Source organism: Sciurus vulgaris (genome assembly GCF_902686455.1).
Source record: "Sciurus vulgaris genome assembly, chromosome: 6".
Classification (NCBI taxonomy): Eukaryota; Metazoa; Chordata; class Mammalia; order Rodentia; family Sciuridae; genus Sciurus; species Sciurus vulgaris.
This window is the reverse complement of record NC_136466.1, coordinates 40,458,168-40,530,256: the sequence shown is the minus strand read 5'-3', so window position 1 is coordinate 40,530,256 and position 72,089 is coordinate 40,458,168. Positions and strand designations below refer to the sequence as shown.

The 72,089-nt window shown below is 37.0% G+C and overlaps 2 protein-coding genes across 3 annotated transcripts; one reads left to right on the top strand and one right to left on the bottom strand.

Moving 5' to 3' along the window:
- Positions 1-25,572: 25,572 nt before the first annotated feature.
- LECT2 (leukocyte cell derived chemotaxin 2) lies at positions 25,573-34,270 on the top strand. Its single transcript, XM_079145923.1, has 4 exons — positions 25,573-25,839; positions 27,523-27,619; positions 29,103-29,248; positions 33,965-34,270. Exons 1-4 carry the CDS (start codon positions 25,794-25,796, stop codon positions 34,129-34,131), a joined length of 456 nt encoding a protein of 151 aa, XP_079002049.1. The 5' UTR covers positions 25,573-25,793; the 3' UTR covers positions 34,132-34,270.
- A 5,565-nt stretch (positions 34,271-39,835) lies between these two features.
- LOC306663060 (F-box/LRR-repeat protein 21) lies at positions 39,836-52,805 on the bottom strand. 2 transcript variants are annotated; one of them, XM_079143404.1, is made up of 6 exons: positions 52,623-52,805; positions 50,977-51,072; positions 48,182-48,548; positions 43,151-43,273; positions 41,233-41,404; positions 39,836-40,862 (listed from the first exon to the last, which is right to left on the bottom strand). In XM_079143404.1, the coding sequence occupies exons 2-6, from the start codon at positions 51,057-51,059 to the stop codon at positions 40,219-40,221; spliced, it is 1,389 nt and encodes a 462-aa protein (XP_078999530.1). In that variant the 5' UTR covers positions 51,060-51,072; positions 52,623-52,805; the 3' UTR covers positions 39,836-40,218. The 2 variants fall into 2 exon arrangements, with proteins under 2 accessions (XP_078999530.1, XP_078999531.1); XM_079143405.1 differs by lacking the exon at positions 52,623-52,805 and having other exon boundaries at positions 50,977-51,085.
- Positions 52,806-72,089: the final 19,284 nt, after the last annotated feature.

Genomic DNA, 72,089 nt, shown 5'->3' with positions numbered 1-72,089 from the left:
TATTTTTATTTTGAGATAGAACAGGGTATCAATAAGTTGCTTAGGGCCTCTAAATTGCTGAGACTGGCCTGAATTTAAAATCCTCCTGCCTCAGCCTCCCAAGCAGCTGAGTTTACAGGCATGCACCACCACACCTGGCTCCAGTATTACACTTAAAACTGAGTTTGTACTTTTTAAGACAGGGAGAAAGAAGAATGATCTTCTTAAATCCTCCAATTGAAAGCACTTGCATTTGGGATGAATAAAAGGATTTCCACACTATGAGTACCTGGAGATAGAAGGAGTATATTGCCAATATTAAGAGGAACTATTCTGGGCAAGGGAAGGACATTCTTCTTAGAAGCTTCTGTGGGAACCACTCCAACCCATTGCTTAGAATTAAGTCTCAAAGAGCTTTTATAGACAAAGGGATCAAGCAGCAGAATTCAGGGCCTGCCACTAGGAAGAGGACAGAAATGAAGTCCTTGCTTTAGGTTGAGACTGAAGGGCTGCACCCCACAAGAAAGAGAAAGAAAAAATAGGCTTTTGCAGGGCTATAGTTCAGCTTCAAGTCATCTCAATCCCTGAAGTTCGTGTAAGTTTATCCTGGCTTGCAGGGATACTTAGAAATCTGGCAAAAGCAAACATAATTCCTCTCTGGAATTATAACCTCATATTAGTCTTTTATTTCTACAGAACAATTTTTGTAAATACAAGGTCCCGCACAAGATTAAAAATGACCAAAGTAAACTACACAGTGGTGCATGCCTGTAATCCCAGCTACTTGGGATGCTGAGGTAGGGGGTCACCCTGGACAACTTAGCAAAATCCTGTTTCAAAATAAAATAAGAAAGGACTGGGAGTATTGCTCGGAGGTAGCGCACTCCTGGGTTCAATTTCTAGTACCACAAAACAAACAAACAAACAAACAAACAAACAAACAAAATTAGAAAAACAATGGAAGAAAAAGACCCACAAGAGCTTCAGATATTAAAGTTACCACATGGACTTGAAAGTATCTATGCTTTTCATGTTCAAAATGCAAAAAGACAAATTTAAGTATTTTTATCACACAACTATAAATCATAAAAAAGAATCAAAGGGGAATTTTGGAAATTAAAAATATAATAATTGAAATTAAGAACTCAATGACTAATTTTACAGTCAATTAGACAACAACTAAAAAGAAAATTGGTCAGGTTTCCAAAGAAGGTCCAAAGTGCAAGGAAAGGAGACTGAGAGCCTGAGGATGGGATGGGTTGAGAATTCCTTCCTCTGAGAAGCAGCCATGTGCCTGACTCTCCCCCTGATGCCAAAACAGGAGGCCCTCAGTTTTCTTACAGCTGTCCTACGTATGCAGCAGAGGAAGAGGGAAGAGTTGAGATTTAAAATGTTTCAGCTGTCAAACATCAAAATGGGGTCAGATTCTATTTTGGAAGTCAATTCATTTAATGTGAAAATAATAAATTTTTCATTTTTATTTACCATCTTTCTTTCTCAGGGCTTTTAATTTTGTTTGCTTGTTCCATATTCCTTTTCCTCCCCATTTTCGATTTCTTTTAGACTAATTATTCTTATATTGTAGTTATCACTCTATTAACTTGTGGTTTTATATGATTTAAAAATTTTTTAAGTCATCCTTTTTTTTCAGTAGAGGGATTGAACCCATCAGGGCTTAACCACTGAATGACATTTCCAGGCTTTTAGTTTTTTGTTGTTGTTGTTGTTGTTGTTTTGTTTTTTGAGACAGGTTAAGTTGCTTTGGACCTTCTAAATTGCTGAGGTTGACTTTGAACTTGTGATCCTCCTACCTCAGCCTCCGAAGCCACTGGGATTACAGGTGAGCACCACCACACCCAACTAAATCATACTTTTAATATTTATCCTAGAGATTATAGTGCACATTTGACTTATTAAAATCCAATATTAGTGTTTCCTTTTCTTCCTGGACAAGGTAACATTTTATTTTAAAAAACATTTCAACTCTCTGCTATTATTTGTAGTTTAAATTTATATATATATATATATATATATATATATATATATATTTTAGCATTTAGATAAAGAAACTTCAATTTAATGATTAAAATATGATAGATGAATAATATGCATTTTGGAAGACTCTTCGATTACACCAAAAATTGATAATAATGATTTTCATTCAACTAAAATTTTATATATTTTAAACCCCACAATATGTTATTATTGTTTTCTGCAGTTGAAAGTCATTTAGATTTATCCACATAGGTTCCATTTTCATTGTTCTTTATTTCTTTCTGCATCTCCAAACTCCCATCTCAAATAATTTTCCTTCTTGTCTGAAAGATGTATTTTAACATTTCCTTCAGTGAAATTCTGCAGGAAAATTTTTTTTCATTTTTTATTTATCAAAAATTTTCTCAATAAAAAATAATTTTCTCACTTTTTTGTCTACCATGCCATTTTTGAAGTATATTTATTTGTTGGTATAGAATTCTAGGTAAGCAGCTATTTTTCAGTGCTGCCGGAGATGTCATTACAATATCTTTTCTCTCTCATTTCTTAGTAGCAGTCAGCTGTCAGTCTAATCCTTGCTCTTTTGAAGGTAATCTATTTTTCTTTTGAAAAAAATTTGGTTACTCTTATGATTGTTTATTCATTTGTTTGTTTTGAGTTTTCATAGATTTACTTATGTACCTAGTTGGGCTTTTATTCTTCATAGTGTTTCTAGAGCTTCCAGAATCTGGCTTGACATCTCATCAGTTTTGAAACATTCTCAGCCATTCGCTCTAAAAATATTTCTTCTAATCCATTCTCACTTAATCTCCTTTGGAGACTCAGTAACACTTAGACCTGGGTCTCATTATCTTTTCCTCTGTCCCCCATGTTCTTTTCTGTATTTTTTATTTTTTTTTTTCCTCTTCACATTTCATTCTGAAAATTTTTTTTTTCTAACCAACACTTTACAAACTTTAAAGTCTCAAAATTATCCAAGTACAATTGAGTCACTAGGTCTGTGTCAGAGCTAAGATTCTGTATTTCTATTAAGCTCCCACACATAAAAAGGAAAATTAAGCAAAAACCACAGGAAGATGAGTAATGCACAGACTTCAATTAGCAAACCTTTTAGTACTGTCTTGAAAGTTTTTTTATAAATCTAAAATGATTCTAAAATTAAAATTTTATTTTAAAAAAGTTTCAAAGTTATAGTAAACTACTGGTCCATTGGTCATAATGGAAGTACAATAGTCTAGCATGTCTTCCCAGCCTGACCTTCTCTCTCAGACAGTCATGTCAATAACAAACATTTTCATACAAACATGTATATGCATAGTATCGCCAGTCTCAACCTTCCAACCGAATTTTGGGGAAGGATCCATCCTACTTTGGAGGGACTTAAACAGTTCAGGGTTATGACACTTGATTTAAAAAATACTGAACTCAAGACTATACTATTTACAAGAGATAAATCTAAAACAGAAATACAGAAAGTTTAGAAGCAAAGGATTGAAAAAAATAAGATGAAAACCACTAACTATATTTGATGTTGCCATACTAATATTCAAAGATAAAGTAGACTTTAAGGTTAAGTGCATTATCACAGATAAATAGTGACACTTTTCTGAAATAAATATTTCAATTCAAAAGATTACTATTTTACAACAGTATACCTCTAATAAAAGAGTCTCAAAATATTAATGCATGAATCAAGTTTCCAACACTGAGAAATAGAAATGTGTAATCACACTGGGAGATTTTTATAAAACTCTTTAAATTATGGACAGAACAAATAAGCAAGATGACAGTAGAGACATAGACAATGTAAACAACATGATTAGCAAACTGACAGAATGGGCACATATTCTACAGTCTGTATCCCTAGACTACAAAAGATATATTTTTTCAAATGAACATGGAATTTTTATACAAGTTAATCAAGTAGTGGTTACATGGAGCTTTCCTTTTTGATAAATCAATGAGTTGTACATTTTTATTTTATGCATATAACTTTATTTGGTACTATTTCTCACATAGTTTGGAAATTCTCTCTCTAGGATTATTAAGATCTTTCATGGTATCAGAGACATAACTCTTTTCACCAAAATGGCTGCTGAAATTCAGCCATTGAAACCACATTTCAAACACAGGAAGGAGAAGAAAAGAAGAGAGATTCCCAACCTCCCTTTTAAAAATCTATCTAGAATTTTCAAGTACTATTTCCCCTTAGATCCTATTGGCCTGAACTTAATTGCTTTCATACCCAGCTCTGCAGAAGGTTGGGAATAAAGTCTTTATTTTAGGTGACCAAATGAGGAGTGGGGAGGGAATTCTGTTGCTACACAGAAGAAGTACAAATGATATCTAGATGCTGACACGAAGAGATTTCGTTCTTATTTAATGGACATTTTTTCCCCCAGTCTTAGTCTATTACCAACAAATAAAAAATCAAAATCTCACTTTCCTTCAGAGGACTGTTCTTTGCCTATTCAGGTGTTCCTTGATTTACAGTGGGCTAAGTCCTGATGAACCCATCGTAAGTGTAAGTAAAAAAAATGCATCTAATACACTTAAGCTGCCAAATACCATATATAACCTTATTCCTGCCCATCTTAAATGTGATCCAAACATTTGCATTAGCCTACAGTTGCAAAAAGGAATCTAACACAAAGCCTATTTTCTAAGTGTTGAACATCTTGTGTACTTCATTGAAGGCAGTACGTCTATCAAGTACAGTACCAGTTGTTTACCCTCACAATTGTGTGGCTGACTGCCCAGCATTTTGACAGAGTGTCCTACCACACACTCTTAGACCAGAAAAAGATCAAAATTCAAACTTATGTTTTTTCTACCATGGATTGAATTCAGGGGTGCTTAACCACTGAGCCACATACCCAGCCCTTGTTTTTTTTTTTTGTTTGTTTGTTTTTTTTTTTCTCTACCGAGGGTTGAACTCAGGGGCACTCATACACTGAGCCACATCTGCAACCCTGTTTTGTGTTTTATTTAAAGACAGGGTCTCACTGAGTTGCTTAGTGCCTTGCTGTTGCTAAGGTTGGCTTTGAACTCTTGCTCCTCCTGCCTCAGCCTCCCAAGCTGCTGGGATTACAGGCGTGGATCACTACACCTGGCCAAAATTAGAAGTATGGTTTCTACTGAATAGCTGTCAATTTTTAGCATTATGATAAAACCCTACATGGAAACATTAGAAGTTGGCACCATCTGTATTCCTTTGGTGTGGAAAGAGATAAACTTGGGTGAATCAGGGAGGAAAAGGCAAGCGAACAATTATTAAGTCAAATGGACTTTGCATCCACTTGTACTTGCAATGGACAGGCTGCAGAGGTCTTGGTCCTCCAGTTAAAATGAGTGAACTACATGAAAACTGAAGTCATGAATAAATACAGCCGCTATTTCATGTAGGATGTCCAAGTCTAAATCAAATGCAACTGCTGAACGGCCAGATGTTATTCCCATTGCTACATTTCAGTGTTTTCCTGGAAGTGATCTCACCCTGATGGTAATGCCGTTGTCCAACTGGGCATGCTATTTATATCCAGAGCCCCTGTTTGCAGGTTTAAAATGCACCGAAGTGCAAATTGCTTTGAATGCTCAGTCTTTCATGGGAACCTTAAGCAAAGTCCTTCGGCTGTAATATGTTAACTTTGATGACTGTCAAGAAGAGAAGAATTTACTGGTAAACACGTGGGTATGTTATTACTGAGCTCTAAGGTGTGGTGCTGAGAGACACCTCCACATTAACCTAAGTGGGGAATAATAAAAGGAGTAATTGCAATTAATTATCTCCAACAGATTAAAAAGTATATATTTCCAAAACTGAAAGGGACATTTGATCAGAGTCCTAAGTAGACTGACAATCTTCAGAAGAAAAAAGAAAAGGACTGTCAGAAAGAAGTGTGATGGTGTCTTTTTATGATGGAGTATTTTCTTGGTTTTGTTTTTTAATTTGAGGGTAAAGAGGGACATCAAGATAAAAATAAACTGTTTTTGGAGAATGTCATGATTTTTTATGGATAATTATCCTATTTTGGTTTCATGCATTCATCTCATAAAAGTTATTGAAACAAAAAGGTGAAAACAAGCTATTAACACATTTATCACTACCTATAATTTAATAGTTCATTCACATGATGAATATGAAGTAAAATATTTAAATGGCTTTTGTATTAAATATCAATGTGAAGAAAATGAATGGCTAAGACTGATAAAAACAGCAGCTAACATTTCTGGTGTTTCATGTGGGCTGGTCCTGTGCTAAGTGGCTTGTACGGTTTATCCATGTTAGTCAGCTTTCTGGTACTATAATACAATGAACAGATAATCAACTTGTAAAGAGGAAAGGTTTACTTTGGGTCACAGTTTTGGAGGTTTCAGCCCATGCTCCCTCTATCCCCTTGCTTGTGGGCTTGCAGCAGCAAGGCAGTTTATCATAGTGGAGATGGTGTGAAGGAACAAAGCCCTCCACAATCTCCTTCAAGGGTAGCCCCAATGACCTGAGACCTCCCACTAGGCCCCCTACCTCTTAAAGTTTCCTCTACCTCCCAGTAGCACCATGCTGGGGACCAAGTCTTTGGCACATGGGCCTTTGAGAAACATTCCAGATCCAAACAATAGCATTCACTGAAAAGAAGGGGGTCCTATTATCCCCAACTTCCGCAGGGGAAAGAGATACATGCAGGAGGGAACATCACTTGCCCCGTGTGACTCTTGCACAGTGGAGCTGGATTTGAGGTCAGGTCTGCTGGCTCCAGAGCCTGCCTGTAGTACTAGATGCACATCCTGGGATTAAATGAGACCATATGTCAGGAGAGCTTAACTCTGTGCCTGGCATGGAATGAGATCCCAATAAAGGCAAAATGAAGGACATTTCCACAAAAACAGACTAATGCAAACTGCAATTTACATAGTTTCCATATCACTGAAGGCTTACAGAGGACAGTTAAGATATCCCAAGGTAATGGGAGTCATCTGGTTGAGGACCTCTTTTTGGATCTACGTCTGCTTGGTTGCAGCCCTGGCTCAGTCACTTTGGTGCTGGATGACTATGGACCAATCGCTTCTTTTCACTGGACTCCATTTTTCTTCTGTGAAAGGGGAGGATTTGGCTAGACTGATTCCTAAGCTTGCCCTCCACTCTGAACTTCTACCACCAGAGTCATCTCTAAGCTTTTGCCTGTAATCATTAGTCCAGGAGCTCAGTGAGGCCAATACTTGCCTTCAATATGTTGAAAGAAATCAATGCTCTTATTAAAAAAGAGAGCAATGCTCTAGAAAGATCAGCATTTTCCACAAAGGATAAACTCTGTTTCCGATGGCAACACACATGGTGGCAAAACTGCCAACTTCCAGCGTGGGCATGACTCAACACTTGAGGGCCAGAGAAGACCTTTAGAATAGCTGATGGGTTGAATTATTCCAAGGACTTTCACAATCCTGGGCCATTTCAGACCCAAATGCGTCAGTCAGGACTGGAAACACAGGCAGACTGCTTGGGAGTGTGCAGAGAGCTGACGAAGTCTGCTCAACGACGCCCACTAGTGGAAGACCACAATGTGGCCAGGCAATGGCTGGTGTGGAGTTCCTTGAGGATGGGAAAAGGGAAGTGCCCTATTCAAGGCCACCAGCTACGTAGAAAGAGTTGACCTCTTGGCAGTCAGTTTAGTTCATGAAAAGAAGAAGTTATCTTCTGTACAATACTTCAATTGTTCTTCATAACATATTACTTAATGTTTATTTGTTGCAAGATGTTGGTCACCGTATTTTTAAAAAGTGCAAGCATATCCTGCCTTTAATCCAAGGAAATGGAAAAATATCTGTAGAAAATCTTAGTTCTTTTCATTCTGTCTTATTTTTATAACTATGCAAGTAAATGCTTGGAATTCCCCTCTTTCATAATATATTTTATTAGAACCTAATGACTTAAAGATAAATAATATTGGAAATTAGAATTATTTGACAGGTCTTTTAAATATCTCTTTCAGAAAGGGGACACATATTACAAACTCTCAGGATATTAAAAAATCAGACAAACTTCACCCAATATTCTCAAAATAATTGTACGGTAGTAATGATATTTATTTATAGGAAAATCAACCAATACTTGAAAAAAGATTAAGCATATTTGTATTCAAATAATGTTTGACCATGTGAGGGAAATAAAATCAGTGTATGACCCTATTATTTCTGTTTGTTTCTTTTTCTCTGCTCCCCCAGTACTGGGGATTGAACCTGGGGCTTGGTGCGTGCTAGGCAAGAGCTCTGCCAGTGAGATACACCCCCAACCCTGTAGGACCCCATTCTTATCCTCAAAGAGGTTGCACATCTTTGCAAAAAAAAAAAAAATGAGATCTATACAAAGAATAAAATATGACTATAATTCTGAAATAATTTAAGTGCCTCAAGAAAAAGTTCAGAAGATGTTTAGAGAAGGAACACTGATACATCTAGAAATAGCTAGGCGAATGGCATGGAGCAGGTTGGATTTGTGCTGAAGGTTAGAGAATGGGAAGAGCATTAAGCAGAAGGAAAGGAAGCAAAGAGAGGCAAGGTAGTTCAAACTCACAAGAAGGTAAGGGGGTAGATGATGCAGGAAGGACAGGTCTCATGGAAGGGAAGACAGTATTCAGAATCGCCCTGCCATGGCTCACCTCTTTACGACTGCAGCCTTTCTGGCTTTTCCCCTGTTTTCAGTTGGCTTTTTCTTGCCTCTGTGTAGCTAAAAGTCATGGTCAAGCTGTGGATCCTTGTCTTAGCTACCTTGCTTGCTTCCTCCTCTGCTCCCACTGCTGGGCAACCAGACACTACTGAAGAGGGCCACAGAGCCAAGCTTCCTGGGGCCCACAGCCTACGATCCTTCTGTTCATTTCCAGTTTACCAGCTGCAGTGGCCAGCCCAAACCGGGTTTAATCTCAAACTCATGATCATTTCCTCACCCTTCTCACATCTTGTACTTAACTCAGAAGATTTGGGCTATGAACTTCCTAACATACCTCGTCACTGCTTTAAAATGTTTCCTGAGTGTCACTTATCCTCTGCCTGTGTTGCAGACTGCCTTGTCCCTTCACTTCTCAGACGAGGCTCTCTCTGTAGGTCCTCTGACTGTTCAGTTTGCAGTCCCTCATAGAACAGGACACTGTCTTTGCTTCTGGGCATCCTGTGCTTTAGGCAAATGTAAAACACACAAGGCAAACCTTTATCCTACATAGTCAGACCTGTAGCTCCCAAGATTTCCCATCAGAATCCATCCTAGAACAAATCCTAGAATTAGAAGTCATCCTGAAGAGATAGAGGTATGGAGGTAGATGGGTGCTTTCCAGGAGTCAAATCTAAACAGTCATCACTTGTTCTAGCTTCCATCTTGGCATGAGCAAGGAGTAGAAGCAAATGAGGTAGTAAATGCAAAAAACAGAAAGGAGCTTTGTAGAAACACACCAGGGATGAAATCCCCAGAATCATTCGATGGAGGATCCATGTGTAATTCTTTTACCTTGCAAAGCGAAGTTTTCCATTTTCTTTTTAAATAAGTTTTTGGCAATAAAAAGACAAACTGGAACTTCTGATAATGAAAGAAATTCTCCAAAATACTTGATAATGATTTAAAAAAGGCACTAATCCATTGAAAAGGTGATTTTTGTGTCAAAAATAATGGATGAAAAATCCCCGTTCCAAGTAGCATTGCTGTCCAATATGTTGGAAAAGCCTCTGCTATTTTGTTATTGAGAATGTGGGGGCCTTGGGCCAATCTGAATTTCTCCTCCCTTGTGGGATTCTCTGCTTGCATACCACCCACACGCTGCTCTTCTCTGAGAGTCCTTTTGTTTCTGTATGATTTGGTGCTGGCAAAATCCAAGGACAAGAGCAGAGTCCTCACATGTTAATGAATGTGAAAATTACGGATGTTTCCCTGGCTCAATCATTTTCATTATGTCTTATTTCCCCTCTAACTCTTCATCAAAAGTTTTAAATCGAATAGACCATAAGGAAAGTTTTCAATGAGATTGTAATTAGGCATACAAAGCTTAAATAAATTAAGCCAATAAAGTGTGATATCTTGAAGTCCACAGAAGATACCCACAGCTGTAGTCTCCCATAGTGATCCAAGCTCTGCCTCTGTTCTAGTTCAACCCTTGAAGTGCAAGGACATAAATTCTTGCTCCCAAAGCAAAGGTGCTAGAATGATATGGTGGTTGATTTTTTTGTGTCAGCTTGGCTTGGTCACAGTCCCAGATATTTAGTCAAACACTAGTTCTAAATGTAGTTGTAAAGTTATTTTTCATAGATGAGATTAACATTTTTTTTTTTTTTTTGTATTGGGAATTGAACTCAGGAGTGCTTAACCACTGAGTCACATCTGCAGCCCTTTTTTATAATTTATTTAGAGACAGGGTCTTGCTAAGTTGCTCAGGGCCTCACTAAGTTGCTGAGGTTGACCTTGAACTCACAATCCTCCTGCTGACGCCTCCTAAACTACTGGGATTATAGGTATGCACTACCATGTCCTGCAAGATTAACATTTTCATCAGTAGAATTTGAGTAAAGTGGATCACTCTTCATGATGTGGGTGGGCCTCATGCATGCAGTTGAAGGCCTCTTAAGAGGAACAAAAACTGGAGGGCTCCAAAGAAAGAGGGACTTCTACCTCCAGACTGCCTTCAGACCCAAAGATGTGGAATCGACTCTTCCCTGGGTCTCCAGACTGCCAGCCTACTCTGCAAAGTTTGGACTTGGTTGTTCCCACAATTGCATGAACTAATTCTTAAAAATTACTCTATCTCCCCACTGTGGGTACTGTTTCTCTGAAGAACCATGACTAACACAGATGAGTACTCATGTTAATTTTGGAGAGGAAACAATCTCTCCAAAAGAACTTGTCTAAATTTGGAATCACAGAAGGTGCCTTCTGCCTAAGAATGCTACATTTCCCTTGAAATTGTCTGTGTACCTTGTTGTCAAGCTAAGATTCACTGTAGACTGGGTGATCCACTCTGAAAGTTACATTTTATGTCCAACAGGTCCGAACGAGCTTCTTATCTTGATAGTTTCTGTGTAGCAATAACAGGACTTTTTTCATGTTGTGAATATAACTTCTCATAAAAAGTCTTCAAAGTAAACTTCAGAAGCAGATTAAAAAATGAATGTATCATTTACCTTGCATGAATGATTTTTAAATGTCCAATAATTACTTCCCTATCCTCTCTCATAGTGTCCAACAGAAATATTCCTGGAGCAGTTCTGGATGTCCCCAGAGTCAAATGAAATTCAGAAACTCCTTCTTTATTGTGGGAAACAGGCCCACAGGGAATTAGGCTTGATTTCCAGTGCCCTCAAAGGCTCCACAGGCTGATCTGGACAGCCAACAATCCCTCCACTGCCTCACCCGAGGGGTTCACCCTCACCTCACTCCCCTGTGGCCACTCAGTCTTCCTAGCATGCTGGCCTCCCTCCTCCATTTCATGTTCTCACTGAGCTACGTTCAGTGCCTTGAACACGCTGCCCACTCAGCATGGGCTGGACTGGGTCGTCAAACAGTGAAGGAGTATTGTGACCAACTTTGAAAGTCATTCTCCTTGGCAGTTTCTTTTTTTAGGAGGTATCAGTAGCAAGAGAGGCATTTTAATCCCTGAACTGGCTAGCTTCGTTCCTTCCATTGTCATAGTTGAGTTATCACTCAGTTTAAGATGTTCAGCTGTTCTGAGTCAATCAGAACAACGGTGCCAAGAATGTGTGTGTTGTAACCTCTGGCAACACTCTGACCATGTCTGTGTGTGGTGTGATTTCAGGGTTCAAAGCTCAGTGGGCCAAACACATCTGTTTACCATGGCTTGGGGTAATCTATGTCTGTGTTTCCCTAGGTGGTTCAGAACTGTTTGCTTTCTATTGGTTCAAAGTACTAGCAGATGGTGAAACTGGGTGAGGAAATATGCCCACTGTGATTCTTTAAGTATTTGATAGAGTGAAGACTTTCTATAGACTGGGGTTTAGTACATTCTAGAATCTTAGAATAAAATGATCTGTTTCCATAAAAGCAATCCTTAGGCAGGGTTTTAAAACAGGAACCTGACTGTTTTTAAAAAAATGGATTTCTATAATGAGTGGGTGTAGAGTCTTCCTTGATTGCATACATGTACCAAATGCGAGAAAGAAAGGTTTTATTCAAAAAAGTTCATGTCCAATCTAAATGTCCCATCTAGGGTGATCTTATTTTGTTTTGTGTAAATTATCACCAATGTCTTTTAGCCAAGAAAGTATGCCAGAGACAGTTAATCAACTCAGAAGAGATCCTGAGAGCAACCTTAGATAAATATTAATAGTTGGAACTGTAAAAGTAGACACTAAAATCTAGCCAGTTATTAGAGGTAAACCCCTTATTTTGACCCTCTACTCTTAGCACAAGTGGATAGAAAGAGGGAAAATATTTACATTCTACATACGTACACAAGTATATTTTACCTTCTCCCTTCCTATGGGGACCTGACCAGATGCAGCCATACAACCTCATGTAAATACTGAGCACAGAGAGGGGACAGGTGCACTGATGAAGTACCTTTGAAGTTATATGTAGCATCCTTACAAAGTCTTGTGGACTTCTGCATCCTATTCCCTAAGATGTCCAAGTTTGTTTTAGTATGAAAATAAAGGTTATGAATATCCACAGAAATAGTGTAGGAAGAACTGTTGAAAATTCCCTCCTCCATAAAAAATAATGAGAAACTGGCAACACTATCAGGACTGACTTTTTCAGAACACTAGAATTGAACAAATCATGAGTACTTATTCAAGAAAAATGGCTGAATCTTGATAAGAACAATGAATTGTGTGGCATTTTGACTTCTCCTAATCCATTCCTCATTCATCAGTTCTACATTTGCTGTGAAAACCAGGAGTCTAGCAGCAACTGGAGGGAACAGTGAAGCTGGAGCTCTTTAAATGCTCATTCCCAAGAATCGTCATTAGCTGACCCTTGTCATTAGCTGGTTCCCTGGAAGACCTACTTGAAAGGTTGGCTGGATTTGAATTGACTTGGAGCTTGCCTAGTGCAAATAGCTTCCTTGGTGTAATTGCTGGAAAACAATTGCAAACAATTAATTTACTTCACAACTTCCTGAGGTGGTAGATAAAACTTGTGGCAAATACTAGACTGATAAAAATGTTTTAAAAAAAAGTTGAGAATGGGATGTCTATAGGGACTTTGGAAAGCTCCTGCAAGACATGTTAGGGCTGTGTGCATGGCTGGAGCTGTACACACATTCAGGAAAGACTCACACTATTACCATGGGCTGATCTTAAGGCTTTGCAGAAGCAGGAAGTGAAGGCTTAGACCAAGTTGGAAACTGCCTGGCTGAACACTGAAGGTATGCCCCGGCGTGCACCATGAACCCATGGACTTACTGGTTTTGGTGTTTAGGGAAATCTCTGTCTAGTCATTAATTGGCCAAATATAAACAGATACCATAATAGCCACAAGTGACAAAAAATAGAGACTATAGAATTAGTTCAGAAAAGTCACTACACAAACAACATGGAAAACAAGTCTTGGAGAGTCAGGGGGCTCCAAAGTTGCCACATGATACAATACTGAGTATTCAACAAAAATGTATGATACATGCAAAGAAACAAAAAATTATGATCCATATTCTAGAATAAAAGCAGAAAATAGAGGCCAGAGTTGCACATACTAGACAGAAACTTTAAGTCAGTTATTTTTAAAATATTCAAAGAACTGAAGGAAAACTTATAGAGAGAATATTAAAGGAAAGTAAGACTGATGTTTCACCAAATAGAGAATATCAGTAAAGAGACAGAAATTTCACTGTTCGAAACAGAAGCATATAAAAATTCTAGAGTTGGAAAGCACAATAAATGAAAGTTAAAAAAAAAAAAAAATTCTCCAGAGTAGCCAAACAGCAGATTTGAGTAGGCAGAAGAAAGAATTAACAAAATTGAAAAGTCAGTTGAAATGATACATTCTGAGGAACAGAAAGGAAAACTCATGAGGAAAAATAAACAGACCCTCAGAGGCCTGTGGTACCTCCTGAAGCATACCAAATACATGCATAATGAGAATTCTAGGACAGAAGAGAGAAAGGGGCAGAAACACTATTTAAAAACATAATGACTGAAAGCTTTCCAAAGTTTCAAAGATGAAAAATGTTTGCCTACACATTCAAGAAGCTCAACAAAATCCAAGTAGGATAACCTGAAAACCTCAAAGGTGAGATACATTATGATGGAACTGTTGAAAGATAAAGACAAAATTAGAAGACATAAGAGATGAGCAATTCATCCCCTACAGGAGATTCTCTGTGATGTGGACAGCTGATTTATCATGAGAAACCATGGAGACCAGAAAGTACTGGGAGGACTCAGTCCTGAAAGTACTAAATGCAAAAACCTTCCAATCATTCATTCTATATACAGAAACTTACCCTTCATAACTCACGGAGGTCTATGTGGTGCATGTGTGTATGTGTGTGTGTCTGTCTGCATTCATATTTCCATACACTAGCAATGAACAATTTGGAAGTTAAATTTAGAAAATGATGCCATTTATAATGGTGCCAAAATAAATAAAATATGAAGCAATAACTTTTAACAAATGAAGCACAAAATTTGTACCCTGAAAACTACAAAATTTATTGAAAGAAATATAAGAGGACCTAAATAGATGGAAGGACATGACATGTTCTTTGGAATTGGAAGTAATTAAAATTGTTAAGATGGCAAGACTTCCAAAATTGATCTACAGATTCAAGTCAATCCCTCTCAAAATTCCAGCTGCTTCCCCTACCATCCACAAGAAATCAACAAGCTGACTCTCAAATCATATGGAAATACAAACAATCCAGAATAGCTGAGCAATTTTGAAGAACAATAACTAAGTGGGAGGACTCAGATTTCCCAATATCAAATTTTATTGCAAAGCTATCATTATTGTGACTGCAGCACAGGAATGGGAGAGAGTTCTGAATGGGTCAGTTGATCTTCCACAAGGGTCTCAAGATAATTTAATGAGAGAAAGAAGAGTCTGTTTTACAAATGGTGCTGGGAAAACTAGATAGCTCCCATTTAAACAAAGTAAATTTGGTTCCCTACCTCACACTATATGTAACAACCCAAAGTGGATCAAAGACCTAAATACAAGAGTTAAAATATAAAACTCTCAGAATAAAACTTAAGTTAAATCCTTGTGACCTTGCTTAATATTTGCCAAGAGCAGGTCTTAAGGGTTCTTGCCACAAAAAAGTAACTCTGTGAAGAGATGGGTATGGTGATTAGTTTGACTGTAGCATTCAGCCCATTGTGTGTATATATCAAGATGGGACAATGTACACTTAAAAGATATATAATTTTTATAAAAAATAACAAAGATAAATTAAAAAGATGAAATGTTCTGATTATAAAAGCAGTATCTGCTAATTATGAAGTCTTTGAATATTTCTCCAAAGAAGACACACAAATCAATAGGTATATGAAAAGGTGCTCAACATTACTAATAACCAGAGAAATGCAGATAAAAATAACAAAATAAAATATCTCCTCATACCTGTTAGGATAGTTATTACAAAATATTTAAAAGATAAGTGTTGGAGATAATGTGTAGAAATTGAAACCCTTACACACTGTCAGTGGGAATCTAGAATGGTTCAGCCAGTATAGAAAACACTATGGAAGCTTCTGAAAAAAATAAAAATGTAACCACCATGTTATTTAGTCATCCCTCTTTGAGGCATACATTCAAAATATCTGAAATCTGGGTCTTGAAGAGATATCTGTAGTGTTATTCACAATAACTAAGATATGGAAACAACCTAAATGCCCATCAATGACTGAATGAAGTGTGATGCATGCATATACTGGAACATTATTCAACCTTTAGAGGGAAATCCTATTTATAACAATATGGATGAAACTAGAGGACATTATGCTAAGTGAAATTAACCAGTGACTAAAAGATAAATACTATGATTCCATTTACATGAGGTATTTAAAATAGACTCCCAGGAGGGTACAATGGTGGTTACCAGGGATTAGAATGAGTTAAACAAGGGCAATTGTTGTTTGAAGGGTATGAAATTTCAATCATGCAAGATGGGAAAATTCTAGAGGTATGCTGTACAACACAATACCTAAGGTTAACAATGTGGTGTTATACACTTTAAAACATGTTAAGATAGGACTCGTGTTAGGTATTCTTACCACAAAAGAAACAAAAAGCAAAACAAAGAAAAACTCCACCCACAAAAGAATATAAGATATTTTTTAGAAGTGACAGATATGTTTAGTACCTTGATTCTGGTCATGGTATCGTGTGTGTGCGCGCGCGCGCGTGTGTGTGTGCGTGCGCGTGTGTGTGTACTCATAAAAATGCATGTATTAAACATGTCCAACTTTTCCTATACCAGTTGTACCTCAATAAAGCTAAAAACCTTTCCATAACCATGAATTAGACAATAGATTTTAGATATGCCTTGTGAAGCACAAGCAATCGAAGGAAAATTTGACAAAATTTTATTAAAAATTAAGAAGTTCCATGCTTCAAAAGGCACTACACTGGTTGATCCCTGATAGGATTAACTGAATGGTAACTGAATCCAGTGGGGTATGCCTGAAGGAGATAGGTCATTGGGGGTGTGTCTTTGGGGTCTATATTTTGTATCTGACAGATGGAGTTTCTCTCTCTCACTCTCTGCTTTGTGATCATCATGTGAGCAGCTTCCCTCAACCACATTCTTCCACCATGATGTTCTCCCTCACCTTGAGGCCCAAGGAATGGAGTCAGCAGTCTATGACTGAGACCTCTGAAACCAGGAGACCATGAGCTCCCAAATAAACTCTTACTCCTCTAAAATTGTTCTTGTCAGGTCTATTAATCACAGCAGAAAAAAAAAAAAAAAAAAAAAAAGCTGACTAAACCAATGGTCACTAAGCACATGGAGAGATACTCAGCATCATTCATCATTAGAGAAATGAAAATCAAAACCACACCATGCCCACTAGGATTGCTATAATTAAAAAGACAGCTAATAACACGTGTTGGTGAGAGGGTAGACTGATGTGGCCACTTTAGAAAACAGTTGGACCTCAACACATTCAACACAGTGGTCTCATGTGCCCTAGCAATTCCATTCCTAGGTCTGTCCCCAGGAGAGCTGAAAATATATGTTCACATGAAAACTTATACATGAACGTTCATAGCAGCATTATTCTTAATCGCCAAAGAAAACTGAGCAACCCAATCTCTGTCAACTGATGGATGGATAAGCAGAGGGTGATATATTCATTCAATGGAATATTATCCAGACCAAAAAATGGAATAAAGTACTGATTCCTGGAACCATATGGCTGAGCCCTGAAAACACTGTATTAAGTGAGGGAAGACAGACACAAAAGGACTTATATTACCTAAATCCATTCACAGGAAGTGTCCAGAGCAAGCAAATCCACAGAGAGAAGAGGTAGGTTAATAGTTGCCAGGGACCAAGGAAAGTAGAGAAGAGACAGTGACTGCTAACATGCATGATTTTCCATTTTGGTATGATGAAAATATTCTGGAATTAGAGAGTGATAAAGATTGTGTGACATAGATTCATAATGTGAATAGACATTAAAAGAATGAACTTTATGGTATGTGAATTAAATCTCAATTTTAAAATACACATTGAACACATAAAATGGTTCTTTCTTTTCCTCTGGCCCCACTCCCAAATCCTAAGGACACACAGACACCCTGAGTGACCATGTTTATCCTGTGGCTTTGTGTATTACCTGATCCATCTCCAGACACTCACAGTGGAAAAGCATAGGCCTAGGGGCAGGAAGGGAAATCAAGGAGCCAGAGGTTCACAGTTCCCTGCAGTGACACCAAGTGGGAAACATTATCTATGCCATTTCTTCATGGGAAAGGAAATTGAGTTCACACGGGACCACAAAGCTAGTTAGAAAAGCTCTTAAAATTCTTTGCCTTTTTTGCTCCCACTCCATAGTCACTAAAATGCTTTCCTAAGAATTAGAACACCAGGATGGACGTATGTTTCACCCTTATAGAGAAATCATCTCCATTGAAAATCCTATCATCTGTTACCCTGATTATTAATGTCGGTTTTAGTCAGGTGAGGAAAGCCATAGTATCACCATGCACAAGAGATCCAGTTTCATCACAAAGGTCTAGCCAGAAAACCTCTAACAACATCTCTCCAAACTTAAAGTCTGCATTAGACATGGAACAAAGTAGCACTTTATACACGGTATTTGTTTTATAAAGGGCTGAAGCAGTCCTCTCTAGCTTACAATCTAATTTAAAGTAAATCAAACTTAATACCCACTCTGTTGCAGGGGTCACAACCTGGTGTCCATTATTCATTCCATCAATAAAAAAAGGAAATAAATAACTTGCTGGGAAAAAGTTTCTTTAGCATCTAGGATAAGTCAACCACCCATATGTAATGGTGGTCCACTTCACCTTTTGAACATAGCTCGGAGGCTTATTTTTTAAAGGGACATGTTTTCTTTTCCTCTTCTCCCTCTTCCCCACCCTAACCTGGGAGTAGGGAACAAGATTTCCTTGAGCTATCTGTGCTCCACAGGAAGGAGCTATCTGCCAGAGGGTCTAGAAAGTGAATATCTTCTAAATTAACAAGTGAATGCTAACACACCAACAGGGTGCCCTGGAACCCCCTGTCAGGGCATACCTGGATTGTCGCCTTTGAAGAGCACCTTTAAAATCCCCCTGTTCCTTCAAATGGGCAGAATCGCAGCCTCTGGGACAGGAGTCCCCTGTGTTTCTCCTTTGCTAGCAAAGCAATAAAACAACTTTTTCCTTTTTCTGAAAACCGTATCCTCATTATTGAACTGGCATTAATTGGCACTGGGGATAAGGACCGAGCTTTCAGTTACAAATTTGGCACCCCAGGTGGGACCTAAGAGCAGCCCCTGCTCTGGCTTTCTTGGCAGGTCTGGCACTCCCAACTGCACTTCCATGTTGAGGATGTAAAGTGGACTTTTTGAGAGCTGACTACTAGAAAGTTAGGAGACAGTGAGTGTGCCTCGGATCGAACCCAACTATTCCTGAAGTAGAGGGAAGGACTGAGGGACTCCCAGCAACTGCCAAAGCTCCCCTTGCTTCAAGGAACTCCCGCCTTCCTTCCCTGCACTGTAAGGACTGCTCCATCTTGATCTACTTTGAGAAAAAGGAAACTGAATGCAGTAAAGTCGAGACACTTTGGCCATTCGGTAAGCCTCCCGGGTGTGTACACCGTGAGACCCTTGATTCTACACTTCTGGTTCCCCTTTTTGGGAACATCTGGTCCCTTTGTGTTAGGGACATCTTTGTCACCACTGGTGAAGAAGTCACGGTTAAGCTGGAGTTGGGACTTAGGGGAGTTTCCCCCTATCATGTCTGTTTTAAAGGTTTCCATCTGTCAGCCATGGTTTGGGGATCCTCTCTGTCTGTCTCTATGTTTTTGTTTGCATTTGTTTCTGGCCCCTTAAGACATGGGCAATACTGTGTTGATCCTATAGATTGTTGCTTGGCTGAGTGGGCCACCTATAGATGTAAACATGTCTAAGAAAAGATGATACTTAAAGGTAACAATCTGGTCTTTGAATGGTTTTCTGAATTACTGTATAATCTTGCAGTTGGGAGTTGGTCTGTCAGAGATAAAATAAGTGAAAGATTCTGTATGTACAGGAATGTATGCAATTACATAAGGAATCTTAATAGGTAAAAACTAAGTTAAATGCAAAAATATGCTCCCTCTAATATTTGAGTATAGTAGGACAGCAAAGGAGGATTTAAAAAACATTTTTTTTTTTCTTTTCAACCTAGTGCTAATGGTCTGAGTGCTACTTCTCAGCCTGCTCCCAGGCAGCTGCAAATCATCCTGCTGTGACTTAGGGACACCAGTCTTGAGATAAAAGAGAAAAACAGAATCCCAGGAAAGCGGCCTGGTCTATGGAGAAATGGGCAAAGAGGGCCTGGCTTCTACTCTGCTTTCCAGCCACTTTTTGCCCATGGGAATAAAATTGGAGTTTGAGAACAGGGCTTAATTTGCTGCTTCTGCAGATAAATGAAACCTATGTGAGCTATAGGCCTCACTGATTTTCTTTCTGAATTCTTGTCTCATGGATTCAAAGAATGAAATCCATGGATGATGACAGAGGACAAAAATAAAAGAAGTAAAATTAGTTTCGAACGAGAAGAAAAAAAGGAGGAACTCTGTGTGATGTGAGGGAGAAACTGGCGGAAAGCTTTTCCACTTGAGTATACTTGTTCAGGGACTTAGGCTTCTGGATAAAGACATCAATCAGAATCCATGCTTAACAGATAATAAAAGCATTAAGGCTAACTAGAATCTATGCAGTACAGATGTTGGGAAGATACCAAGACTTTTGGCTTAGCCTGTGACTTTCTATTTGTATGCTTTTAGTCCTTAAGTCTGAATTTTTTGTAACCTCCATATGGGTCCACCCCCATTTCCACTTTCCCTCCACTCTGGGACAAAGACATGAACTGGAATGTCTCACCTCACAGGGTTGCCTTTACATTTGAAAAAACTTCCTGGGGGGCGGGCATTACACTCATTGTCTGAGGATTAACTAGCCTATCTTAATGGGGATGAAAGAAGAAACCTGCAAATCACAAGGAATGGAGCAATGGGTTCCAGTATTATTAAATTATAACCTGGGAACAAAATAGTCTCTCCTTGTTAAGATCTACCCTATTTGGCCAGGGAACACTCCTGGGTGCAGCCCTCCTGTTGCCCACAGAGCTAAAATGCAAAATCCTCCCTGAGTCTCCTTGAATTCAAGCACCTGTGTCTTGGCCCTGCTGATTTCTGGAGAGAGGTCCCTAACAATTTCTGTATGGTCCATTGACCTTCATTAGACAGAGTGCCCTAGACACATAGGTATATAAAGAGTCTCTGGGTACAATTGACAATGGAGAACTCATTTAAAGTTGATGGCATTAAGATGATGATAAGGGAGACTGGTCAAAAATAACCTGTGTTCCAACCCCTTGAGTGCAAGGGGTTTATCCTCATATCAGATAAAGTGGACTTCAAACTTAAGTTAGTCAAAAGGGATAAAAAAGAACATTTCATACTGCTTCAGGGAACCATAAACCAGCAGACATAATGATTTAAAATATTTATGCTCCAAACAATGGAGCATCTATGTACATCAAACAAACCTTTCTCAATTTTGAGAATTGAATAGACCTCAACACAATAATACTGGGTGACTTTAACACACTGCTCTCACCACTGGATAGATCCTCCAAACAAAAACTGAACAAAGAAACTATAGAATTAAATAATACAATCAATGATATAGACTTAATGGATATGTATAGAGTATTTCATCCATCATTAAGCGAATACACTTCTTTTTCAGCAGTTCATGATCCTTCTCCAAATAGAGCACAAAGAAATCATTAGTAAATAAAAAAAAAAAAGTAGAGATACTACCTTGTATTCTATCAGACCATGATGGAATGCAAATAGAAATCAATGATAAAATAAAAAACAAAAACTACTCCAACACCTAGATACTAAATAATATGCTATTGAATGATGCAATGGTAACAGAAGATATCAGGGAGGAAATAAAAAAATTTTTCTCAAAATCTCTGGGACACTCTGAAAGCAGTACTAAGAGAAAAGTGCATTGCATTGAGTTCATCCATTAAAAGAATAAAAACCCAACAACTAAATGACCTTGGGGACAAGGACGGAGCTTTCGGTTACACATGTATTAGAAAACATAGGAATGACTCCATTAAAAAATATTTTTGTAATCAAATCCTCTCTTTTATCCCCCAAAATGTTGATGACCTATGTTTCATACTTTTAATTATTTCCATTGTCTCTCTCGGCAGACGATTTAACAAGGGGTATAGAGTGGGGCATGTAGACTGTATGATTTACACATTTTCAAATCAGAGGTGGAAAATACCAAGCCGGGGCTGATGACTGAGCTAAGGCTGCCACTAGCCAAATAATGTGCATTTAACATCTTTCTCTGACCATCACTATGCAACTTTTGTAGAGTGGTTCTGGGCTTTTCTCTAGTTTCTGAATGCATTTGGTTAGTAAATTAGTGACCTAACTACCTGCTGTTTCTAGGTAGTTTCTTCCCCATGAACTCCAGGAATAGGAGAAAGGGAGGGAGCCAGGTGTGTTGGGTCAGGTCATCTAGGCCAACAACCCTTTGTAAAGCGCATTGGTCCCTTCCTTTTCACAAAGTTTTCCAAACAGCAGGTCAAATAAAAGATCAAAGATCCTGGAGATCAAAGATAGGGATTTCCATACCCTCTCACCTATTATTTCCACAGTTACATAAAATGGTTTTATGTAAATATTTTGAATAGAAGCTCTCAGACATGCCCAATACTTTCCTTTCCTGCTATTTAGTAGTCTATTTTAAAAAAAATCAGTCTTTTCTTGAACTTTACTTTTAGCATTAGGCTCTAGTTGAAGATGGCATACATTTAGTAAAATACCGATATGCTGACAAAAGATAAGTTAAAGAGAAATATATCTATATAGATCTATCTATATCTATGTGCTTTTCTTGTAAATTTGTGGGAGAATTGTATTTGAGATATATATATATATATATATATATATGTTATTTATATATAACTTTAAAATGTTAATGGGAATCTGTTTTATATTTTTCTGCATTTTGGTATAATTTTTGGAATAAGAATGTTGTCACTTGTCAGAACACTCAATATAGCTACTCCTTAAAAACTAACAGAGAAATTAAAATAACACAATTATCCTTAAGAGAGAAAAAGCAAATGCTTTCTTGGCAGATGGCTTAGCAGAGAGATACAACTGTAATAAGAAAAACAATTGACCAGGATAGATGGCTACCTATCCAACTTATAATTTCAATAAGTTTACCTGTGTCCAAAATTCTTGCTTTGTCACTTTAGCAGGTGAAAAACTATCCCTCAGTCTGGCTTATAACTGTTAATTATAAGTGAAAGTAGAACATATTTTCGAATGCTTCTTGATTAAGTTGTACTTCTTCTTTTGTGAAAGCCTGTTGACATCATCTGCTTATTTTTCTATTGATTTGTTTATGTCTTTGACTTTTCTGTTTCAGTACTGGATATTGAACCCAGGGGCATTCTACCACTGAGCCCTTTTTCCTTTTTGTGACAGGGACTTGCTAATTTGCTAAGGTTGGCCTTGAACTTGCAGTCCTTCTGCCTCAGCCTCCCAAGTAGCTGGAATCACAGGCATGTACCATCATGTCCAGCACATCTTTTACTTTTTAAGAATTTTCAGTATATAAAGGAAATGGGTCCTTCATCTGTCATGTCATACCTGTTAGAGGTATTTTTTTCTAGGTTATCGTCTTTTGACTCTGAATTGAATACTGTTTACCTCGAAGGTTTCTTTCTTTCTTTCTTTCTTTCTTTTTATTTGCCACAATGCCACATTTCCTTTATATTTTCTGGGGTGTTGGACATTCTTTGAAAGGTCTAACCCATTCCAAGACCACTAAAAATCATTCATTCAAAATTCGTGAATTTCCTAATGTAAGGTTTCCCTCTCTCCCTTCCTCCTCCTTGAATCTCTCCTCCTTTCTTTCTCCTCTTCCTCTCCTACCCCTTCTTCTTCTCCTTCTTCTTCTTCCTTGTATGTCCATGCATAGAATTATCTGGTTCATAATTTTTGACTTACAGAAAAGTTGATAAAATAGTACAAAGAATTCTTTATGTGTATTACCCACCTTCCCCAATGTTACCATCATGATTGATTTTAAAAAGAAACTTTAAATATGACATGTGAAATTGTTTGTCTTGCTAGTTTTTCTGCTACCTTGAGAAGTTATTTTTGTGTTTATCAACCAATTGTATATTACTCTAAATATTATATCCTGATAATTTCATCATCTTCAGACCTTGGTGATTTTCTTGTAAATTTGTATGAGAATTTTATTTAAATATGTTCATTTTTGTCACACATGAATTCAACTTGTTATCTTAAAAAGAGAGAGAGAAATGTTTGGGTCACTTTGATGTATGGATCAAGCTTTTACATTTGCCAGATGTTATCTCAGTACTATTTATGGATGACTTAACTTCTCCCTAATGGTCTGAAGAGTACCCTGTACCCTGAACCCTGTACCCTGTACGACATACTGTGTGCATCTGTGTCTGTCTCTGAATCTCATTTTGTTCCTGAGATTTATTCTTTCTTTGGTACATTGACTCAGTTTTGTGCCAGTCAGAGCACTGATATTCTGCACTTCACACATTGCAAGCCTCCTTGAAGCATTCGTGAAGTCACAGGTGGTGCACACTCTAACTGGCACCGCTTGGCTAGTGTTGCATAGCCCACCCCACCAGCCTCGATGATGCCACGTGACCACTGTTATTGCTCACACCTTTTTGGGCTATGATGGTCTGGTTCAGTGGGTGGCTCTGCTCCATGTGGTTTTCACTCCCTTCTCAGGGAAGCAGGTTGGATTGGGAATGTGCTCCTGACAGCAGTGACAGAACACAAGAAGGTGATTGTGAGGACAAAGGCCACACAGGGCCCAGGCCTACCGATGTGCTGTCATCTCCACTGCACTTTACTGGTCAAAGACACATTACTGACCTACAATCAAGGGTTGAGTACATCCCCTCTGACCCTGATGAGACACGGTAAGGGTGTAGATGCAGAGAGGGTAAAGATTTGGGGCCATGGTCCCAACCTTCTGCAGAGGAAAAAGTTATTTAAATGAGAATGTTCCCATGGAATATTCCAGGTCTCATATAATAATAAGGATTGAAGAGAGCTGCTAAAATATATGTGAAACATTCAGAACACTGAAGTGCACAGAGAACTATAAAGAGAACAGAACATCCATGTCTCTGTCTCCAATAATTAGCAAATTACTATTTTTCCATATTTGCTTCTAATCTCTTTTCAGAAATAAAATGTTTTAGAGTTTAAATATTCTGTATATTCTCTACAGCTTCACTTCTCTCCCTTTTCAGAGGTGACTACTGTCCTAAAGTTAGTCTGTGAATATTTTTTTATTTACTGTACATGCAACCTTCGTGAATATTAAAACTTTGTTATTGAAATTTAAATAAATGGCAGAATATAATATGTATATATAATACTAAAGCCACTTTTTAATTCAATTGTACATTTAGAGATAAAACTGTGCTAATAGATATAGATTGTTTTCATTTAAACTGGTACATATACTCCATTATATGACTGCACCATAGTTCACGTATCTTTTCTCCTACTGATAGATAGTTGGCATGTTGTATCCATCCATTACACAGATGAAATCTAACTGAGCTCATAAAAAAAAAAAAAAAACCCTAAGAAATATACAGAAGAATATGTTATAAAGGGTCATACATTATTAATGATCAATTCTCTTCTGAAATATGTGCTACCCAAGACATGAATAAAAGATCTACAGATGCTAGTAAATAGGCTATTATTCACATATATATTCTCCTACCAACCACAGCCCCAAGACTTTCAATCTGTACCTACTCTTATCATTTCCTGTTAATATTTAGTCAGTATTTCCAATGAAGCTGGCTGCTTCTTCAGATCAAAGGCTTTTATATAGGCCCTACGTGTGAGTCAAATCACTATCCATGGGATATTAGAATTTGACTTGTTCCATTCTATTTTCTGTGTCTCACACCAAATTAAAAGAAATGAGAGAGACAAAATTATAAGACTAAAGAGCCAGAAAATATTCTTTCAAACTTGAATATTCTTCAAAGAGAGCGTGGGGGCAATTCTAATTAGAGGAAGAAACTCAAGGGAAGCAAAAGCCAGATGTTTTCCACAAGGGTCCTCCTTTCAGCGGCTTTGATTTCCACTGGTAAGTTCAAAGTACAATTTTAGAACCTCGGCTAATTTTTAAAAACTGATTTCCTGGGAAGATTTAAAAGTCATTAGTAGCACAATTGCAAGAGAAACTTGTGTATTAGTTATTAAAAGTGGGATAGGAAAGATATGTTTTGGGTAGGGAGTTCTCGATGGTCTCTAATGTTCTGATTCTTTATTGAAGGAAAACAGAAGTGAGAATGGGAAGATTTCAGAAAGGCCTTTCAGACTTGATCTGTGGTTTAACTGGAACAAAAAAAAGTTTAAGAACCAGATTTAGAAAATTCCTGATATAAAGACTGGTATGGATTGGTACAAAAGCAATGAACCTTTAATGTTCATAGCAGGAAAGAAAGATGAACAGACTAATAAATTGTCTAATATATGTCTCAATTCCCAAGGATAAATACTAGCTGTCAAAGTGATGGTATTATATATCTCGATCAGGGTGTTGAGTTGAAACTTTAGCTCCAAAGTGGAAAACTTCTGATACCCACGTTTTTAAAAGCATATATAAGTGGGGGATGGAGAAGAATGAAGGAATTTCGAATTGGGCAGAGGGGAGTAGGGGGAAGGGAGGCGGTGTGGGGGTAGGAAGAATGGTGGAATGAGACAGACATTATTACCCTATATACATGTACCATGTACAGCCAGAGGAATGAGAAGCTGTGCTCCATTTGTGTACAATGTGTCAAAATGCATTCTACAGTCATGCATAACTAATTAGAACAAATTTGAAAGGAGATAACATTCAAAGAAAAGTATATTAAAACATTTACAGAAGATATTCTGTAGCTTCTTTCCCTAGCACTTATACTAGTGAAAAGTAAAATGTCTTTAAAGAAAAGTCAATCATCAAATTTACAGGTTCTTGTTTTTGCTTCTGCTTCTGTTAGGTTTTCAAAGTGAAAGGCTGAGTTTGCTAACTGTAGCTCTGTGAATGCTAACATTAAAAAATCAGGAAACTTAATTCAATTGGCAATTTATCAAGTGCTTACTAAGAGACAAGTTGCACTTAAAGTTTGCACACAGTACACTGAGAAAGAAAATTCCATGTTTTTCTTCCTCAAAACTTTTCATATAGTTGCTTCTATTCCTACCCCTCTTCTGACTTTGCTGTAGACAAAATTGGGTTGACCTTTTAGATTACTTCTAGAATCTCCTTCTTCCATGTCCACAAATATAAAAGAGATTTATTTAGTGTTGAATAAAATTGGCTCATTTAAGTATGTTTTGCCTTTAATTCAATCATTTGCTTGTATTTGATTATTAGAACTAACCATAAAGCAGCATTTCAAAGTTACTTTAGAATTTCCAAAGTTATTTCTTTGAACTGTGCTATTTGATTACTTAAGTTAAACATAGCTGTCTGCATGCCAGGTAATGAGCAAGGAAAATTTGAAAAGCACCATTTATACCATTTCTTAGTAAATAATCTGAAACAATGTATAATGATGAAAATTACCTTAGGTGCCACATAACAGAATTCTGTGACCAGGGAGAAAGTTAGTTTTACATATAAATCAGCTCACAAAATTCTATAAGGAAGACCCTCCCATAAACCACAGAAAGTCAGGCAAAAACTGTAGTGAAAAAAGACTTCTCAGGATTCCTGGGAGGCCGTAGGAAAATGAAGACTGGAGAAGATACCTAAGGCTCTCACGTTTCTCCTTTTTAGCACTGGCTGGGCCATGGGCTAACCTATGTGCAGGCAAGCCTTCCAATGAGATCCGGAAATGTGACAGTCACGGCTGTGGACAGTACTCTGCTCAAAGGTACAAACAGGGTTTGCAAACACCTACCAGCCTCTGACTACACACCTTATTTCTTAGTGCCCTTGATCCATGTTACCTTGAGGCCTTATGATTATCCCCCTTCAGACAATGTAAAAACCCAGAGATGTGTGTAACAGGACAGTCTCTGGAGCAACTTCTAAGAATTCTGCTTTAAGTAAGTGTTTTGAATTGGGGACAGATCACAACATAAGAAAGAGAGTAAGGAATAAACACAGTGTTTCCCTCTCAACCTCTCTACACATTGATTTTTCTCATCTAGTTTCCCAAGGGTGAAAATCAAACACTATTACTGCATTTTAAAGTTGAGGAAATGGAACTGAGGAACCAAAGGGCTAGTCCCATCAAACCCAGTTGGAGATAGTGAAGACTCCACCTGAATTCAAGCTTTTGGATTCTTTTCCACCAATCCCATTGTAACTGACTCAGGCTCTGATCCCAAGCAAGCAAGAAAGCTTCTCAATCCATTCCAGACAACAAGAAATTGAGCTGTGCTATTTGTGAACTCATGAATGTTCAATAATGCACATCACCTTGGGAGAGGTGTCACTGTTTGAGACAATTGCCATGTGTCCAATTGTATTTGTGATCTCCATCCTAATAGGAGTGGAACTCTTACTTTTCTGGATGCTACTTCCAAAGCAACTTCAAATACCTGAAACAGAACTAAGATGGGAAATATGGAAAAATGGACTCTGGATTGCCAAAATTAAGATTCAGTTAGGTCGTATTCTAAAGTTTATACACTGACCTACACAATAACGTCTTGGTTCTTCACTTGGATCGATGTCACTTCACAGATAATTCTAACAATTCTAGTGAATCTGATTGCTTGGCAGTCGTCCTCTGGAAGGAGAATAGCCTTGAGGGAACAGGCATAGTGAGAGCAGTGAAAACCAGAGCTGAGAGATTTCTAGAGACAGACTCAGGCAACCTCACAATCTGGAATCATTTTGTGTTTGTGCTCCACACAGTTTAACAAACTCAGGAGGCATCAGTCACAGCACTAAAATACCACGTGCAATAAATGATATTTACAGAGACTTGTCACTGAGAGAAAAATAAGACGAGGGTAACATGTGATACTTTTATGATAGGTTCTCATAAAAAGACAACTCTTTTCTAAATGATCTTGAAGAGGTCAAGTCATAAAACCTACTTACATGTACTATCTCATTTCCCTAAAATGCCATATAACAATAACTGCTAATATTTGCTTAAGGCTCCCCATGCACCAAGTACTAATTTTAATGCTTTAATCTTTACAACACGGTTATTATGACTTGCAGGGGGAGAAGTTAAAATTTGACTGAACAGAGTAGGGAATCTTGGAACATCCCAACATGTTCTGGCAGCTTCAATTTTTGATACCCTAGACTGAGAACAGTGTGCCGAAACCACATTCCTGGGCAATAAAGTTTCCCAAGGCAGCTGCTCAATCTACTCATTCTTCTTTACATCCTAGCAATCAGAGGCCTCACCAAGGTGTGGATGTCCTGTGTGCTGATGGATCTACCGTGTATGCACCATTCACTGGAATGATTATGGGCCAGGAGAAACCTTACAAAAACAAAAATGTCATTAACAATGGCGTTCGGCTGTCTGGAAGAGGTAAAAGGGATGATGTACAGACCTGGGACACCTGCTGATGCTTATTTATTTAACACAGATTTCATATATACAAGTTTTGTACTTCTTTCAAAATTATAAAACCTAGAACGTAAAGATATAATAAACCAAAACAGCTGATGCATTTCAAAGATGTTCTAGCACCTTCCCTGAAATTTCTGCCTTATGCACACGCTTCACCAAACTCTATAGCTCATTGAAGGGGGGTTCCTTTCTGTGGCTCAAGTAGTTTTGCTTTAAAAAAAAATTTATAAAAATCACTTTCGGTAATATTAATCTTAATGAATAGACACTTTCATTTACCAATATTTGTAGTGACCTTTCTGTAAGACTTTATGTGAAATATTTCCAAAGGTTTTCATGTTCTAGATAAAGTAGGCCTCCTGGTACTCTAGATATTGATTTGTTTTTTATTTTAATTCTATCAAGGTATAATATACATGCAAAAAAGTGCAAAACGCACAAGCATACAGCCCCATGAATTGTTGTAAAGTCAGCACAGGGGGGAACCAGTGTCCACATCAAGACATAACTGACCAGTCTCCCAGAAACCCCTGTTTTAACTAGTCCTCAGTCACTACTCCCTGCAAAGGCAATTGCTACTCTGGTTTCTAGTTTTGCTATTTTAAAAGATTGCATAAACAGCTACTCAGGAGGTTGAGGTAGAAGGATCCCAAGTTCAAGGCCCGCCTAGACAACTTAGCAAGACATTGTTTCAAAATAAAAACATAAATAAAGGGTTGGGATGCAGGTCAGAGGTGAAGGACCCCTGGGTTCAATCCCCAGCACAGTGATAGGGAGCATTGAATTAAACAGTACGCGCTGTTTTCTTTGGAATTTCTTTCATTCTACATCGTGCTTGCGAGATTTGTCTGTTTAAATCCACATTCACTCTTCCTGATGAGTGGCATTTCATTATATGCATATACTCGTAACTTCTCAGCCATTCTACTTTAGATGGGTCTTTGGGTATTTTTCTTTTAGGTGATTGCGAAAATTCTGCTAGGAACTTTCTTGTGCCTTTTAATGAATGTACGTATGCATTCCTACTGCAGGTGGGTCCAGAGGGTATTCCCTCATCGAGGCTGTGAGGGAACCATATCTTCAAGGAGCTATTTGGTGGCTGTCCTCTGCAGACCCCAAATGACAACAGAAGCAGTTGTCATTCAACTGGGTTCTCTGAAGAGGTGGCACTTAAAAGCCACATTTAAAGACATCATGGTCACCTAACAGGCAGCAAAGATGAAGTAGTAATTAAGATTTGTCTGAAAGTCAGAGATTTGTGGCATTGGCTCATTTATCATGGTGACCCTAGAACTGAATAGATGTGTAGCTTATTGGCTGTTTTGGTATAAGGAGAAAAGCTCTAGGTCTCATGAACAAAATTCTGGCTTTAATCATCACAACAGTGGGCTACAATCTCCAACCAATTCCCAAACCTGAGCCAGTTCAGTCCCAGACCCCCTTGAATGAAAGAGAGTAAGGAAGGGCCCTGCCACAGTCAAACATTTGTTCTATAAACCATGCTTCTAGCTGTCCGCAAACGTAACTAAGCCACTTAGGATTACTGTACAGTGGGGAAGAAGAAATAATCAAGCTTTTTAGAGATTTTTGTATGCTTGCTCAAAAGTGTCGCTAACCCATGGAGATTTAAAAGGCCCCCAAGGAGATTTAAAAGGCCACTGTGGCCCACCAGTCAGATTGGGGCTTACAGGGCCAGCTAGTCTCTTACTAGGCTCCATCATAGAGTGGGCCCAGTCAATCTCCACAGTTATCCTATGACTTTCTCCCTGGTTCCAAAATGCACAATTGGAATCATCATACTCAGCAACTGGCAGGATGCTACCGGAGTGGAATTGCTGTGTCACAAGGAATATGTGTATCTTCAGCTACCATACACATTGACAGTTTCCAAAGTGGTTTTACCACTTTACACTACTGCCACGAGTGTATGAAAGTCCTGGCTGCTCTATACACAATGGTTGGTGTACTTATTTTTTTTTTTAATTTCAGTCATTCTGCTAGGTGTGATCTCACTGTGGTTTTAATTTGCATTTTCCTGATAGTTAATGAAATTGGCCCTTTTCTATGTTTATTTATATTAATATTATTATTATTAGTGGTGGCGGTGATGGTGGTATTGGGGATTGAATCCAGGGCTGTTCTACCACAGGCCTTTTTATTTTTACTTTGACAGGGTCTTGCTAAGTTGCCCAGGCTGGTCTTGAACTTGTGATCCTCCTGCATTAGCCTCCTCAGGAGTTGGGTTTACAGGCATGTGCCACCATGCCCCTTCCAGATTTATTGAAAACATGGATATCATTTTTTGTAATGTGCCTATTCAAATAGTTTGCCCATTTTTTTTATTGGCTTGGTATCTCTTATTGATATGTGGGAGCATTTATATATTCTGGATATGAGCCTTCAGTAATGTAGACACACATGCAATAAACTTTTTTCCCATTTTGTGGACTGTCTTTGTACTTCCTTAATGATATACTTTCAATAGAAATTATTATTTTTTCTTATAGTGGGATATTCTTTTTTTTAATTTGAAGGTCATTATAATCATACACAATAGTGGAATTCATTGTTACATAATATTTGTACATGTACACAACATAACAATAAAACTTGGTCAGTTTTGTCCCCCTAGTGCTTCCCTTTTCCCTCCCATCTCCCTCTTCCTGGTGTCCTTCCTCTATTCTACTGGTCTCCCTTCTTTAGAAGTTCTTATTTTTAATGTAGCAAATTTAGTAAAAATTCCCTTTATTTTAACAGATTTTTGGCCTGTGTAAGACACATTTGCCAACCCTGAAGACATCATGACAGCCATGTTTTCTTCGACAAGCTTTATGGTTTCATCCTTCATATTTAGATGAGTAATCCAACTACAAGTGATTTGTCTAGGAAATGAGATTTGGATCAGGATTTTTTTTTCCTCATACTGATTTCTAATTGACTCAGTACCATGAACATAACAGGACTTTTTTATTTTTTCTCTACTTCTCTGCAACATCTCATGTGATAAATCAGGAATCTATGGATCTGTGGATCTCTTTCTGTATTGCTTCATCAGGTTGTTAATCTTGCACAAATATAACACTGTCTTAATTGCAATAGCTTTAAAATACACATTGATATCTGACAGCATAAGTTTTTCCAGTTTGTTCTTTCAGATTGCTTTGGCGATTTTTGGCCATTTGCATTTCCAAATAAATTAGAGAACAAGTTTGCTAATTTCCACAAAAATCCTGCTAGCCTTTGATTGGGTTTGCAGTGAAAAATATAGATCAAATAGAAAAGAATGGATATCCTTAAAGCTGATTCTCCCAATCAATGAACATATTACTTCCTGTTTATTTAGGTCTTCTTTCATTGTCACATTAATAACTAGTGATTCTCAGTGTAGAGGTCTTTGCACATCTTTTATTTAATATGTTAATAAAACCTACTTTGTGGAGTTTAGATCTATAGTACTACTGTCCCATAGAAATATAATACAAGTTATATACATAATTTTAAATTTTTTAGTAGCCTTATTAAAGAACTAAAATAGGAACATGTGAAACTAATTTTAATATTATTTCTAACCCAGTATTTCCAAAATATTATTTTGTTTGTAATTAATATAAACATTATTGGGATAATTTTAATTTTTTGTATTGTCTTCCAAATGCATTGTTTATTTTACCCTGAAGACCATCTTTTTAATTATGTTTTTTTAAAATTATGTTTTTATTTTTACAAACTGCATTTTGATTAATTGTACTGGGCTACATTTCCAATGCTAAACAACCAGTGGCTACCATGTTGAATAACAATTATATAGTCTTCTTTTTCCTTGGCCCATTTTGACCCAGTTGCACTTAAGAGTAATATGTTCTAGTCTGCCTTTATTAGTGTATTTCTATTTTTCCTTGCATATCTGCAGCCATTGCTTCATACAGATGATTTCCGCATTATTTAACACATGGATGACTGTATCTTACTTAAGAACTGTGACAGTTACCAATGTTTAACATTCTCTTTAGTCTTGTTTCAGAGCTTCTTGGCCTGAATTCTACTCTCTGGTAATAGGAACATCACTCTTGCTTGCTTCCATTTGCTTGGCAAATCTTTGTCAAGTTCTTTATTTTTAGCTTTTTCAATCCTTGTTTTATTTCACACAGCATAGAATTGGGTTTTGCTTTTAAAGCCAGTAGGAAAAGTTTTAAAGCCCATTCATACTTACGGATGACTTATATATTTACATCTCAACACTGTCATATTATTTTATAAATATTGTGTTATACTAACTCTATTTCTCTACTTGGTAGTTCTTTTGTTAAAGTTCTTTTGATATTTAGGAGAGTCTATATTTTTATTCCATAACCATTTTTCTTTATTTTTGAAGTTTAATAGTTTTATCAAAATATGTCTTGGAGTAACATTGTTTGAGATCAATTTCACACTACCTCATGTTTTCCTGCTACTGTTCTTTAATACCTCAATTAAAGTTCCTTTGAATCTATTCTCCTTTTTGCTTCTTGTAATGTTAGTCTTTTTAACAGAATTGTCAGTTTCTTCTATTCCTCCCAAGTTCATTCAACTGTGCTTCTTTTTGAAAGTCATTTGTCCATTTCTGTTCTTATGTTTTAAATTTGATTCAAGGCTATTGAAATCCAGATAATAAATAATTATCTTATTTTCTTTTAGGTTTCTGTGTCAAAATTTTCTTCATAAAGCCAATTAAGTATAAAGGTTCTATCAAGAAGGGAGAAAAACTGGGAACTCTTTTGCCCCTGCAGAAGGTTTATCCTGGCATACAGTCACACATACATATTGAAAACTGTGACTTCAGTGATCCTACTGCATACCTGTAAGCAGAAGACAAAGACAGAGCTTCTAAATAGCCATCCTCCAAAAAACTTGGATGCATAACTTTGCTTCTCAAGAAATATGTGTTCAATCAGAAGCATGATAAATGCAAGAAAGAAAACAATTTTGATTTTGACTCAGTTACTTTGATGTTGAGTGTGAACTAATTTCTGGGGGCTCTCTGTTCTTTCTGTAATCTACAGGATCTGGGGTAGTTTTGGGGTTTAGGCTTCTCCATTCTGAAGACCTAGGATAAATAAGTGAATTCAAGCAGGTCTATGTTGAATTTTTTGACACCTTTGAAACTAGCCTCTTTTCTGTGTGAAAAGTGAGAAAGAACCTGAAGGTCTTTCTATGGCATAAGAATGAAGAGTATGATGCTACCTGTGGTATATACTTAATAAACATTAGTTGAATAATTTGGAGGCTTCTTTTGAGTTAAGGTCATGAAGATCCTCAGCAATACCCTTAGGTGTATCAAACTTGTTGGAGGGAAAGCTGCTTATATGTATAAGAAAGGATTTGCTGCTTCAGATCCATGATCTCCCATGGCTATGAGTTTCCATTTCCTAGGTAATAAATGATGACACATTCTGGAAAGAAAACTTTCTAGGTGTCAAAGAAGCTGCACTACAGGGAGTATTTACTAGACAGACAGAGGACAGCCTTTATCCGAAGCATCTCATGGAACTGGGTCAGTGGCCTTATCTAGTCACATGCATATCACAGCTACTTATTTGCGTATGTTACCATATTTAATTATATTATTATATCGATATTATTCTACCTCAGTTATGTTGACAAATATGAAGAGAAAAACAATATCATATAAATGTCCAAAGGACCAAATATAATTCTGGCTCCCTAGAATTGTTAGTCAATAAGAAAGGAAGAACTGAATTAATCGCTTTGGAAATTTTCTTCATGGATTTTTGCTAAAATTCTTTTGAAATATAGAAAACTTCAGTAGAATATTTCTAGTCTTACATGTAGATATGTTAGAGAAAAGAATAATTAATTGAACTTTATCACTGGAGAAATCACTCCATTTGTGTACCAGATCTACATGTAAGAATGTTCATGATATCACAATTTGTTAGAGCAAAACCTGAAATAGTCCAAATGCCCTTCAACAGTGAGTTTTTTTTAAACTATGATAGCTACAGAATAAAATATTATATAATAATCATAATAAATGAACCTCAATTAACAAAATAGATGAATTGTGTAGACAGTAATTCTGAGGAGTCAAATCACAAAGCATGTTTTTTTTAATAAAGTCAAAACAAAATCAAAACAATTTCTAAGAACACATAGAGAAGAAACAAAATTAAAAAGGAAAGTAAAAAATTAATGAACACTATATTACCTTAGGACTAGGTACAGGAGAATCACATAGATTTAAGTGATTAACAATACTGTAATTTTGCAGTGAGGGGTGACTTCATGGGTTTTTACTACTATGAATGAATGATATTTTATGGAGGCAACAGGACACTTCCCATTCCTTGTTGGCCAGGAAGAAGCATAGATGATGATTCTCAGGTAGTCGAGGATTTATATTACACAATTAGCACTTTCTTGTACCCAGTTAAATACTTTTCTCTACTGTGTCATAACATTCATAGCATCTAAGACCAGCAAGTTAATAATTTATTTCTTGCTTAAAAAGAAAAAAAAAAAACTATATCCGGCAGTGGCTGATTTGATATCTCCCTTATTTATTTCCTTGGTACTCAATAACTTTAGGTTGTTTCAGGAAATTAAATTTTTCTTCCAAAAATAAAGATTTTGCTCCTATTGGAGATACCAACAAGGAAATGGCACATATGTTTTTAAAGGCAATTTTAAAAGAGCCTCTAAAATGTTTGAACAATGCAATTCATGCTCACCCTTCCAGATAATCAACCTTCTGAAGTGGTTAAGAGGCAAAACATTGCTGGATGTGGGTGCTGCTTTGAAAACCAAGCTCACCTGGAAATAGACGGCTCCCCCAAAGTAAAGCAAGAACAGTACCTTTTGCCCAGCATGCACATCTGTTCCGTAGAAATGGAAACTTTGGACCCAAGGACTTTTTTCTTGGAAAGAATTGGAATATAGCGCCCTCTGGTGCATCATATCAAAGTGTTTTTCCCCTTTATTTTTTGATTTGAATGACAAAATGTTTATTTAGCTTTAGTTCAAATATTATAAAGTTCAGATGACAGAGGAGTAATAGCACTGAGTAATTTAATTTTCCTTAGTACAGTGATCATAATAAATACTTCAAAACTGGTGCCAAATACTGTCAGGTTTGATAACTACAGATTAATAAAGTAAATAAGATATATTTTTATTTGAAAATGTTTTGAGTGAGCTGTACAAAATTAATTAAATGGAAGAATAAGTAACCAATTTATTCAGTTATTTATTTTTGGCATTTAAACAAAATTTTTATTAAAGTATAATATACATAGAGAAATAGTTGATAGAGAAATAGAAGAATTTTGACACCCATGTATATACCATATCCCCCATCCAGGAGCCCTTTTTCTCTCTTCCAGTCACTCCCCATCCAAGAAAGACACTACCCTAACTTCAACACCATATACCAACCTGTTTTTTGTTTCCATTTTTTGTTTTTTATTGGTGCATTTTAGCTGTACATAATGATGTGATTTTTTTGTTACATATTCATACATGCACACAATAAAACAATATAATTTAGCCAATATCACTCACTTCCCATACCTTTCTTTTCCTTTTTCCTTTCTAGTTTCTGCATATGAGAAAAAACATACAACCCATGACTTTCTGAGTTTGGCTTATCTCACTTAACATAATGGTCTCAAGTTCAATCCATTTTCCTGCAAATGATATAATTTCATTTTTCTTTATGGCTAAATAAAACCCCATTGTGTGTGTGTGTGTGTGTGTGTGTGTGTGTATATATATATATTTTTTTTTTTTTTTTTTAACTCTTTCATCTGTTGATGCACACTTAGGCTGGTTCCATAGTTTGGCTATTGTGAACTTTGCTGCTATAAACATGGGTATGCAGAGATGTATCTAGGTGATAAATTTGAAAGGACAGGCCTACAGAGAGACTTCTCACATCCTTTAGATGATGTTTACCATACTTAGTGGTACAAAAGCAATACAGATACACCTAAACATCTGCTTGTCTACTGATTTCTCCATTTTATTATAAAATACCAATGGAACAAAGGTTCATAAAGTAGGAAAAGAAAACTTACAAAAAGACCTTTTCCCCCACTCTCTTCATTTACCTTTTTTGCCCCCAAAATTATCCAAGTACTTCTAAAATTCTCTAACAAGTACAAAGAAATATTTTTAACATGAACAAGTATGCTGACAGGACTAAGTTTTTTCAAAGACTAAAATATGAAATCTAGTAGCAAACATTCATTTATCTAAAATTTTCTAATTTTAGGTAAGCAACTTTTACAGACTTCCAGGGAATATGGAAATGCTTTCATTAGGTAAAACATTAAAGTATATTTTTTCTAATCTTGTTTTGGCTAATTTAAAAAAAATGTTCTGTTTGCCATTTATATTCACTCAGTAAATTGGACTAATCAGGGGAATTGATCTGAACTGATGAACTTAGATGACCCTGAGTTTTGCTCTAAGTTTCATGAGGGTGCTTAGTTAACAAACTCACTGGCAGGTCACTGAAAAACTCCACTTAGAGCAGAACCTCTCATGTGAATAAGCCAATGATGCTCCCTCTCTCTGTGCTTGACCACTCTTCTCTAGTACCTCTGCTTGCTTCCTTAGCCTCCAGGGCAGACACTACTGGCATTGTCACCTTACCATACAGGTACATACAGTATTCTCTCATCCCTTCTCCAGGATAACATGTTAAAGCAATAACAGGTGAGACCAGAGGCTTAGCTCTGCAGTATTTCTGACATTACTCCAATAACTAACTCCATCCCTTCAAGTCAAGCCCTTCTCTATCTGCTTCCCTCCTTCTCTCCCTCCCTCCTTCCATGTTGGGAATCTACAATATGCCAGGCAAATGCTATAATAGTGAGCTACATTCCCAGCCCTAAAGCTTTTTTTTTTTTTTTTTTTTTGTGGTTCTGTTACCCCAATAAGGTTTTAAGTTTCCTATTATTGGCTGCTGTTGTACCTTCCTGAAAACTTAAGTTATAAAAAGATCATCTGCAATAATAATATTGTTTTCAAGAAATTGGTTTTATTTTTCATATTTTTAGTACCAGGGATTGAACCTGGGAGTATTTGACAACTGAGCCACATCCCCAGATTTTTATTTTTTTTATTTTGAGACAGGGTCTTGCTCAGTTTCTTAGGGCCTGACTACTTTGCTAAGGCTGGCTTTGAACTTGGAATCCTGCTTGGCCTCCTGAGCCACTGGGATTATAGGTATGAGCCACCACACCCCGTTTGGTTTTATTTTTTAACCACTAAACTCAGTTCCACTGACATTTATTGATCACTCACTAATGTAGCACCCACTGTTCTGAGAGTGAGGTGAATATGAGATGCCTACCCTTCAAGAGATAGATTGTGATATAATGGTGAGAATATATGTATAAGAAAAGTACCTAAATTAAGGAATATAAAAATGCTACTTTTAAAACCACCATTTACAAATCACAAATGCATTCTAATTGATAAATAGCCAATAATATTTAAATTTTTGTAATTAAAAGTATTCAAAGCTGGAAAATGATACTTAATTTTATTTTTTTTAAGTTTAATTGGTTTCTTAGAAATTTAAGACACTGGGAACAGAAAGCAGGGGAACAATTTGAAAAAGAAAGTACTGAAGTAAGGTTTATTGAGAACCTACTATGTGCTAACTAGTATGCCAGATGCTGGGGATATAACAATAAGGAAAAAACCCAGTGGTCTTACACTGATGGAGTTTCCAATGCAATGGAATAAATTCACAATAATCAGACAAGTAAATGGTAAATTACACTGATAAATCCTGCTAAGAGCCACAGAGTATGAGGGTTTGCACAGCCTGGACCTGACACAGGGAATGGGCCAGGTGTTAAGGAAAGCTTCTGTGAGGAAGCAACATTGAAAAAGGCCTGGGGGAGCACAGAGTTAAACCAGGTGGACAGAAGATTGCAGATGCCTTGTGTCTGGAAGGCAGAGGACAGTTGAAGGAACTGAGAGAATAGCAGAAGGGCCAGAGGCAGCACAGTGGGAGATGAGGCCAAAGAAGTGGGGAAGAGCCATGTACTGTAGGTTATTTTAAGGCTATATCTTCATCCTAAATTCAAGATAGTGAAGAGTTTTAACTGTGCTGTTAATTTAATTATGAGGTCACTTATGCAAAAGATTTGGCATAATTCCAGATTCATTAATAAGTAGCAGGCCATGCCAATTCTCTTTCTAACATATCCTCCAAAATTTACTTCTTTATCTATGGAATGTATTTAATCAACCAACCATCACAGTGTCTTTTTTCTTTTCGTAGCATCATTATAAAAGGGATCAGAATTATTTAATTTTAATCTAATGCCAATTATTTTCCAAGTTAATATAAAGTAGAATTCAAAGTACACTGGAAATTAGAAGCTGTTTACTGAATCACAAGATAATCTTACGAAGTGCTAAAATTTTTATAAATATAATTAATTAAGCTCCTGTATCTATATTTTGATTTTACTTTAATTTTTAATACTACATATTTTATAAAATGTATTATTACGAAGAGGAACCAGGTACAATAAAAGCAATAACGATTGTAAAATAAAAGGCACAACTGAAGGGATCCAAATTTAACATAAATTTACTTACTAAGCTAAAATATACCTTCAAGGACGGCTAACGAACCTACTTAAAAAAACAACTATAGTTTTTAGCCCTAGCCTATCAACCAGCTAAATCTATACAAAGTCTGTGCTTTATTGACAAAGATTTCTGGCTACTGACATTTCTTACACTTTTTTCAAATAATTCTGCAGCAATCCATTAAGATAGTTTGCAAACAATAAAATATTTAACCTAAAATATTTAGGCTATGCATCTTAAAGTTTACATTTGCATAGACAGAAAGCAGCTAATCTTATTGATTTTTCCAAAAGTTCAGAAGCTTTGGTAGTTGGTCACCAGATAGGCATCACATCAGGGAACCACACTCTTCCCAGGTATTTTGAGACTTCAGTATGAATGTCATCGAGGCTATAATTGTCATCAGGGATCAGAACTTCCTCCATGATACAGAGCTGGTTTAGTCTTCTCCCACAGAGTCTGACAAACTCAACAAATGCACTGCAGCTAACTTCACACTCACTGAGGCCCAAAGCTGTTAAATTTTTACAGTGTTCAGCAATACAGATAAGTTCATTATCAAGAGGCTGAAGACCATTAGCACACACCACTAACTCAATTAGTCGTGGACAATTAAGACCTATCTGTCCTAGAATAGCTTTGCTTACTGAACGACCAAAATAAAGGTGAGTAACTGGGGTTTCTTCTTTGAAGAATGCCTCAAATTCTTCTTCATATAAAAAGAAGTACATAACAACATTAACTGCAGGAGAGTGTTTAATAAGTGCATCCCAACTGTGCTTTTTAATAGGATGAAATTCAATCTGTCCAGGGTTTTCACTTACAACATCAATTCGAAGATGTTCAAGGTTAACATGAGTCTCACTTGAAAGTGCCAGAAGAAGTTCATCACTTAGAATGTAATAATTCAGTGCCAGTTCTTTAAGGCCTTGACAACGGTCAGCTACACAAAGGATTCCTGTGGAAAATGGGAGAAAAATTCTTAAGAAAAATAATCATATTTATTATACTAATATAATGCGTGGTAAATTTAAATTTGATAGTATTTACTATTTGCTACAACGGATACCTAACGATTTCTGAGATGGCTGCCAAGAGATAGGATTAGATAAGTAATACAAAGTGTATATTTATGTGTTTGAATATATATATGTAACTAAAATATTCTCAGGAAAAGCAATTTAAACTATATCCAACTTGCACATTGACTTATTTTGAATAAAATTAATGAATTAGGTTTCATAAGTCTGTAGTTTTCAATAAGAAATTATACTGTTATCATTACTATGATTAAAAAAATCACTTTATCTTTAAAAAATATAAGCTACCATCAGATGAAACATGAGGACAGCTATTCATTTTTAGGAGTCTTAGAGTATCACTATTATTGGCAACAAGAATCTTCAATGAAGGATCATCCACTGGTGTGTCTTCAATTTTGATTGATGATAATGATTTTGAGTTGACAAACACAACCGTAAGTGCTGAGACAAAATGAGCCTGGCAGGACATAAGGAAAAAATTATGAAAACATTTAAAAGTCCACAGCTTCAAATCAAATAATTCATTAAAGCTATGTCAACAAATGCAAACAATAACATAGTAAAATCACCGTATTACTGTTTTTCACAGTACCATTAACTAGCAGAAGAAATTTTTATTAAAATGAAGTGTAGTTTTATACTTTTATAATTAGTTAATGGAATGGTGAGAAAATTTCATAGAACAGGATTTGCTGTTATTATTCTCAACCTTAAGGATGTGGTATTCAATATTAAAAAGATACAATTAAATTTGTTTCCTAGAATAGGGGTCATCAGATTATGGACCACCAAATTCAGCCCATGGTCTGTCTATATGATTCATGATTTAAGAATAATTTTTACATTTTTAAAGGACTGGAAAAAATAGTCATATTGTGCAATGTGAAAACTACATGAAACTCAGATTTCAGTGTCCGTAAATAAAGTATGACTGGCACACAGTCCTGCCCCTTCATTATGCACTGCATGTGTTGGTCTTACACTGTAACACTCGAGTTGAGTATTTGAGGCAGGGCTATATGGCCCTCAGAACCTGAAATGTTTATTCTTTGGATCTTTTCAACTCCTGCCCTAGAAGAAATAGAAATATTATGTTTTATACACTTCTATATTTCCAGACCTAAAATAGCATGTGACATATAATAGATGGTCAATAAATACTCGTTAAGAGAATGAATGGTGAGATAGATGACATAATCTTCACTGACATGCTTTGCCAAGCAAATTATCTAAACAGAGTAAATCCAAATCTTTAAACGACTTGAAGATTTACAAACTAAAGTTTATTTATAGTTTGAGCTCGAAATGAGAACAATTCTGCAAGATTTCAGAAGCACTATTTTCTGGTAAAGATAGGAAGTCTGCAACTCAAATCTAGGCATGATCACTTTTCCTTTTTAAAATCAATTTTCAACATTAATAGAACCTACCATAGTAGGTTCCATTGTTCCATTAGATTGACCAAACTGGTTAAAAATGCAAATTTATTTATAAGAAAACATTGATTATAAATTGATTCACAAAAGTTTTTAAAGCGTGTGGGGTTAGGCCTCTACTTAATTTTATGGTGTTAAAATTATTAAATATAAATACTCCACTTTTTCTTTAAGAAATATAAAGTTCATTTTCTCCCTTTAATTAACTTCCAATTAGCTACTTTAGTCTTAAAGGCTATTTAAACATTAGAGTCCATATATTACTACAAACGACAGTGTATTTTTTTAGCACTTTTTATGCTTAGTAAAATGCTGCAATTTTATCTTATTTTTCTTTAGTTTGCAAGCAAAAGACACCCAAGTCTCAGAGAGACCCTCAACAAGAAACAGCCACAAAACTCACTTTATACTGAATTCTTGGTGCCTGCTCCAGTGACTGCATCAGCTGACCTAGAGGCTGACCCTAGAGGCTGCTGTGCAACATTAGCCACAGCTTTTAGAATCTAAGCAGCATCTCAGACTAATCTGAAACATAGCTCAGAAACAAGGAAATACCTATGCAGAACCAGTAAGTTTTCATCTGATTATTTCTACTATCTTATTGTCCTAATCCCAAATTCCCATCTTTTCAGGGTATCTGAATAGGGTTTCCTGTGTATCTTTCAGAAGTAGGATGAGTCTGTCTTTAGGGAAAGAATCGGTTTTGCCTAGTTTGGCAACATTTAATAATTTTAGTATATATCACACAAAAAATACAGTATCCTCACCTTTGACACATTCATAAAACTCGGTTTGGCTGTTGAAATCAGTCCCAAGGTCTGGATAGAACAATTTACCAGCTGAGAAAGTATATCACAGGCAGCTTCTGCTGACTCAGTACTACTATCAACCTATAAAAACAATTTTTAAATCTGAATTTCATAAATATCAAAGTTACTGGAAATATAATTATTTAATAAAATTCAATTGCACAATTTTATTTATTCCTTTAATCAATACAGATGAATATTTCTTTATACAAAATGTCTCAGACTATAAAATAAGAAACAGAAGCGATGACAAATTAAGTTGCCAACTATTTCATGCTTTCAAATCTTTTATCATTACCTGAATTTCAGTAATAACATCCAGATGAAGAAAACTGAAGTTTAAGTTAGTCAGTTATAGTTCAAGATCTATACTTCAATCTACTCAGTAACTAGAGAAAAACTGGAAAATTTTTGAGATAAAAATTCTGCAAAACTCAGAGTACCTCCAGATAAGGATCTAGATATACAAATGGTTGTTAACAGGTAGAAGAAAAGATGGCAGATTAGAAGAAGGGTGATTTTCCAGTTGCTCCATGGTTCTGGATTTAAGCAGCGGGAGTACTGCTTCTCATCGAGGTGAGTGACAAAGGGGATTCACTGAAATTCAATATGAGACAGTAAGAGAATCATAGAAACACAGAATTCAGGTACTTTGAACAAAGGACAAGACAAATCACTTTGGAGCCAGGCCAGTGGCACCAGTTCACCACTGAGGGAGACAAGACACAGGCAGAGAGACAGAGAGAGAAACACGGTAAACATATTAGGTGTAGGAGAACCAGTAGAATGGAGACGTGGTCTGAACTTAGCTGAACCACAGCTGCACAGTGAACTGGCATTTGAAAGGTATTGCATGCTTCTGGGCTGGCGAGTGGAGAGCTGAGGCAGGGAGTCATCCTAAAGCAGGCAAGCTGGAGAGCTCAGGTGACCATGACAAATACTGACATGCTGCTGTGGGGCCTAGAGTACACCTGGCAGGGCACAACTGAAATGGACACAGAGAGGATTGTGCCCATGGTGATTCAGGCTGGGGATACTGGGAGAGTGTGGCTCACTTTCCCTCTGGGCCTGGAAGTTCACAGGACCAGCTGGGGAGAGTCCAGAAGCTAGAGACACAGGTACAATTACATGGTCTGATCCAGGAAGAACCCCTTTTCAAGAGCTGTGGAGGGTTAGTTACCCTGCCCTATGAGTGGAGTTCTTGGGAGGCCCTTGAGGTCCAGATGCCCAGCAGAGATCAGCATCTGTCCAGCCCCAGGGCACGGGGATCCAATTGATCTGGGGCAGGTACCACCTGACAAAGTTCCAGAGGTATGGTCAGAGCTAATCCCCAAACCCCAACACTGGAAATTCCCATTTAGAATTGTGTATCAGCTCTGTCCTGACTTTTTAATTTTGCTTTGATTTTTTAATTTTTTTGCTTGTTTTTCCTTTGCTTTTGTTTCTTGTTCCCTCCCTCCTTTCTTCTCTCTCTAAAAGTCAATTTCTCTTGCTCATATTTTGCTTCTTTTAGTTATTCTTTACTCCTTCTTTTTAGCTGTCACTTGCTACCCCTTGCCTGCTTTCCCTGTTCACTTTTTGAATGTTTTAAACTTTCTATTGCCTTCATACTCATTTTCTTTTCTCTTAATAAACTGCAACTTACCATCTTTTAGAACTTGTTCATATTTAGTATATGCAATTCCTGCCCTGACCATTTACATCATTGCAGGTATTAATACTATGGATAGCCATTTAGCACCTGCTGTTTACTTTCATGCTAGGTCTAATTTGTGGCTATTTATTGTTAACTGCTGACCCTATTTCTTCTCTTTTTGTGGTAATTATTGTTGTAGATGTCATAGTAGGCAACAGACATTTATTTTAATGCTGTATAACATCTCCTGCTTTTTTTGTTTCCTGCATCTCTGAGAGGGGTTGGGAAGTGACTGAGACATGACTGAGTTCAGGGGGTAGAGATTCTGCGGCTGAACTACACCCACAATCCAGCCAAGCGACAGTACACCTTGCTTCACATATAAGCTAATCCTACTCAGGATTCAATAATACTTTAACACATGGAAGAGGAAAGACAACAACCCACAATCAACAACCAGGTCCCAAGCAGGAATACACACACTATAAGACATGCGCTCCTACTGCAAAAACAGACGTTTCTAAATAACCACTCAGAGGAATCTACAGTGTTACAGCAGCTCTTCAAAAGTGACTTAAATCAGCAGTTTGGTAGAGGCAAAGTGAGAGGCACTGGAAGTTGAAATTAACAATTAACACTTGCAATACACTGAGTCTATGTAATGAGGTTAAGATATACCAACAACCCAGGACTTACTCCAAAAGAGGTAACTACCCGCTAAAGGACCCTCTCATAACAGAGAAGAATGAATTCATCTTAACAGATGTGCAAGTCTAAGATCTCTTAAAAATGTGAGGAAACAGGTTCACAAGGCTCATTCCAAAATTTATAATCTCCCAACAAAGGAATCCACAGATACCGATGTGGATAAACAAAGAAAGATTATAAAAATTGATTATTAAAATGATTAATGAACTAAAAGAAGATCTAAGGAATGAATTTAGAGAGTAAATGCAATAGTAGAAAATCCATTTCAATAAAGAGAAAAAGATTCTAAAATAAAATCAAACAGAACTCCTGGAAACAAAAAATATAATAAATCCACTGAACTTCAGTCCTCAGAGACAGAGTATGTGAACTTGAATACTTAGTATGCAGTAAGAAAAAAAAAAAGAACATAATCAGAATATATAAGAACTGGGGCTAGGACTATAGCTTACTTAGCATGTGTGAGGCACTGGATTTGATTCTTAGCACCACATAAAAATAAATAAATAAAATAAAGGCATGCTGTCCATCTACAACTATAAAATAAAAATTAAAAAAAAAGAATATATAAGAACTCTAGGATGGCCAGGTTTGGTGGTGCATGCCTGTAATCCCAGTGGCTCGGGGAGGCTGAGGCAGGAAGATCATGAGTTAAAGTCAGCCTCAGCAATTTAATGAGGCTCTAAGCAACTCAGCGAGACCCTGTCTCTAATAAAATACAAAATAGGGCTGGGGATGTGGCTCAGTGGTTAAGCATCCCTGGGTTCAATCCCTGGTACCAAAAAAAAAAAGAACTCCAGGACAAACTTAAGAGTCACTGAGATTGGGAAGATAGAATAGAGATATAGACTAATGGTATTAAGAACATTTTCAGTGAAATTATAACAGAAAATTCTCAAAATCTTAGGAATGAGATAGACAACCACATATAAGAGGCAAATAGATCCTCAAATAGATATATTTAAAAAACCCTCCAAGGCACATCAAAAACAAAATGCCTAACAGAATAAGGATAAAACATTAAAAGTCACAGGAGGAAAATGTCAAGTCACTCATGTAGAGTTAAGCCAATAAGGCTCACTTCTGACTTCTTAGCTCATACTCTAAAATCCAGGAGCACTTGGAATGAGGTAATCTAAGCTCAGAAAACAATTACTAATCAATATTGTTATATCCAGGAAAGCTATCATTCAGAATTTAAGAATAAAAACTTTTCACAATAAGGATAAGTTAAAATAATTCATAACAACTAAGACAACATTATAGAAATTATTTAAATACTACACTCAGAAGAACTCAAAAACAAATTCCACAGTCATCAAATGGATGAAGTTTGCTAGTAATTAAGCAAATGAAAATTAAGACCAAATTAAATATGTGAAACAAATGAAAGTGACAAGAAAATAATAAACATCTTTTCATAATAACTCTGAATGTAAATGGTCTCAACTATCCAATTGAAAGACACAGACTGGCAGAATGGATTAAAAAACAAGACATGAAAGTGATGTACAGATTGAATGCAATCCCCATCAAAGTACCAATGACATTCTTCACAGAATTAGAATAATCCAGCTGACAAATGGGCAAATGATCTAAACAGACATTTTTTAAAAGAGGAAATACAAATGGCCAACAAATATAGTAAAAATACATTCAACATCCTCAGCAATTAGGGAAATGCTAATGAAAACTACACTGAGATTTTATCTCAGTTCAAATAGAAGGGCAGACATCAAGAGTACAAAGAACAATAATTACTGATGAGGAGGTGGGAAAAAGGTATACTCTGTTGGAGGCAATGCAAATTAGTATGATCACTTTGAAAAGCAGGAAGGAGATTCCTCAAAGTACTAGGAATGGAACCACTCAGGTATCCCACTCCTTGGTATTTATCCAGAAGATCTACACACTATAGTGATACATGTACACCAATGTCTACATCAGCACATTTCACAATAACTAAGTTATGGAATTAGCCCAGGTACCTGTAAACAGATGGATTGATTAAAAAAAAAAAATGTGGTATAGAGACACAGTGGAGTTTTACTCTGCCATAAAAAAGAAGGAAATCATGCTATTTGTAGGTAAACGAACAGAACTGGAGAACATGTTGAGTGAAATATGCCACACTCAGAAAGTCAAGGTTCAAATGTTTTCTTTCATATGCAGAAGCAAGAGAGAGGATAAAAAAATGAATAAAAAAGGGGAGATAATCTCACAAAAATAGAAGAAAGACCAATAGAGTAGAAGGAGGAAACTGAGATGGAGAGAAGAAGGACAGACGTGGGGAAGTACCAAAGAACAAAATCTACCAATTATGCTATGTCCATGCCACGTATGAATATACCATAATGAATTCTGCATATCTCTATATAATTATAACACACTAACCAAAATACAATACTACTAATAGATGGGAGATCAGTGAAGTAGAGCAAGTTTTGGGGGGAGGGAAGAGTGGAGGGGAAGGGAAGGTACCTGGGAATGAGATTGATCAAATTATGTTATATGCATCTACAAATATGGCATAATGATTCCCACTATTATATGCAATTATAAATCACCAAAAACTGAAATATGCAGACAAAAAGTTGTTAAAACAAAATATAAGCCTGTTTTTCAATAGTGTTTATTTTTCTTACCTTAAAGCTGACATACTGAAGATCTACAGCATGCTTTTTAATGATCTGCTGAATGAGGTCAGGATGAGTAGACCTAAAATATGAAGTAGCTGATTGGTTCAGTTCAAATTCAAACTTCCTCCAAAGGTCAGGAATATGAAACACCTCATTCCATCTCCTACACACAGAAGATGCTCGGGCCCGATCTATTAAAGGAAGATACTGAAAAATCCGTAATACCACATGGTGAGGCAGACTCCCCCAGTCGAGAACAACAGTGGACACATGAGTCTGTTTTAGAGAAGAGCAGAACCCAAGTTTGGGCTGTTTCACTGCTGGTGAAGACTGGACAACTTTATTCACAACAGAAAAATTGTTCCTCTTCATTCTGTAAACATTAGAAAATGTTAAGTGTTTGATCTTTTTCACATTTCTATTAACTATTTGCACTTCAATTGTACAGAATCATATTATAAAAAAATGAAAACAAATAACAATTTTCATAATAATATTTCACTTTCAAGCATTGATAGGTGCTGCTTTGCCCTGGGGATAGAGATATATAAGTGTAAACTTATTCTCAAATATATGATCACATGGAGAAAACCAATGATAAATTAAATGACTGAAGGGGGGACAAGATGCAGTGGAAGAAAAAGAGAACGGCATTTGACTGAGTTTGCACGGGGGAGAAGTGGTTGGGGAAGCTTCAAAGAGAAAATGTGTAAGGAAGCAGCGTATATTCCAGGTTTTGTTTCTGTTTTTGTTTTTGTTTTTGGTCAATTACTATATCATATTACTCCTACAAAGGAGGAAGCAACACACTGCAATTTTGCTAAGAACTCCTGAGAGGTCTCAAAGACAGGAGAACATAATACTTGAAAGTATAAGTCTAGGTAAATCTCATCTATGCTACTCACTCAGTAATCTTGTCAGAGAAAATTACTCAAAGCATCTGAAAAACAGAGATTACATCCACACCCAGCTAATAAAATTGTTGTGAGGATTAAAGTGCTGCGGGTGGCAGCACATAGTAAGTGCTCAATAAAGGTTGCAGTCTGTATTGCTATATTAAATTGTCCAATGCATTTTTCTGAACTATTTTTACTTCTATGTCAAAGTACTATTCTAACAAAAAGTCAAATGCTCTGTAACATTTTCAGATGACAGCTGGAACACATGAACTCTAGGGAAGATGGATACAGCAGGGACAGAGTTTTCTTGTAAGCAATACATCTGATCCTCTTCAGTCAAAGATAAACAGCAAGGGAACAAGCATTCTTCACTCCCGCAAAAAAGAAATCATGGATCTCTAGGTATTAGCCAGCCTGGGTTGCAACTAACTTACACCAAATTTGAAGTTCAGATATATTCAAATACATATGGTCACCTTCTACATATACGTTATCTGAGAATCGTAAGTATTTCAAGTATACAATTATTTAAAAGGCAAAATAATTGTAAGGGAGGTTATGAATTTCATTTAAGTCTGGTTAACTATTTAATCATTCCTTTTACCCTTCAAAGTTCAATTTCATAATTGAAACATAACTTCAAATCTAATGAAATAGTCATTTAATGTGTACATATGTCTGTCTTGTGAGCCACTTTGTCTGATATGAAACATTTCTTAACCACAACATAGAGGTGAATACCAGAAGCAGGACTGACCTATAAAGTCACAGAACAAAGTGAAGTTATCTTTAGGATTTGGAAAACTGAAAAGAGAAAGAAAAATAGTTGCAAAGCTATATCCCAAGCATCATAAAAGCTACTACATATATTTTAGTTTGACTAAACTAGTTACATGCATAACTCTGAAACTATCCAGCAATTCAATGTAAAATACACAAAACTGCTGACTATCAATAGTTCAAAGTATATGCTATTAATCTACTCTTTAATGCTATTTAATTACAATAGTAATTAAAAGTAATTAGTAATTACAAAAGTAAGTAACGCAATGGAAGTTGGATTCTAAATTCAGATGCAGAGAATATTTATTAACATTTTGTTTGTAACATTTCATTTGACAAACTACAAAATATATAGTTAAAATTTCACTAAATTATTACCAAAGAAATGTTGCCCCTAATAAGAATCCTATCCCAGAAAATCAGTGAGGCCAAACATAAAACAAATACTTCACCCAAATGCCGGGTTAGAAAATCACCTTGTAGTTCTCTAAATAGGACTGTATTATATCTTAAATATAATTTATATAACATGGATGGCTAAAATTATTGGATAAAATCACTAAATTAGCCAGACATAGGACGCACACCTGTAATCCCAGTGGCTCAGGAGGCTGAGGCAGGAGGATCACAAGTTCAAAGCCAGCCTCAGCAACTTATCAAGGCACTTAGCAACTTGATGAGACCCTCCCTAAACAAAGGGCTGGGGATGTGGCTCAGTGGTTAAATTAATAGGTTAAACGCCCCTGGGTTCAATTTCTAGAACCAAAAAAAAAAAAACCCCAAAAAACAAAAAAACACTAAATTGCCCATTTACTGATTAGAAGATTCACAATAAAAAATTAAAAGATATTAATACCAATAATTTAGTAAAAGTAACATCTTAATTTTCATTTTCCTTGGTATATTAATTTCATCCCAAAATTATAAACTTCATAAAAATACTATATTATAGCTATATGCTTCAGTAAGATATATTTTAGAATGTAAGACAAATTGATCTTAATGCCTTGAAAGTCTTGATATAAAAATCCTAGCCTAAATATATGGAACCATTTAACAAAAGATCATTTCTTTTTCAAACTAAAGAAATGGATTATTTCTTTTTCCAGGTGTTCTTACCTAAAGAAGGCTTCCAAGTTACAGCTGACTCTGAACCAACAAAGCAAAGCTCCTGCTGTCCCAGAGCACTCACCAACATCCATTTGACTTCACTTCCTGTCTTGGCAAAATACCATAAAAACACATTCATCATAATATATAAGTCAAAATGAAATAACTTTGTTGCTTAGGTTATTTATATATCATTGTATACCTGGTAGAATTTTGTTAGGAAATTACTAATTCCAAAACAATTTTTTGACCATTGAAAAATGACCTGGTTAGTGGAAATATCACAATACTTGCCAGAAATTACACTTTAAGCTCTACTAAGGATATAGATCAAGCAGTCAAAGGGCTCTGATAATTCACATTTTAATATTAATATCTATGCAGAGATATTACAAAGAGTTTAAGGTAGTTTCTGACTATATTTGTTTATTGGTTATGTACATATTTTAATTCCAGTTTTTAGCATCATGTTACAATAATGAAATAGGCAGACATGTAACTTTTATGACTTTATCATTCCCATATAAATACATTTTGTCTGCTGTTAATGAAACATACGCCTCTGAATTTTTTTCAATTTTCATTTATATTGAAAGATGTGGCACTGATTCATTCATACTCTGAGATTGACCAATTTCAGGCAAATTGACGTGTCTGAGTTAGGATCAAAGTCTATCAAAATTGAAATTAAGAACAGGTCTCTACTAGGATAAAACCTATGGCTTTCGTATCAAGAGTAAATGATGTAAAGTAAAATAAACCACTGTATCCTACTTTTGTAAACCAAACTCAACTATGCAGAGGAGATAGATGAGGCAATCTATTGATGGGTTAAAGACTGGAAAATCTTTACTTTCTACTACCTTCCATTTCTCAATTTGTCTCTGAACTCTACTCCTAAAGTTCAGCTTGGAAAGACAGACAGGCAGAATGAACTTGGGCACAATATTCACAATCTGGTTCCCATTGCCATCAGTTGTACCATTAGCCAAACCACTCTTTACCAACAATAGCAAGGTGGCTCTCCCTCCTTTACACTCTCTTCAGAAGGGTGAAAGGTGTTATCAGGCACACTTACAGAGAAACACCACAAATATGAACAAGACAAGTTAAGTGACATGTGTGCCCTGGCACAGATAACACACCATTTTATTTAATGAAGAAACTTTTCTACTGACTTATAAATATGGCTAATTTCTGTGTCTGTAGATTCTTTTTAATTTTGTTTTAAATTTATGAATATGTAGTATGAGTGCCTTTTATGGGGTTCAGTGTAATATTTTAACATATATTAAACATGTGCCAATCAAGTCAGGTTAATCAGCATTTCTATTTCCTTATTATTTCTTTGAGTTTGGAGTCTTTGAGCTCCTCTCTCTAGTTCTTCTTAAAACGTAACATGTTATTGTGAACTAGAGTCACCCACTGTACAATGGAAGACCAGAACTTATTCCATCTATCTTACCTATTATCTAACCTTCCTTCCCCACCCCTCCTAGCCTTCAGCTACCACAAGGAGAGAATGTGGATAATACACAGTATTTGTCCTCCTTTGTCTGACTGTAGGCCATTCTTCAGCAGGGAGAACACTGAAGTAATCTAGCAAGTGTAAATAAATGGGGAATTGCTACCTAAGACTAATGATGCACAAGTACCTTTCTCAGATCAATTCATTGAAGTCTTCAGGACCAGATGAATTACTTCCCTGGTTGCAGAAGGAAGGGCAAGGGGCTGTTTTTGAGTCATTATCTGAAATTATGATGGCTGGTAGAAAACAAAACCAAAATATAAGACTTCATCAAATGATAAGCCACACTTTAAATGAGGGCTGGGGAGATAGCTCAGTTGGTAGGGTGCTTGCCTCACAAGCACAAGGCCCTGGGTTCAATCCCCAGCACTGCAAAAGATAAATAAATAAAAACAAAGGGAGAAATGAGTGAGGTGAACAATCATTTCAATATTTCTACAGTATAAAATGGGTTTATTAGTTTTTAGGAAACTATGATGACAATTCAGAACTTATTTAGTAGCTATGCTTAGCCACCTTAACTCACTCTTTTTTGATATGTTTACTAATTTGGTGTATCAGGTAACCATGTGAACTGAATCCTCTAAAAGTATCTAATAAATCTCCCACAGAGATCTAAGGACAAGATAATCAAAGTCAGATCAGATGGCAGCCTGATAGAACATCCAAAACCAACTTTGTAGCAGCAATGGAAGCAACTGTCTTCAGAACCATTATCAGTCTCTTCCCAATAAGCTAAAAGAATTCAAAACAGATACTTCAAGAAGTCTCAAGTTTTCAATTGTCATAACAATAGAAATAATATGTAAATACCACAGCATAACAATTCAAAACTATCCCCAAACTCTAGACACATTTGTTACAAGCAAGATGAAAATAAACAAAAATAATTATCAAGTCAAGTGCAACAGTTTATGACTGTAATCCCAGCTACTGCAGATGCTGAGGCAGAAAGATCCTGAGTTTGAGGCCAGCCGGGCAATTTTAGTGAAGCCCTATCTCAAAATAAAAAATTAAAAGAGCTGGGGCTATAGTTCAGTGATAAAGTGCCTCTGGGATCAATAACCAGTACCAAAAGAGAAGAAATAATCATCAAATGTCCTTTACTTAATCTACTTTCTAAAATGGCATGCTGAGAAATCAAAACTGCTGCCACAGGTATCCAGCTCCTGACAAGGGATCTGGAATACCAATCAATGGTGCAATGAATGACAGGGGAAGAACGTTCTGAGAGAGGGCTGAAGACTTGTTTCAAAATACAGCTTTAAAATACGTAGCTTTCTAACACAAGAATCACTTGTGCTAAGGAGTGCTCTTTTGACTAAATAGAATTCAAGCAGAAGAGGAAACAAAATTCGTTGGGGATGTTGTCACAAAATGTTTATGTTCCTGTGGGCCACATGGCCTCTAAGTTCCCTTCTAAGTCTAAAAGCTACAATTAAAAATACTAAAATTATAGTGAGACCCTGTCTCAAAATAAAAAATAAGAAGGGCTGGGGGTGTGGCTCAGTGGGTTAAGTACACTGGGTTCAATCTTAAGTACAAAATAATAATAATAATAATAATAAAAAGAAAAGATTATCTGGTTTCAAGGAGACAAAAGTTAAGAACTGATGTCCAACAACTCTTTCACAAAGCAGTACTTGCCATTTTGTTGATAAGTAATTTTCTATACTTGCAAGCCTATCAATAAATATTTTTATTTTAGAATATGTATGTTTATTCTTAAATAAATCACATGAAGACTTAAGTTTGCAAAATATATTTGGATTGAAACTATTTTTCCAAATAGAGAGCTGCACAGAACTTGAAGAGGGCTATCTGTTAAAATCCCTGAAAGGAGTAGCATGAGGCAACTGTTCCCTACTCCACTGTCTTCCCAACCTCTGCTCCCTGACTCGGAAGAGAAATAGCAGTGAGAACACCAAGCCAGGTCCTCTGCAGGGAGGTCTTCTGAAATGGGCCAGTCCCATCCTAGTACCAAGGACACTGTGGGTTCTAACCATTAATGCAAATGATTCCACAAATGATTTTGCAACGTTTTCTGAGAGACAATAATCAGAATTTATGCTTCAATTTCATGTTTTGGGTGGAATTTCTTAAGAGGCATTCTTGTCCAATACAAAAATCAGCATATCCTAAAACATATAGATTCTTTCAACCCACAGGAAGGGCCAGAGTCCACCTTTTCTTTTCAACATTTCTTTGAGGTAAATATAAACTTTCTCATACTATAGTCCAATGAACTACAATACTACAAGTAGTCGTGCAAACGCAGCCTCTTGAAAAATTCAGCATTTTTTTTGGCGACTACATATATTCAAAACAACAACGCATGCAGGCTTGAAAGAGGAGGTGAAGATGAAATCCTTTCTAGTCTTACCTTCAAAATAATGAACATGTGACTGAATCAGGCTGACCTGGGTCAAGTGCCTGGCACTGCAGGAAAAAAAAAAAAAAAAAACCGCACAGGATACGAAAACAACCACCTGAGGGTCACACACGCGCAGACCACCTGAGTCCGAGCGGTTCCGCCGCCGGTGAAGTCCCCGCAGGGGGAGGTCCAGCATACCCGGACCTGCCTGGTGTAGGCAGCCCTCAGGAGGTGCTCGGACCCTGTTGCGGGCGCCTCCCTCCGCGTGCAGCCACCAACCGCGGCACCTCCGGGCCCGGAACCTACCCAGGCCACCCAGGAGAAAATGATACCTTTAAACATATAACGGGGGCGTGACGCTGCGCCTGCCAGATTCCCGCCGTAGCGTCAGTGCCCGCCCAGGTAGCAGCACCAGGACAGGGGGGCGTGGCCAGGAACTGAGGCTGGAGGACCCGGGACTTATCTCCCGCCTGCGCACCTCTAGCGCCCCACAAGCCCGCCCGGAGGCCCTCTCCAGACCTCTGCGCCTGCGTCTAGTTCGCGCCTCAGGGAAGGCGTGGGCTTACCTGCTCACGCTGTCCTTTGTTTTTAACTGTTACTTGAAGGTTTCCTGAGGTTCCAGGTCACACCTAAGGTGACTAGAGGGGAGTTTCCTGTCGGTGTCTTCAGCTAAATTTCTGTGACCACCTACCAGGATATACAGGTGACTGTCCTCTCCAAAAAGCAGTACCCTAACCCCATTCCATTGTCTCCTACTTACACTCACCAAGAAGCGAGCCTCTTTATCAATACACAAACACCCTGAAAGGAAACTTTCTGATGTTATCAAAATGACTTTATGACCTTATCAAAAGTGATAGCAGGTCAGTGTTTAACATGTCTATATCACCTCCCTGTCCTGTGCCACACCTCAGTCCCAGAGACAATCACTTCAATGATTCTTTGTGCAAACTACCAACCTTCCAATACACAAGAATATAGTGAGAGTTAAATATTTATAAACTTCTGTCTTATTCATTTATTTTTTCAAAACATGAGATTAGACTAAGGAATTTCCCCTCTTGCTTACTACAACAGGACAGCTCCATGTGTACATACCCAGTTCCCACCTATATATTTTTATGAACAGTTTTAATGAGGTATAATTGGCAAAATAAATTGCACATACCTAAAGGGTATAATTTGATCAGTTTCAACACCCTTGAAAATATCAGTGCAATCAAGATAGTGAACATACAGTAGACATATCTTCCCCAAATTTCCCGATGTCCTTCTTTCCTTCTGTAATTCCTCTTTCAGATTTCTCCCCCATCTGCTTCCTGATATTAGAGATTAGTTTGCATTTCCTATTATATAAGTTGAATTATTATACTTATTATATAAGTTGTACTTATTATATAAGTACAGTCTGTACTTTTTTTTCTGACTTTTTGCACTAACCAATGTTATTGCATATATTGTGCTCATTTCTCTTGATTGCTGAGTATTATTTTATTGTATGCATATAAGACAGGTTGTTTATACAGTCACCTGATAATGAACATTGGGTAATTTCTAGTTGGGCCTATTATAAATAAAGCAGTTGCTATGAAGGTTACTGTTTACTTTTTTTCTTTTTTTTTCTTTTGGCACTGAGGATTGAACCCAGGGGCACTTAACCACTGAACCACATCCCCAGCCCTTTTTATTTTTTATTTTGCAACAGGGTCTCACTAACTTGCTTAGGGCCTAAGTTGCTGAGACTGGCTTTGAACTTGCGATTCTCCTGCTTCAGGCTCCTGAACCGCTGGGATTACAGGTATAGGCCTGGCTACTGTGTACATTTTTGCATGGACTTATACTTTGTTTACTTTTGGGTAAATACTGTACATAGGAGTGGAATAGCTAACTGCCAGAGCAGTGGGATAGGCTGCTGAGAGACCAAAGAAAATTTCCAGATATGATGTATGAAGCAGATTTTTAATGGAGAAATGCTTATTAGAAAGGTCCAGTGGTGATTTGTGGAACAGACAGCATCCCTGCCCCTCAAGGTACTGCACCAAGTTGTACCTCCTCTTCCTCATGGCACTTTGCCCAGTAATGGCTGGATGGGCAAGTGACACATATCTTTCCACAATACATTCAGTTTGCTGGAGTCGCCACTTCGAAGAGGGGTTTTCCATGTTATGCTGCAGAAGCAGTGACAGCATCAGCTTGCTTAGTTTGCTTATATGACAGAATACCAAGGAGCAGCTGTCCTAGCATACAAGCAAGAGAGTAGTTTTCTACAGATGACACTCACTTCCCCTAGTTTCCAGCGTGCATAAGAGAAAGCTAGTGTCCTTCAAGATAATATATGTCTGGGTGGGCATGGTGGCTCATGCCTGTAATCACAGCAGCTCAGGAGGCTGAAGTAGGAGGATCACAGGTTCCAAGCCAACCTCAGCAACTTAGTAAGGCTGTAAGTAACCTAGTGAGACCCTGTCTCAAAATATAAAGGGCTGAAAATATGGCTCAGTGAGTTAAGCACCCTGGGTTCAATCCCTGGTACAACAACAACAGAAAGATAATATGTGTTTGGACATGCTCTCATTATTCCCTTATGGTTAGGTTTTGGGAAACAAGGGAGCATTGAGACATGTGGTTTTTATTGTTCCCCTTTTCTTTTTTTTTTTTTTTTGTTTCTCTATTTTTTTTTTTTATTGTAAAAAAATGGGATACATGTTGTTTCTCTATTTGTACATGGCGTAAAGGCATACCATTTGTGTAATCATAAATTTTCATAGAGTAATGTTGTTTGATTCATTCTGTTATTTTTTCCCTTCCCCCCACCCCTCCCACACCTCTTTACCCTCTATACAGTACTTCCTTCCTCCATACGTGCCCCCCTCCCTAACCCTAACTCTAACCCTAACACTAACCCTTCCCTCCCCCCCATTATGTGTCATCCTCCACTTATTAGCAGTCCTTTGGCTTTTTGAGATTGGCTTATCTCACTTAGCATGATATTCTCCAATTTCATCCATTTGCCTGCAAATGCCATAATTTTATCATTCTTTATGGCTGAGTAATATTCCATTGTATATATATACCACAGCTTCTTTATCCACTCATCAATTGAAGGGCATCTAGGTTGGTTCCACAGTCTGGCTATTGTGAATTGAGCAGCTAGGAACATTGATGTGGCTGTATCTCTGTAGTATACTGATTTTCAGTCCTTTGGGTATAGGCCAAGGAGTGGGATAGCTGGGTCAAATGGTGGGTCCATTCCAAGTTTTCTAAGGAATCTCCACACTGCTTTCCAGAGTGGCTGCACTAATTTGCAGCCCCACCAGCAATGTATGAGTGTACCTTTCTCCCCACATCCTCGCCAACACCTGTTGTTGCTCGTATTCTTGATAATCGCCATTCTAATTGGGGTGAGATGGAATCTTAGGGTGGTTTTGATTTGCATTTCTCTTATTACTAGAGATGTTGAACATTTTTCCATATGTTTGTTGATAGGTTGTAGATCTTCTTCTGTGAAGTGTCTATTCATTTCCTTAGCCAATTTGTTGACTGGATTATTTGAATTCTTGGAGTAAAGTTTTTTGAGTTCTTTATAGATTCTGGAGATTAGTGCTCTATCTGAAGTATGATTGGCAAAGATATTCTCTCATTCTGTAGGCTCTTTCTTCGCATTGCTGATAGTTTCCTTTGCTGAGAGAAAGCTTTTTAGCTTGAATCTATCCCAGTGGTTGATTCTAGCTTTTATTTCTTGTGCTATGGGAGTCCTGTTAAGGAAGTCTGATCCTAGACCAACAAGGTGAAGATTTGGACCTACTTTTTCTTCTATAATCTGCAGGGTCTCTGGTCTGATTCCGAGGTCCTTAATCCATTTTGAGTTAAGTTTCGTGCATGGTGAGAGATATGGGTTTAGTTTCATTCTGTTGCATATGGATTTCTAATTCTCCCAGCACCATTTGTTGAAGAGGCTATCTTTTCTCCATTGCATATTTTTGGCCCCTTTGTCTAGTATGAGAAAATTGTATTTATTTGGGTTTGTGTCTGTGTCCTCTATTCTGTACCATTGATCTACCTTTCTATTTTGGTACCAATACCATGGCGTTTTTGTTACTATTGCTTTGTAGTAGAGTTAAAGATCTGGTATTGCAATACCCCCTGTTTCACTCTTCCTGCTAAGGATTGCTTTAGCTATTCTGGGTTTCTTATTCTTCCAGATGAATTTCATAATTGCTTGCTCTATTTCTGTAAGGTACGTCATTGGGATTTTAATTGGAATTGCATTGAATTTGTATATCACTTTAGGTAGTATGGCCATTTTGACAATATTAATTCTTCCTATCCAAGAACATGGAAGATCTTTCCATCTTCTAAGGTGTTCTTTAATTTCTTTCTTTAGTGTTGTATAGTTCTCATTGTAGAGGTCTTTCACCTCTTTTGTGAGATTGATTCCCAAGTATTTTATTTTTTTCGATGCTATTGTGAATGGGGTAGTTTTCCTAATTTCTCTTTCTGAAGATTCATCACTTATGTATAAAAATGCGTTGGATTTATGGGCATTGATCTTGTAACCTGCTACTTTACTGAATTCACTTATGAGTTCTAAGAGTTTTCTGGTGGAATTTCCAGGTTCCTCTAAATATATAATCATGTCATCAGCGAACAGGGATAGTTTGAGTTCTTCTTTCCCAATTCGTATCCCTTTAATTTCTTTGGTTTGTCTAATTGCTCTGGCCAGAGTCTCAAGAACGATGTTGAATAGAAGTGGTGAAAGAGGGCATCCTTGCCTTCTTCCAGTTTTTAGGGGGAATGCTTTCAGTTTTTCACCATTTAGAATGATATTAGCCATGGGCTTAGCATAAATGGCCTTTACAATGTTAAGGAATGTTCCCACTATCCCTATTTTTTCTAGTGTTTTGAGCATGAAGGGGTGCTGTAATTTATCAAATGCTTTTTCTGCATCTATTGAAATAATCATGTGATTCTTGACTTTAAGTCTATTAATGTGGTGAATTACGTTTATTGATTTCCTGATGTTGAACCAACCTTGCATCCCTGGGATGAAACCAACTTGATCATGGTGCACTATCTTTTTAATATGTTTTTGTATGCGATTTGCTAAAATTTTGTTGAGAATTTTTGCATCGATGTTCATTAAGGATATTGGTCTGAAATTTTCTTTCCTTGATGAGTCTCTGTCTGGTTTAGGTATCAGGGTGATATTGGCTTCATAGAATGAGTTTGGGAGGGTTCCCTCCTCTTCTATTTTATGGAATACTTTGAGAAGTATTGGAATGAGCTCTTCTTTAAAGGTTTTGTAGAACTCGGCTGAGAACCCATCTGGTCCCGGACTTTTCTTTGTTAGTAGGCTTTTGATGACTTCTTCTATTTCAGTACTTGAAATTGGTCTATTTAAATTGTGTATGTCCTCCTCGTTCAGTTTAGGCAATTCATATGTCTCTAGAAACCTGTTGATGCCTTCAAAATTTTCTATTTTTTGGAGTATAGATTTTCAAAATAGCTTCTAATTATGTTTTGTATTTCAATCCTGTCTGTTGTGATATTTCCTTGTTCATTCCGAATTTTAGTGATTTGGGTTTTCTCTCGTCTTCTCTTTGTTAGTGTGGCTAAAGGTTTATCAATTTTGTTTATATTTTTGAAGAACCAACTATTTATTTTGTCAATTTTTTGTATTGTTTCTTTTGTTTCAATTTCATTGATTTCAGCTCTGAGTTTAACTATTTCCTGTCTTCTACTACTTTTGGTGCTGTTCTGTTCTTCTTTTTCTAGGGCTTTGAGCTGTAGTGTTAGGTCGTTTATTTGTTGCGTTTTACTTCTTTTATTAAATGCGCTCCATGAAATAAATTTCCCTCTAAGTACTGCTTTCATAGTGTCCCAGAGATTTTGATATGATGTTTCTTTGTTCTCATTTACCTCTAAGAATTTTTTAATTTCCTTCCTAATATCTTCTGTTATCCATTCATCATATAATAGCATATTGTTTAATCTCCAGATGTTGGAATAGTTTCTGTGTTTTACTCTTTCATTTATTTCTAACTTCAATCCATTATGATCTGATAGAATACATGCTAGTGTCTCTATCTTCTTGTATTTGCTAACATTAGCTTTGTGGCATAATATATGGTCTATTTTAGAGAAGGATCCATGTGCTGCTGAGAAGAAAGTGTATTCGCTCTTGGTTGGATGGTATATTCTATAAATGTCCGTTAAGTCTAAATTATTGATTGTGTTGTTGAGATCTATGGTTTCTTTGTTCAATTTTTGTCTGGAAGATCTGTCCAGTGGTGAGAGAGGCGTGTTAAAATCACCTAGTATTATTGTGTTATGGTCTATTTGGTTTCTGAAATTGAGAAGGATTTGTTTGACATACATGGATGAGCCACTGTTTGGGGCATAGATGTTTATGATTGTTATATCTTGCTGATTTATGCTTCCCTTAAGCGGTATGAAATGACCTTCTTTATTCCTTCTGACTAACTTTGGCTTGAAGTCTACATTATTGGAAATGAGGATGGATACTCCAGCTTTTTTGCTGAGTCCATGTGCATGGTATGTTTTTCCCCATCCTTTCACCTTTAGTCTCTGGGTATCTTTTTCTATGAGGTGAGTCTCTTGCAGGCAACATATTGTTGGATCTTTCTTTTTAATCCAATCTGCCAGTCTATGTCTTTTAATTGATGAATTCAGGCCATTAACATTCAGGGTTATTATAGAGATATGATTTGGTTTCCCGGTCATTTGGTTCATTTTTTAAATTTTATTTATTTATTTGTTTGACACAACTTGTTTCCTCCTTTATTTGACAATTCCTTTAGGATAATTCCTCCCTTTGCTGATTTGCTTCTTTGATTTTCATCTCTTCCTCATGGAATATTTTGCTGAGAATGTTCTGTAATGCTGGCTTTCTTTTTGTAAATTCTTTTAGCTTTTGTTTATCATGGAAGGATTTTATTTCATCGTCAAATTTGAAGGTAAGTTTTGCTGGGTATAAGATTCTTCGTTGGCATCCATTTTCTTTCAGGGTTTGAAAAATGTTGTTCCAGGCCCTTCTAGCTTTTAGGGTCTGGATTGAAAAATCTGCTGATATCCGTATTGGTTTCCCCCTGAATGTAATTTGGTTCTTTTCTTTCACAGCCTTTAAAATTCTGTCTTTATTTTGTATGTTCGGTATTTTCATTATAATGTGCCTTGGTGTGGGTCTGTTGTAATTTTGTGTATTTGGAGTCCTATAAGCCTCTTGTACTTGATTTTCCATTTCATTCTTCAGATTTGGGAAATTTTCTGATATTATTTCATTGAATAAATTGTTCATTCCTTTGGCTTGTTTCTCTAGGCCTTCCTCAATCCCAATAATTCTTAAATTTGGCCTTTTAATGGTATCCCATAGTTCTTGTAGATTCTGTTCATGATTTCTTACCATCTTCTCTGTTTGGTCAACTTTGTTTTCAAGGTTAAATATTTTGTCTTCAATGTCTGAGGTTCTGTCTTCCAGGTGTTCTATCCTATTGGATATGCTTTCTATGGAGTTCTTAATTTGGTTTATTGTTTCCTTCATGTCAAGGATTTCTGTTTGGTTTTTTTTTCAATATCTCTAACTCTTTATTGAAATGATCTTTTGCTTCCTGTATTTGCTCTTTTAACTGTCAATTGGTGCGATCAATCAATGCTTGCATTTGCTCCTTCATCTCATCATTCAGTGCGTGCATTTGCTCTTTCATCTCATCGTTTGCTTCTCTGATCATTTTAATTATGTACATTCTGAACTCCTTTTCTGTCATTTCTTCTGCCATGCTGTCACTGGGTTTTATTGATGTAACATCTAGATTTGTTTGCAGCATTTTCTTTCCTTGTTTTCTCATATTGTTCAGGTATCAGAGGACCGCTGAGATATTGCAGATTTCCTCTATTGACTTACAATGTCCCTGAAGATTTCTATATATATCCCCCCTTAGCCTTCAGTAGGCTGAAGTCTTGGAGGAAGTTGATAATGCGGTGCTCCACAAGGAAGCTGCCTCTCTAGGAGTGGTGGCCTTCAGGTGGGGTATAATCCCTGCTAGTGGGCAGAGGTGCCTCCACTTGTTGACCAATGGTCATTCAAAGGGGACCTAGGCTGTGGGCTGAGGCAAGGCCTGTTTGGGCCTGAGTCTCTGGTTTTACCGTCCTTGTGGGGAAACCTTACCCAGCAGGGAAGACTCACCCGGTGGGGAGGTCTCGCTGGTCAGTTCCCTCCTAGAGGTTCCCCTCAATTTACAGCTACCGCCTGGGCTGAGCTGCCTTCCTCTGCAAAGTTCCCAGGGTCCCGGCCCTACCTCCTGGGCCTGGGAGCCTCACCCTTTGCAGATGACTCTCCTTAGGCTGCCCTTCCTCAGAGAATCTGCCCGCAGGCCTGGAACCTTCGCTCCGCCCTAAGCCTATCTCTGTGCGGCTCTTCCACCCAGAAGCCTCCTAGATCCTGGGACCCTGCTCTGCACCTAATCGCCTGGCTATGCAGCCCCTCCTCTGAGCAGCCACCTGGGGCCCTGTACAATCGCTCTGAATCCCAGAGACCCGCCACACGCCTCTTCCTCCAGACAGCCGCCCAGAATTCCGGTGCGGTCACTAGGAGTCCAAGAAACTCACTGCGTGCCTCCACCTCCACCAACCACCCGTAGCCCTGGGCAATCAATCACTCCGAGTCGAAGTGACCCTCCCCGTTCCTCCTCCTTCTCCAGATAACCCCCTGGGTGTTCAGGAGCGGTTGCTCTGAGTGGCTCTGAGTCCACGTGACCCGCAGCACGGGTCCTCTGGGCAACCGCCCGGAGCTCTGGTGCGGCCACTCAAGACCAAGCGACCCACCATGCTTCTCCTCCAGGCAGCCCCCCTGTGTTCAGGAGCTGTCACTTTAAGTCCAAACAACTCACCACTCGCCTTCTCCTCTGAGCAGCCGCCTGGAGCACTAATGCAGTCACTGCGAGTCCAAAGGACCCGCCGCGCTCCTCCTCCTTCTCCTCCTACTTCTCAGGGCAGGCCCAGGTGTTCAGAAGCGTCGTTCTGAGTCCAAACAGCTCGCCGTGCAGCTTCTCCTCTGGCAACCGCCTGTAGCTCTGGTGCAGTCACTCCAAATCCAAGTGGCCACGCTCCTCCTCCTCAGGGCAGGCCCCGGTGTTCTGAGTCCACAGAGCTCTCCTCGCCACTCCTCCCCTGGGCAGCCGCCGGAGCCCCAGTGGTTGCTCCGAGTCCCAGCGCTGTGCCGAGCGGCCTCCTTTACGATGCTCCCAGTTGTCCGAGTTCCTGTTCCCCTTTTCTTTAAGGGTGATACATAGATAGATGTTTGTAACTTTTTAAAAAAGACTGCCATTATACTCCCAAGAGTTGGACAACTTTACATTCCCACCGGCCGTGTGTTAAAGTTCCAGTCGCTCCACATTCTCATTTACATTCAATATGCTCAATTTTACAGTCAATCATTGTAGTTTCATTTTACATTTCCCTAATGAAGAATGATGTTGAACATTCTTCCCATGCTCATTTACCACTGAGCTTTTATCGTAGATAAAGTGCCTATTCAAATACTTTTCCAGTTTTAATTGGGCTGTTTTCTCATTATTGCATCTAGAAAATTCTTTATATACTCCAGATGTATATGATATGAATGTGTGATTTGTAGCTATTTGTTTTAGTGTGTGACATGACTCCCATTCTCTATGTATTTTGAAGAACAGAAATTTTAATTTTGATGAAATCTAGCTTATCACTTTGTTGTTTTATGGATAATCTGTTTGATGTCAAATGTAACAAAGCTTGGTCTACTAAGCCAGGGTCAGAAAGATTTTTTTTCCTGTATTTTGACTACATAAATATAGAGGCATATCAATTATATTCATTGGTTAGAAGACTCAATTTTTATGATGTCAGTTCTCCCCAGGTTGATTTCCAGATCAAGGTGAGAACAGAAAAATATTGTCTTGTTACTGATCCAAGAAGGAAAGCACTCAATCTTTAATCATTAATATGACATTCCTAGGTTTTTTTCACAGAGATCCTTTATAAGGTGAAGGGATGTCTCTTTTATTCCTACTTTAATGAGAGTTTTAAGCAGAAAAGTGGATATTAGTTTTGTCAAGTGTTGTTTTGATGTCTACTTAGATGATCTTATGATTTTGTTAAAGTGGTGAATTACATTGATTGATTTTCAGATGTTAAACCCATCTTGAATTGCTGCCATAAACTTTATTCTGTCATCTTTTATTATCCTTTTTATCTGTTGTTGGAGTCAACCTGCTAAAATTTTCTTTAGAACTTGTGCTTCTGTGTTCCTGGGGTATATTGGTTTGTGCTTTTCTAGTACCTCCTATAAGTTGAGAGGTATTTTCTTCTTTCCAGTGTTCCGGAAAGTTTGTGTAGAAATGAGTATTATTTATGTTTGGTTGAATTCAACAATGAAGGCACCTGGATCTTTAGTTTATTTTGTGGGAAGGTTTTTAATTAAAATTCTATTACTTCGGTAGACCTAGGGCTACTCGGGTTACCTTTTTCTTCTTGAATGAGCTCTGGAGTTTAACTTATTTAATAGACTGGTATAATATTACTCATAATATTCTCTTATTGTCCTTTTACTATCAGTAGTGTCTGTAATGATGTTATCCCTCTCATTGCTGATACTTTGATACTGATAATTTGTTCCTACACTCTCTTCTACCTGGTCAGTCTGGTTAAAGGATTGTCAATTTTATTGATCTTTTCTAAGAACAAGTTTTTGGTTTCATTGTTTTTTCTCCCCTTTTTTTTTTCTTGTTTTATATTTCACCAGTTTATACTCTGATCTTTATTTCCTTTCTTTTGGGTTTAAATTGCTATTCATTTTCTATCTCAGTAGAAACTGAGGTCATTAATTGAGACCTTTCTTCTGGTCTAACATAGGCATTTAGTGCTATAAACACTCCAGTAAATATTGCTTTACTGGCATATTACTGGTTCCTAAGCTGAGGGAGTCAAGTAAACTCAATCTAGTTATTCAATTTTTGTGTTAAAAGTTTATAAATTCTTCTAAGGCAGTATGATAGGGCAATCATAGGACTGACTTATTTATTTCTTGTCTCATGGAGATCAGTATCTTTTGTTGCCTGATACTTATGTCTTGAAAGTCATTGCTTTACATATTTTATCCATATTTTACTTGTTTTGTGTTGTTCTTTCACATAGAGGGTAAATTTAACCCTTAATGCTTATATTGATTAGAAAGAAAAATCTCCTTATACTGTATAATGACTGAATAAGAAATCCCCTTATATGGAAACCTCACAATTCCTGTAACTATTCTCCTATTGCTAAACATTTAGTCTTTATTATTATTAAATGTGCTGTGAAGATTGTGTATGTTGATGCATTTCTGTAAATATTATTGAAGAATGTTTCTAGGATGGAATTGCTTCTTCAAGTATTTTATGTTTTGATGAAAACAGTCATATTTAAAATAATGTCAGCCATTTTTTAGTCATTTCCAACTGACTAAAAAATTATGCTAGTAACAAAAACAAAAAGACATCTCTGTATAGTCCTTTTATAGGAAGTCCTTTTGTTAAGCTTTGAGTAAATAGTAATTCTGGTTGTGTCAGGATAGGCTAGGTTATGCTTCAATAACAAACACCTGCAAATCACAGTGATTTAACACAACAAAGATTTATTTCTTAGGCATGCTACATTTCTATCACAATTCTGCTGGGAGCTTTGGTCCCTGTTACTTTCATTCTTGGCCTATGGATGATGGAGCCACTATCTGGAAAATTGTTGGTTGTGACAAAGGGAAAGAGACAGTGAGAAACATGCACTATATCTTAAACTTCTAACCACGTTAAGTCCTCTCATTTCATCAGTTAAGGGTGGTCAAAATGACCACCTACTGCGTGCCTGGAACAAGAGACCTGGAATATTTTGGAGCAACTATAGTGAGTGTTACACTAGTAAAATTATGCAACCAAAATTTCAATGAAATATTTTTAAGCACACAAAGATGTTTTTATTTGGGGGAAATATAAAGTTCTGGAGTGAGCAATCCCCAAGACCACGAGAGTGATGCCAACTGTGATGCCAACTGCAGAGTTTGGAGGTTCTCAAAACCATCCTCACATTTGATAATTCAGTAGAAAGGTTCACGGAACTCACTGAAAGCTGTCATATTTGTGATTATGGTTTATTACAGTGAAATGATACACAGTAAAATCAGAATTTAGAAGAGATCCATGGACACTGTCAACCACATTACCTACATAAAAATATACTTCAACATTTCCCTTTGTTATAATTTGTCCAATTTGAACCTGCAATGAATTTAATTATGTCTTGAAGATATAGTTTCCTTATGAATTTTTGGATTCCATTATTTAAGAGGATGTTTAATTTGTTTTCTAAATAGGTCAAGATGTTTTGTCTGGGCAAACATCTCTCCAATTTTTTGAGATACAGCTTTCACATCATATTCCTTTAGATTAAGTTTTCCCTGAAGGAAACTAGTAAAGGAACTATGTAACCTGCTCAATGATTGGGCTATTTGTTTTAAAACTCATAATGCCTTGCTAGTATGTCTCTAAAGTGAAGAAGAACTTGCTGCTGTTTGTGTCTTATTCACAGTGTGAAGCCCCTACAAATGGGGAATTACGAAATAAGCATTTCTAAATGGGTCAGGTTTAGTCATCACTGACAACATTGAAAGCTGTTCAATGAACCACACACCTATTTGTACAACACAGCTAGGTCCTAACATCTCTGCTCCTATACAATTGCTACTAAGTCTCCTAGATTGTGGGTAGTTTGTGTTTGTTTGTTTGTTTTGAAGAGTGAAGAAAGCCAAGAGCATTGCATGGAGCTCACGAATTCATTAACTCTGGGTTCTTCTGGTGTATAGTAACCTTGCCCTGAACAGCCTGAACTTACTACTTTTTAAACAAGGAAGAAAAATGATTTTTAACTTGTTGCTTTTCACTAGTGCTTTTCTGGTTAAGATTTTATACTGTGAAGTCTTTCAAATAAAATGTAGCATTGAATCATGTTTTCCGACTTTGTAGATTATATGATTTTAAAAACTGCAATTCAAGGAAAATAATTCTGCAAATATGTTTCATTTGAAAAGGAACAAATGATTCTATTGCCATGATTATCTAAAACTTTCATAGGAATACTTTGTTAAGCTAGAGATAATTTTCTGTGGTCACTTTATGAAATATGAGACCCTGAGTTATTACTTTGATTTTCAGCACAAATCTGGGATTCATTGAGAGAAACAGGGTCAGCCATTCAAAACCACTTAATAAAAGTAAGTTAGTTAGTAGGTCATGTTTTATGGCTGTCTTGGTGATCAACCTTTTAAAGGATGGTTTAAAAAGTAATTGTTATCAAAAGTGAACATTTCTTAGATTTTTGAACAAAAGGAAAATTTTAACACTGAGACATTTTTCCTTATAAAGAATAATGAACTCCACTCAAATTTCTAAATTTTAATTTCTTGATTTATGACAAGTTCCCCTATGGTAATTCATAATCTTTGAAATAGGCATATCTTAAAATTGAAAATTAAGTGCATAGTACATTAATTTGACTTGCTGGTTTTAAAAAGAAAATGCTCCAAGATTTTTTTTAAATGATCAGTATTTTTTAGTAGAAGTTCTGTATTGTCTTGTCAGTCACATTGAAACCATGAAGCAGAACAATTATCAAAGAAAATAGAAAAATACTATAATGTTTAGTGGAAATGATATTTGAAACACCACATCACTATAGTGGCAGTAGCCTGCCAGCAAATACACCAATCAAGTAACAACAGAAATAGGGCAACTCCTTGGAGCCAAGTTAGCAAGAAGGCTTTGAAAAAACAGACTCACGGACATCAGCAAATTTACCAATCAAGAACTGTGTAACAGATGCAGGACAGAGAACACAGCAAAAGAACCAACTATGAACCACACACCTATTTGTACAACACAGCTAGGTCCTAACATCTCTGATCCTATACAATTGCTACTAAGTCTCCTAGATTGTGGGTAGTTTGTGTTTGTTTGTTTGTTTTTCAATGCTGAAGATTGAAACCAGGACTTTGTACAAACTGGGCAAGCACTATTACCATGGGGCCATGCCCCCAGCCCATGATGGTAATATTATTATTAGAATAATCATTAAAGTTATCTCAAAACAGAAATTAAAATAGAGCCCTAAATGTCTGATGTCCACAGTTCCCTGTATGGACTTCCTATTTTGAATAAAACAAAAAGAACAACACTTAAAGGGAGAGTTACATCTTCAAATCTTTCACAAATGTTCTTACTTGAACCTTACAAAAATGTGGTGAGGCATGTAGAACATGTACAAATAAAAATTTAAATGAAACCACCTGCTTGGAGTACATGCATGTCTGGCACTTGAAGTAGGGTGAATCGTACGCAGGCCCCCAGAGGAAGTCCAGCCTTCTGAGAATTCACAAAAATGTAGGGGAAAGATTTTTCTCCCTGGAGGGGAGAGACCTCAGGTGTCAGAGTTGAACTATTTTCTTCCCGGAATGATCATTCTCATTATATTTATTCAGTTTGGAGTAAATCATAGTTTTAGATGTCCCAATTCTTGTTGAGTATTTTTGCCTTTATATTTAATAAAGGAGATTTTGTCTTCCAAGAATATTTTATTATCCATTTCCTTTTATCAACAGCTATCACATATTCTTACCTTTAGGGAAATTTTCAAATCTTTAAAAGGAAATCACAATAAAATCCACTATTGAATGAGATGCGTTTCATTAAAAGCAAATTGCAATTGAGTCATATCCTGAAGTGTGTTGTTAATTTTAGTAACATAATTATACAGGTGCTTTAGATGAGCATCCAACTAAACTCTTATTATCTTGATGCATTTCCCTTTGAAACAGAGTTTTCATTTTCAAGCCAAGGAAATTTACAAATAATAAACTTGTAGAACTATATATATGTTGTCTTTAGCAAGCAGTGGTTACCATGTGCAAATACTTCATTGACCCCTAAGTATAATATTTCAGTTGTATTTCTTTGGATTACCCAGTTAGAAACTTAATTAATTAATTATAGTATTGCTTATACAACATTCATAGCTTCCCTAGCATTTTTTTCTAATTGTTCCCAGGTTGATGTTAGGGCATTATTCAATCACAAAGGTAATGAATTTGAGCAAATGATCCTTTACACAAATTCAGACTTTTTTAAATTCTGAAATTCATATGAAACCTATTTTTAAGTAACCTAAATTTAATTTAGACTGCTTTTGGCATCATTCCATAGATACAGATTGAGAATTCTAAGTATTATGTTGTTGAGTTATGCAGAAAAACTTCCAAATAGTTGTTTTTTTTTTTTTTTTAAGTCAGATAACTTCAGTTTTTAAACTGGTGTTTCTTTCAGAGTAGAAAAGAGTAATGAGAAGCATATTAGCTTTCTGTGACTGAATGACATAGTATAATATTCTCTTCGTTTTAGTTTATCTGACTCTCAGGCCAAATCATAGACATCCTTTTTAATATAATACAATTAATGTAAAGTTTTTTGGGGTATGCTACTTAATTTTGTCCTATTCAAGGACAACTTCTTGCACTCTGTCAATGACTTTCTGTACCTGATCCAGCCAGTCTTCTCTTGGCTGGCCCCACTCCCAACCTCGACCTACTGTGGTATCCCCCAGCTCAGTCCTGGTACCCTCCTTATCTGCATTCTCTTGGTGGTGGCTTCCCTTTTCATGCCTTTAGACTCAGTCTATATGTGACTAATTCCCAATTCTTAATTTCCAACCCCTACATCTTCCTTGAACTGTGGACTTTTATGTCCAATTCCTTACTTGATTTTTATTAGATTTCCAATATTTACCTCATACTTCTGTTTTCCAATAGTTACCTCATACTTTTGTCCAAAGTAAATTCCAGATTGTCTCCAAAACTTGGTCCCTTGTGCTCTTCTCATCTCAGTGATAACAATTCCATATATTCAATGGCTTATACCCAAACCTTTGAGATGACCTTTGATTCTTCTATTTTCTTTCATATTCTTCATTTCCATCTGTCAGCAAATCCTCTCAGCTCCACAACACTGCCTTCAAAACACATCCAGGATCCAAATGTTTCTTACCACCCTGCCTACCACGAGAGTGATCCAAGTCAGCATCTTCTCTCACCTGGGGAGTGCAGTAGGCTTCTAACTGGTGTCTTTACCTCTGCTCTTGTCCACCAGTGTGTCTTAATACAGTAGCTAAAGCAGTACTGTTTTATTTTGTTTTGTTTTGTTTTGTTTTTTGCGGTGCTGGGGATTGAACCCAGGGCCTTGTGCTTAGGAGGCAAGCACTTTGCCAACTGAGCTATCTCCCCAGCCCAAGCAGTACTGTTAAAATGTCAGCTCATGTCACTCTGCTCAAAACCCTCCAATGTCTTCCTCTCACTCAGAGTAAAAGCCAAGTCTGTTATCAGGACAGGACCTATGACTTTCCCCAGTCTTCCCCCCATCTCTTTAATTTCATCTTTCGTTACCCCTCCCTCTGCTCCAGTCACAGGGCCCTTTTCCTCCATGTTGCTCAAATCCTGCAGCCGCACTCCTGTTCCATGGTCTTTGCACCCACTTTCCCCTCTACCTAGAAGGCTCTTTCCATAGATATCTGTAAGGTTCACTCCCTCTCTTCTTTCAGGACTTTGTTCAAATGACACCTGCTTCATTTTCTTCTTAGTACTAACCACTATATAATATACTACATATTATGCTCACTTTTCTCTCTTTACCTTACCTGCTCTCTACATTTGACTAGAATGTAAGCTCCAGGCAGGCAGGGATTGGAATTTTTATCTGTTTTGTTCTCTTAGGAATTCTCACTACTTAGAGTAGTGCTTGGCACATGGTGGGCACTTGACACACAAATAGAGAAGAGATGAATAAATGAATGTCTTGTCATCTCATGAAATTGTTCCAGTAGTTTTTAGATAGGGAAACTATAGATAGGAAGACAGATGAAAGACAGATAGACAGACAGACAGATGATAGACACATAATAGATATAGATCCTACAGATAGGTTGGCATAACCTGTCACTACCACTCCCTGCAACGTCTTCTAGGAAAAGCAGCACAAGTACCAATATGCAATTATAGATATAATGCTCCCATTTTAGGCTAAAGACAGCATGTAATCATACATTTTATATTTCTCAGAAATTAAGTATTAAATAATGACTTTCATTTGAGCATCTTAA

Excerpts from the sequence above, each read along its gene's own strand:
- LOC306663060 (XM_079143404.1), bottom strand. The coding sequence starts at position 51,059 with ATGGATGTTGGTGAGTGCTCTGGGACAGCAGGAGCTTTGCTTTGTTGG. Across the intron at positions 41,405-43,150 it reads GTTTTATGAATGTGTCAAAG|GCTCATTTTGTCTCAGCACT; the intron begins GTGAGGATACTG and ends ATGTCCTGCCAG. Across the intron at positions 40,863-41,232 it reads TCCTCATGTTTCATCTGATG|GAATCCTTTGTGTAGCTGAC; the intron begins GTAGCTTATATT and ends CATTTTCCACAG.
- LECT2 (XM_079145923.1), top strand. The coding sequence starts at position 25,794 with ATGTTTTCCACAAGGGTCCTCCTTTCAGCGGCTTTGATTTCCACTG. Across the intron at positions 25,840-27,522 it reads AGCGGCTTTGATTTCCACTG|CACTGGCTGGGCCATGGGCT; the intron begins GTAAGTTCAAAG and ends TCTCCTTTTTAG. Across the intron at positions 27,620-29,102 it reads GGACAGTACTCTGCTCAAAG|CAATCAGAGGCCTCACCAAG; the intron begins GTACAAACAGGG and ends TTTACATCCTAG.